At 35.0% G+C, this 72,089-nt stretch overlaps 3 protein-coding genes and 1 long non-coding RNA gene across 4 annotated transcripts in view; 2 read left to right on the top strand and 2 right to left on the bottom strand.

The window, feature by feature from the left end:
• Positions 1-24,044, bottom strand: part of LOC128998820 (exportin-5-like) — a 26,878-nt gene extending 2,834 nt beyond the window's left edge. The window contains exons 1-12 of the mRNA XM_054425175.1: positions 23,889-24,044; positions 21,778-22,017; positions 21,053-21,262; positions 20,354-20,435; positions 16,517-16,665; positions 15,898-15,908; positions 14,658-14,874; positions 14,045-14,302; positions 12,828-12,951; positions 12,331-12,416; positions 10,748-10,980; positions 7,616-7,853 (exon numbers count right to left, since the gene is read on the bottom strand). Coding sequence (XP_054281150.1) covers positions 7,616-7,853; positions 10,748-10,980; positions 12,331-12,416; positions 12,828-12,951; positions 14,045-14,302; positions 14,658-14,874; positions 15,898-15,908; positions 16,517-16,665; positions 20,354-20,435; positions 21,053-21,262; positions 21,778-22,017; positions 23,889-24,044 — 2,004 coding nt within the window. The remainder of the gene's footprint in view (positions 1-7,615; positions 7,854-10,747; positions 10,981-12,330; positions 12,417-12,827; positions 12,952-14,044; positions 14,303-14,657; positions 14,875-15,897; positions 15,909-16,516; positions 16,666-20,353; positions 20,436-21,052; positions 21,263-21,777; positions 22,018-23,888) is intronic.
• Positions 24,045-27,872: 3,828 nt separating this feature from the next.
• LOC128998819 (uncharacterized) lies at positions 27,873-28,601 on the top strand. The gene has a single exon (XM_054425174.1). It carries the CDS (start codon positions 27,873-27,875, stop codon positions 28,599-28,601), a length of 729 nt encoding a protein of 242 aa, XP_054281149.1.
• Positions 28,602-53,692: 25,091 nt separating this feature from the next.
• LOC128998817 (ubiquitin-like protein 4A-B) lies at positions 53,693-59,094 on the top strand. The gene is made up of 4 exons (XM_054425173.1): positions 53,693-53,837; positions 55,030-55,135; positions 56,451-56,650; positions 58,957-59,094. The coding sequence occupies exons 1-4, from the start codon at positions 53,790-53,792 to the stop codon at positions 59,092-59,094; spliced, it is 492 nt and encodes a 163-aa protein (XP_054281148.1). The 5' UTR covers positions 53,693-53,789.
• A 9,054-nt stretch (positions 59,095-68,148) lies between these two features.
• LOC128998447 (uncharacterized) lies at positions 68,149-71,766 on the bottom strand. Its single transcript, XR_008491205.1, has 3 exons — positions 71,691-71,766; positions 69,846-69,935; positions 68,149-68,233 (listed from the first exon to the last, which is right to left on the bottom strand). It is a non-coding gene; the product is annotated as an uncharacterized LOC128998447 (long non-coding RNA).
• Between the last annotated feature and the right edge of the window lie 323 nt (positions 71,767-72,089).

Below are 72,089 nucleotides of genomic sequence, written 5' to 3'. Positions count from 1 at the left end.
AAGTAATGAGATGGTGCCTTAAACTTACACCTTACCAGTACGACATTGTTTATTGCCCTTGAAAAGATAATGAAAAGGCAGATGCATTGTCTTGAGTGTGTTCGGTATGCTCAGATAGTGCAAAACTTCTTGAACTCCACAAATCACTGTGTAATCCAAGGATTGCCAGAATGTTTGATTGGATAAAGAAAGAAACTTAAACTACACACTCGAGGATGTCAAAAGAATGATATTTGCATGCCAAATGTGTGCTGAAATAAAGCCAAGATTCCACCATTTTCAAAGGAAACTGATAAATAAAATAAAATAAAATAAAATAAAGGCTATGACTCCTTTTGAACGGCTGAACATTGATTTCAAAGGTCCTCTGCCGTCAAATACCAGGAATTTGTACTTTTTAACAATGGTAGATGAGTACTCGCCATTTATTTTCACTTACCCTTGTAAAGACATGAGTTCTGTGACAGTCATTGCTCGTAATTCAGATCTGTTTTCAATGCTTGGGACTCCTGCCTTCGTACACTCTGATCAAGGAGCTTCGTTAATGTCACGTGAGCTGACAGATTTCCTACACAACTATGGAGTGGCAACTAGTTGTACAATTCCATTCAACCCAAGAGGAAATTCCCAGATTGAAAGATTTAATGGAACCATATGGAGAACCATTCTTCTTGCACTGAAAACGCATTACCTGCCAGTTACCTCAAGGGAAGATGTGCTGCACGAGGCACTTCACCCTGTCAGATTGCTATTGTGAACTACGAATAATTGTACACCTCATGAGAGATTTTTAACCATAGTGGCAGAACCAAAAACTGAGAATCCCTACCCTCATGGCTGACTAGCTCTGGTCCGGTATTGATGAAGAAATACGTCCGTACAAGCAAATATGATAACCTTGTAGAACGACTAGATCTCCTAGAAGCAAATCCTGAATATGCTTTAATAAGGAGGGAAGATGGTTCTGAGTCCCAAGTATCACTAAGACATCTTGTGCCTGCTGGACTACGAACTAGTGAGTATACATCTGATGAGTGTCTAAACGATCAACGTGAGGATGATCAAGAGTTAAATGTTGACAATTGTAATCAGCACAAAGTTATACAGTAGAACCTTGATAACAAGACTCTCATGGGGATTATAAAATAAGTCTGGTTATCAAGGTTGATTTCTTATTGAAATTTGCAATAACATGCGTTTAGAGGTAATAACAGTTCAAGGGAATTTGAAAAATACACTTCTTATCGAGAGTGACTTATTATCGAGGGTCTTCTTATTGAGGTTCCACTGTAGAAGCACGAAAAAATCCTGATCCAACATCATCTGGAGCTCCACCTGAAGAGATGCCCTTGGGTAGGATTTGCACAGGGAGACTTGTCAGACCTCCAGTCTATCTTAAAGATTATGTCTGCTAGACCAATTAAACAAAACTAGTGGGGGAGAATGTGGTGAAATTAATTATCAGCAGATCGGTTTAACTGATCTAAATTGGCAGGAAGTGGACAGTACTGAAACAACTTTTCTTGTAGGAATGGTTTAACCCTCGAGGAGGCGCTTCACCAGTAAAACAGGAGCGGGCGCATGTGGTGTTTTATTCCTCAACACTAAATAGCATAAATTTTAACCATTTTACTTGTTATTATAACAAAATATTATGTGTAAATGTTGAATAACCTAATCAGAAACCTAATTTCTTTGTTAATAACATTATTTGTTTAACTTTATATGAGTAATATTTCAAATAATCAAATTGAGCAATTTTTTAGTATAAAGGTATGTTATGGAAGAGGGCGCGTGCGGAGTTTTGTTCTGCAATAATGCAATTATACATATACATGCGAACAAAATATATTTGTTAATAATTATAAATGAAATAATACATTTAAACATGTTTATAATTTTGTATTCAGGGTTGGCACCACTGGTGCAGTTGTTGTATGACATGCTTGTTGCTAGCTCCCGATAATTTGGTAAATTATAAAAGTTTATTGCCGAGTCGTTTATCAGTAGTGAGTTTACCGATCATTATACCGTCAATGAAGATATTGACTGATAATTCGGGTCGGGAAGTGAACAGGTCGTTAAGATATCAGTAGTTGTGGTTGTGGTTCAGTCCCCACCAAGTCGGAGACGGACAGGTTTGCGTGTTTGTGTGTTGCCGAGACCGAGGACAATTTTGAATACGGTTTGTTTAGTGCGGGTTCCTGTGATAATCTACAGTAGTTACCAGTTATGACAGTGCCAATTTTAATGACTGAAAGTAAAATTAGTGACTTTTTACTCTGAATAGAAGTGCAAAACGGAGAAGATCCCGTTCGTCGTAAAAGCTTAGTAGATTTAAAATAAATATTAAATTGGCAGAGAGAACTGCAAATTATGGAAGGTATAGGGGGGGTTGATTGTATTAACCAATTTAAAGTCACCGTTTATGAATTTAATTTCATTTATTGAAAGTAATGAACTAATTTTGGTCCAGTTAGATACAGGAATTGATGATAAAAGGTTGATTTTGGTACCTTCATATGTTAACTGTAATTTTTGGGAAACTGATTTTGAAATGTTTTCAAACTGTTTAATTGATTTATGGCATGAAAACCTAGTAATAATTGGGGACCTAAATGGAAGAGTGGGGGATGAACAAAAAATAACAGAGTTATTCCTAGTCGAGATAAATCGTATATTCAATGATACACGTAAATCTAAGGATAAAATATTGAATTGCAGGGGTAGACAAATTTTAAACTTATTTGATAATTTAGGTTTAATAAATGGTAGATCTGTTGAGGATTCTTGTGGGGAGTATACTTTTATTGGGGCCATGGGTTCTTCTGTCATTGACCTAGCTGCTGTGTCTATTAATTGTTTACATTTAGTAGAAGGTTTTAGAGTGTTGAGCCATACGGGAGGGATCGGATCTGTGGTGATTAAAGGCTGTAATGTCACGGTATCGATGGATCGACTCAAACCGGCATACTTTTGGACTGAATACAAGAATGATGGGTGTGCATCAAACAGGACAGAAAGCAACAAATCGAGCATGGATGATCCTAATAATACCGAACAACCACCCAAGACAAGTTCAAGCGAATTAAAACCTGCGATTAAGACAAAATCTGGAAGACATGTACGCTTTCCTGTACGATTTCAAGTATCATGATTTACTTAGGTTAAATCATTAACAGGGGGGTACTGTGGTGAGTGCAACCAGCTGGACAATGGTTTGTTTTTTTAAACAGTTTACATTTTGTTTTTGTTTACTCTAATAAGTTTCCATGGTTACCTAGGAGTTCATTCCTGGTTTTTATAATTCATACACTTATGTTTTTATCATGCTTATTAAATTCTATTTTCTACCAGTTTCTTGAATAATTTTATCATAAAAGTAACAAAAATAGTTAAAGAAGAACCTACTTCTTCAGGATCATATGCCCATTGAGGTTTGTTTAAAGGTGAAAGATATGTAATTGAGGGACGAGTGTGGTCAGATATTACCTTTAATGCCAAAACTCAGATGGTCATATAATTGTAAACAATTTTACAGCGCGAGAGTGGATCGGAAGGTCAGTTGCTTGCAATTGTATGAGGACAGTCAAAAGAATGTAGATAACATTATTAAAATCATTATTGACTCGGCCCAGAATAAACAATCGACTAAACCTGATTCAAATTTTAATAGGAAGCAAAAGTGGTTTGATTACGAATGTTTGGCTGTGAGGTGGCGTAAATTCAAATTATTAAATGAATTCCGTAAAACTTGTGAAATTGTTAAGTCCGAATATTTAGTAGTTTGTAAGCAGTTCAAGAAGTTATGTATGAATAAAGAAAGATTTTTTTTAGAGAAAACTATCTATGATTTAAATGATAGAGGGGATGCAAAATTATTTTGGTCTGCATTGAATAGTTTTAAGCGTGGGAAAGTTAAACTTGTTGGAAATATCGCCCCTGAAAACTGGGTATTGCATTTTAAAAATTTACTCAACCCACATTTGTTATCAGCAAGTATCAGTTATGCGCAACCTTTGATAACAGACGAGATATTAGATGCGGACTTCAGTATGTTTGAGTTGAAAACCATTCTTTTACAACTAAAAGAAAATAAGACTCCTGGTCATGACAGGGTGCCATATGATTTTTTTTAAATGCTCCTGACTCTCTTCTTTACAAATTGTTAAAGGAATATAGTGATATGTACAACAACGGAAAGGTAGCTGAAAGTTTTAAAAAATCTATTGTATTACCTCTACACAATAAGGGTGATGTGAATTTAGTAGAAAATTACAAGGGTCTTTCCTTTATCGACTGTGTTTGTAAAATGTTCTCAAGTTTATTAAATTTTAGATTGAATGAGTGGATAGAAGGAAATAAAAGTAATTTCTGAATTTCAAGCTGGATTCAGGAAAGGTTATTCTATTAATAATGTGTTCAACCTATCATGTATAGTAAATTTAAGCTTTATCTTTAAATAAACAAAAATTATTTAGCTTTTTCGTCGACTTTACAGCAGCTTTTGATACAATAGACAGGGATTCGTTAATTTTTAAATTATTTTCTTTAGGGGTCTCTTCAAAATTTTCTAGAATTTAAAAAAATCTTTATGAGGGTAACAATGTTTCAGTGTGGTGTAAAAGTGGCATAACAAACAGTTTTGAATCAACAATAGGTTTAAAACAATGATGCCTTGCCAGTCCTAATTTATTCTCATTATTTATTAACGACCTGCCAGAATTTTTAGGAGGTAGCTGTTTAGTTGGAGGTAAGAGAATAAATATTTTAATGTATGCCGATGATGTTGTACTGATAGCACCAACAGCCACAGTGTTACAGCAAATGATAACTAATTTAGAGGCCTACTGCGATATTTGGAACCTACAAGTGAGTCTTGCCCCTGCATATAAATCAAAAATCATAGTATTTCGTAAAGGTGGTAGGTTGGCAAGAAACAATAATTAGTGGTACAAAGGTCAGCCTGTTGAAATAGTGAATTCCTAAAAATATCTAGGAGTTGTTTTAACACCAACTCTTAACTGGGATAAGCATTTAAATGATAAGTCAGCTGCTGCAAAATTAGCTATTAATGCCATGTGGAGTAGTTTTATAAATAATAATAAAGTTCCGTTGAATTCTAACTTTGTATGTTTCAATTCAATAATAAAATCTATTTTGTGTTATGCGGGTCAAGTGTGGGGATATTCAGATTGTGATCCAGTGGAATCAGTTCAGAGATGGTTTATCAAAAAACTATTTTGGTTGCCAAATAATACACCTAATTATTTTCTGTATTTGGAGTCAGGATTAGACAAATTACAATTCCATACTATTCCAAAATATTTATTAAATGTGTTGTGTTTGGATGCAGATCGTTTGCCAAATATTTGAGCAAGGGAAGTGATAAGGAGAAAAGTGTATTGGTACTGTGACTGGAAATTATTGGGTGACAAGTTAGGTTTGCCGGTAGACTTTGCGCAAGGTCAGGTCGAGGTCCAGCTGATGAGCGTTGTGAGTGCGTTGAGAGATAACTGGAGGGCGGAATTTATTGGCAGAGTGCGTACATAGGCGTTTCACTCTTAATTTATAGATTTGGACTTCAATCTTGGCGATAGAACTTTTCTTTCTGATAATAGGGATATCGTTACAATTTCATGGATTATGAAATGTAGAGGGGAGATGTTAGATTTAAATTATAAACCCTGGGTGGTTGATAAAAACTATTTTTGTTCTTTGTGTAACCTGCATGAAAATGAAACTGTTTTTCACTTTGTGGCAAGGTGTCCCGTGTTTAGAGACCTTAGAAAATGTCATTTACAAAAATTAACTATTGATTATCATGAGTTTTATCTTATCTAAATGGGAGGGATTGGCGAGGTTTGGGTAACGTTATTAAACTAGCCTGGGTCCGTAGGCGGGAGCTAATAAGTGAATTTAATTGAAAAAAATCATAGCTTGATGAGAATATTCTGTTCTAAAGGTACTCGAATCAAGGGTAATCTTCTGAAATACAGGTGAGACAATAAGCATACATGAATTAAGCAGTTTAAACATTACCGTATACTAGGCTTTTTGATAATAAATCACACCAATCATATACTCAGTTTTTTTTCTTTCATGTTATTAGAGCAATATTTTTATGTTTCAGCATTCTTACATTACCAGGAAAAAAGCTTCTTTACAAAGTAACAAATTAGAAATGAATAGTTAGTTTTTAGGTAGGATTATGATATTTTTTATCTCAAAGATTTATTATTTAACTGTTTCCTGTATAAGGAAATTCTTGGTTTAACTCTAAAAACTGTATGTTAGAATATATATCTGTATGTTTGTATGTGTGTATGTATGTATTTACAGTATAGCCTAGTATGATGTGTAGGTAGGTGTATTAGTATGTGTCGAGGTATGTGTAGGCAATAGATTAGATTCCTTGGTGCTGTTCAAAAATAGGAACGAATGTAAATTAGTTTAAATTTTATTTTAGCTTTTAAGTGAGTGCTTTTATGTTTGTTATTTTTTATATCAGTGCAGTGTTGATTTTATTTCGATAGTGGAAGTGGGACGGTCAAATGACTATTGTCTTTTGTGCATACAAAGAATACAATTTGTAAATTTGTAAACTATTCAGAAAAATAAAGCACTGTTATCTATCTATCTATCTATCTAATTTTGTATTCATGTTGATATTTTGTAATCCTGATGAATCAGCAAAAAAGTATTTCAAAAGTTTAAAAATATTAACTGTATATGGACAATATATTTACGACACGGTCTTAATAGCAATTCATAATCCATTAAAACAGAACACTGTGCAGTCTCACCGATATAACACGCGAAAAAAAAAATACCGTCATACCCACTCACCATAGATTAACATTTTATAAAAAAACCTTCATATATTGGAGCAAAGTACTTACACATAGACTTCCTATTTCTTTAAAAACTGAAAATAACATCAATAAATTTAAGAATTTGTTGAAAAATTACCTTCCACAAACCACTGTACTCGTTTGAGGATTTTTAAACTCTTAATCATAGTCATAATATTATGTTTTTGATTTGACTCTATTCTCATGTACTATGTGTGAATATTGTGAATAAAGATGATTTGACTTGACTTGACTTGACTATGTATAAAATATACACACAGTTTGACAATAATGCATGAGGAAATACACTCTGCGCTAAGGACTTGCGCGATAGGGTGCACGCGGAGTACACCTCCGCAAACTGACACCGCGTCACTGAATCAAACTGACAACAAAATGAGAAGGAATTCGTGGGGTAAAAATAGCTTAGGGGCATTCCTAGGATAAGGTGAGTGAAGTGTAGAGCTAGACACGCCTGCCGACACCCATTATGCATATTTATACTAACAAAAAACTACAAGTGCGGAGGAAAACTCCGCAAGCGTCCGCTCGAGGGTTAATAACTGTTATCACGTGGGGATTCTACTGTATTTAAATATTTTACAATTTATTGAGTATGAAAATAATTGGATTGAGTATGAATTGAATTAGCGCAGTACATCCAGCCACACATTTAGTACAATAGCATTAGCAGAGAATCTATTAAATATTATATTTATCCCATTGTGGGGATATTAGGATACTTGACCATTAGGACTCACCTCCAGAACTTGCGGGTACAGGGGACGCAGCAGCTCATACAGTTGCGTACCCACCATAACGAGACTGAACTCATTATATTCATGCTGGGCATGGAGTTGCAGACCCTGTAGCACTGAGGTAATGGAGTTGGAAGCAAGTTCGGCATTCATCATTCCACCTACCACCAGCTGGCTCAAGACTGGCCCTACCAGGCATGCCGCTGTTGCACTGCTTTCTGAGTCATTATATGACAATGCACTGCCAAACACAACATTGATAAATGTTTCCAGAATTTAAAATATATTTTGAACAGCAATTGTTAAGATATTAGACAGCAAATTTAACGTTGAAAAACAAAATTTAAATTATACAGCAGAACCTCTTTTGGGGATCAACAAAAAAGAATATTAGTTATATATATATATTTTTTTTTTTTGCATATTTATTGTTTATACTTCGCATATTCTTAGCTGTGGTTAAAATTCACAAAGTTTGTTAAATTAAGATTGAAGACAAATGCCGCTGACTGTTGGATTTTCAGACTTTGGAACAAATATGATTTGTTATCTACGGTTAGCTGCAAACTAGCCTTGTAAGGATTTTGCAGCTTGTTGGAAACTTATTTGTAAAACTTTTTTTGTACTTTGATAAATAATAAAATAATAATAAAGTGGTTAAAAAATCAAGGGCTATTGAAAAATGAACTTGTGTTATCTATCAAGGGTGATTTAATATAGAAAGTTTTGTTATCAAGATTCCACTAGTTATAACATTATATAAATGTAGAGTTCCAAAAATCTTCATCAAACGGGACATAGAGAGATTTTTAGGACAAGAATAGTTAGAAGAATAAGAAAAATAGTACCAGAAATGGCAAGATCTAAAAAAAATACTAAAACTGGTTTATTATTGACAAGGTTTCAAACTATCATGCATTTGACCTGCTGGAAGGACTAGATTGTTTTGGTACTAATAAAGAGTTTGAGTTTTGAGTGTGAAAGAGGACTTAATGCTGAATCATCAACCAGTGCCAGATGAAGAGCTTTATTTGGAGAGCTGAGGTTATCAATCCACTTGGGTGGCTGGGAGTGGAAAGGAGATGCTAAATTGATGTTGATGATTTGAAATAATTACACAATTTTGATCCAAGATTTGTTTTTCCTTGGTGTAAGGAATTGCAAAACCCTACTGAGGTCTCAATGGCCATAGAGGTGAGGCTATGGTAGTTTACGCAATGATCGCGTAAAGATAGTTTTAGCGACATGAGTAGAAAATTCAAGAAACGAGCCTTGGCCTTAAAAACTTTTAAGAGTGTCGTTAACACTATTTATGCGAGTTGCCTACACTACTTTACTTACAACCGGTTAAAAACTACTAATAATCACTACTCAAAACTTCTAAGAGAGGTTGTGTTTTTTTGTTTATAATCTATCATTGCCACTGACATTGATGCAACGACTCATTGTACCAATCACAAATTGCACCAATCGTTAACAATTAGATTGGTAAACTGCTGATTAGTTGAAGCATTACAATTTTACTTCTTTTCTCCCAATCCTTCAACCTCATTGGTCCGTTACCTGTTAAATTTAATTTAAGTAAAATATAAATATAATTTAATTTAATTTAAATTATATTTATATTTAAATATAATTTATAAATATAATTTAAGTAAAACTATGCTTTTATCTTAGTAAACAATGCTGTTATGTGAAATGTTTCACTTCTAAGAACTAAACTGAAACGGCTACGGTACTTTAAAAAAACGACCGTAGGTAAAGGTAAATTAAAATTTTTTATTCATAGTGATGAACCATTTGGTGACATATTGACATATATTAAATAAATAAATAATTGATATATATTAGTGGCTTAACTATGTAATTTTGGATAGAAATTTTTTACAAATGGTCCATATTTATGAGATGTTTACTACATTACCAAAAATAAGAAGTATTACTTCTGATCAAGAAGGTCATTACTAAAAAGTCAAAGATAGAACACAAACAGTTCTCAACAAAAGTAATTAGATATTTCACCCTAACAGAACAACACTGTAGAACAACACTTTCCTGGTATCTTCAGCAAGGGCGGCTCCAGAGGACAGGCCAGGTAGGCCCGGGCCTTCCCAAAATTTTGGTAGATACTTCAATATTATAAATAAACAAAGAAATTTAATTATCTATATATATATATAAAATCCAATGCATGTTTGTTTGTTTGTTTGTCCTTTATGGACTCCGAAACCGCTTGACAGATTGTAATGTAACTTTCAGGCATTATTAACCACTATTCAAGGATGGTTTGTGTGAAGTTTGGTGCAGATCCGTCAAATGGGCTCCGCCCCAGTGGCTCTGGAGTTTCCCATGTTAACCTTATGAGTACTCATATTTAAATGGCATTAAAGAATCTTAACAGCTCATTCATTGATTTCGTTATTTGTCCAGATAAGCTTAGCTTGTTTTAAGTATTTTTTGACTGCTTCAGATTTGTTTTTGATTTTCATAGATACATAGTTAGGTGTGATTGATAGTCTCTTGCATATTTTGTTGAAGTCTATGTTAAGTTCTGTATTCATGAGTTGAGTTTCTTTATTTGTGAGTAGGCTAATAAGATGTTTAACTGGGTTGGCTTGGCGGGCCATTATAAAGATGATTTTATTTATTTTCCCAGTGGCAAGAGCTAGAATATTTTATTTTTTGAACTAAGTTACCTTAAGCCTTTATTCTTGCAGGATGAAGTTATATTTCTTCAATATATATCACCAAAGTGTGTGGCATCTTCAGGGAGTCGAGATGAACAAAGGCTTAAGGTAACTTAGTTCAAAAAATTAAATATTCTAGTTCTTGCCACTGAAAAAATACATAAAATAATCTAAAGATAAAAATATTTATGTAAGAAACAAAATGTCGATATCTGATCTCGTTAACAAAGTGATTTTGCAAAAAGTTTTATTCATGCTTTTCTCTTTATTTTGACCCAAGGAAACACTACCTAAATTATGTCCCCACCTTTTTTGAACACACCGTATATACTTTTTGTGTACTAACAACTGCCTTAAGATAGTTGTATATCCATTCCTACTTATTACACGTATTATCATTTAATTAATTATTACTAATACCATGGTTTGGTACACATGAACCACTCACCTGAGAAGGCACAGTGTGACAGCTTGGCAGGTTGTGTCACATTGCAGCAAACGCAGTCCTAGCTCGCTGATGACCTCGGTAGAACTGTGAACTGGCCTCTGGTCTTCACAGTCCTGCTCCATGGCGGTGGAGTCGGAGTTACTGGACTTCACTGAGTCTTTGATTAGAGCTAACTTCAACACTTTCAGGTATTTCCTGGTCAGCTCTCTGATTAACATGTCTTCTAACACCTCCTGGGGGAATGATGATAATAATTTTTTAAACAATCCATTTATTAGGCCTCACCTCTGCCTGTAGTTCAGGTTTTGTCCACAAAATTTTGCTGACAAGTTTTGTTGCAAGCACAACATTGTCACTTGCAAAACGTCTAAAATAGTTATATTTAACTGGATCTACTACCACCACCACGACGTTGCAAGATTTGAGAATCAAATCAAATCAAATCAAAAATATGAATGTCAGCATAGTTTTGTTAGTGAAAGTTTTTACTACAGACAGAGATATGACAATTTATTTTTGTCACTATTCAGAATGTAAAATTATAGTTCAAATAAACAGTTTTGAAACAAAAATTATATTTTGTTTACAAATGTTTGAATTAAAAAAAATTTAATAAGAATTTCAAAAACTGTTAAGTTTACCATTAATTCTGGAAAATTATTGAAAGGATAAAGTTACAGTTTAGAAAAATATCCTTTAGAGTGTAATCTGTTTTGGAAATGCACAAAAGGGAATAATGATTTTTCAAAATCGTCATTAAGAGTCCTTGGAGCCTGGACGTTTTAACTCGTTATACAATTAAAAAACTACAAAGACAATTTCAAATCCCATAGTATACTAGATATTAAAATTACAATCACTCTGGTGTTTGAAAAAATATTTTGAAATGGTAAATAACTCTTCAGCGGCTGTTTAAAATTAACAAAATTAACATTGCTCTTCTAGCGGGCAGATCCAAGATGACCGCTAGCTTCCATGGACACCCTTGGAGAACAATCCAAAACTATAATGAACATTTCTATTTAGTATTTTTAGTATATTTAGTATTCACAGTATACTAAATATAAAAATTATGATCACTTTGGTGTTTGACAAAATATTTTTGGACAATAAATAACTCATCAGCAGGTGTTTTAATTATCCAAGATGGCTGCTAGCCTCCAAGGACTTGTAAGATTCAGTTGAGCATATGATGGTTTAGCATTTTATCTGCATATTTTCAGGGATAACAAGTCGATGCATTGCAGTTATTTTAAAGCTACAACAAAGATAGATTTTTTCAGATTTGTATTGTATTATTCAACATGGAATTAAGATTTCTATTAGATGCTTCGGATGAAAAAATCACTGTTTTGACAAGTTGTCGGAGGGTTTTTAGACTTTAACAAGGATATTTAACTATTAAGTGTTTCTACAACATATGTTGCATAATTTCAAAGGAAAACCAGAAATGAAGAAACCCTGTAGGTCGAAAAGATTATTTTTAGAAAATCATAAACAAAAAGGTTCTCTCTTAATTGTCTACTAAAATAATTTGTCAAGGATCGGTAAAAAAAAATGTAAACACTAGAAATGTAATTCACCTCAACATCTGTGCATTTCTTGTTTGTTGAACCAGAATCTTGAAGCTCAATAATGTGCTGCCATTTGGTGTCCAGCCTTAAAAACACTGGAAAAATATTTCAATAAATAAACATAACTACTGGACTGCTGATTATAACAAAATAAGTGAGATAATCTCTAACATGCTCATGGTAAAATCATTTTCTCTAAAACTTAAGTATGAACATTAAAAGAGCTAGTCCAACAAAATTGTTCATTTAATAAAAGAAAACACTAATTTCGAACATAAAATTTTTTTTTTGCCATTAACTTCTACATTTATGGTAGGGATCTAAGGATTCCCGTTACTTTAAGGTCTAGTTCATTTAAAAAATGGCTTGAGTGATTGATTTGAGCCAGAAATAATTTTCAGTTCAAACTCAGGCTGGGCCCAGCCGAGCTTTTATTTAAGCAAAGCAGAAATCATCTTCAATTACAATTAAACTAGTATGTACTGCCACAGTTCAGTTATACTTACTGAAAGGAGTAAATCGAGCGAGTACAGGAACTAGGACAGTGTCATAGCAGTCGGACGGACAGCTGGCGAAAAAAGGCTTGAAGAACCTCCTCAATAATATTCTGAGTCGGTAGTCTGGGATGTTCTGTCAAACAAATTTCATATCACCCAAAACAGCAAAGCTACAACCAAAGTTTAAGCAGCAATATTTGATTTTATATTCAAGGTTCACGGTGAACAATCAGATAACTTTGTTGGGTAAATATTTTCAAACAATTAGGAATAAGTTAAGCTGCTATTAGTGAAACATCAGTTGTCAGTCTGTTTTAGTTAGTATTATGAATGTGGTACTTTTTGGTGGCTCAGTCAGTCGTGTGACAGACTCAAGTCCATAACAGCAATACTGTATGTTTGGGTTGGTGCCAGCCACTAATTCACTCAGTGGTGTGACATATTCAAGTCCATAACAGCAATACTGTGTGTTTGGGTTGGTGCCAGCCACTAATTTCTATCAGTACATTTCAATCTGGTACACCCCTTGCTTGGTAAGTTCCACACACAGTCCAGATACCTATTTGGTTGGGAAAATACAAGGTTAAAGCAGTACCTACCTTTAAAAAAAGTTCAACAAAATATACAGTCTTTGGTTACTTTGCTCCTTTAACATAGGAAAGTGAAAGAAATGCAAAGATTTATTTGTCTATCTTTTTGTACAGTGTTAGAACTTTTGCACAAGTAAAATATTGAATTCATCAAACTTATAAAACATTATTGTAGGTGTTGAAGCCAGACTTGGTTCATGTTTGATTATTTAAAAAAATGTATTGTATTATTTACACGGATTAATTTATAAGTACTTGTTTGTCCAGCACTGTATGGATTTTATTGCTGCTTAGAACAGAACCTATTCATTCATTTTTCTATCAACTTCTAACAACCAGGCCAGCGATTTGGATTTGATGTGCTATAGGCCTGAGAGATAATTTTGCCCCTCTACACCTACATTGTGGAAGAATTGTTCTCTCCCGTGCGCCCCCAACAAACCTAAAACCTCTCATTTCTCAAAGCAGCCCTGCTAATTACTGTTTTTTTCAGTTCTAACAAGAGTCCAGTCCCGAGGTGTCCGAACGACAGTGTCTACTGTGCATTCACTTGGTTTTAGACTCTTTACTTCTGAGCTAAAATGGGAAAGACAAATTTCAAGAAAAAAATTAAATTAAAAAAATGTATAAGCTCACCTCTAGGTTGTGCATCACAGTGTCTATGAGATATTGAGCCAGGTGAGGCATGTGGTAGAGGTCATGTGAGAGTGAGGGGAAGGCATGGCTCAGTATTTGGTAGCAACATTCATTTGTTTTGGACAGGAAGCACTGCATGCGATGCAGTGCTGTACGTGAAGGTTGCGGTCTATAGTGGTCCCTGATGTCTGAGCGCGATGGTATACCCAGCAGGTTGTTACGGTCCTCCTCCAGCATGGCATGGGCCCCCTCGTATCCCTAGACAAACAATATGTGTACTTCTGTCACATGGAACTCTTTGAAACAATTTGAGATTAAATGTGTAACATACAGCACAATGATGAAGGCTTTAAAGATATTTGTTAGCATAGAAACCTTTTTGTTACCTGAATGGGAAAAAGTCTTTGACTGATTATCAAGTGGCAATGATTGAGTTATGAGATAACCCATGCAGCGAAGGACTAAGGTCACCGAGTCTATCATTACTAGGTCAATGTGCACATTATAAGTGGAGAAACAGTTATGATAGGTCTTAAGGTGTAATAAACCCAAGCAAGGGTTATCAACAACAGGAATGGCAACTAGAATCAATGACAGCTATCATGCAGCTCACAGTGTAGGCAATGTCTGTGTGATAAACCAGACACCCCAGGACGGCAGTGGCGATGAATGGGGTGGACAACTCTCGTGTGTAGTAGCGATTTGGGACACAATGTATATCGAGCCTGCAGGAAAGACCAGATGAGGTTGGAGCCTCAGCCTGTAGCTGTTCACTGTAGGTGGGTGATCCAAGCTCCAGACTTGAGTGCCAAAGGGAGTCCTCCTGAGTACTACAACGACACAGGGATTTGAGTGATGAACCAGATTTCTGTGGGACTACACGTAGTCATCTAAATGAGTGTGAGGATTAAGGCTAATGATGGAAGGTCATCACACTGCTCAGTGCTGTGGAAGGGACGGTGGCAGAGGTTTGTGCAGTAAGCAGGATGACAACGACAACACTGTACGTTAATTCCTATTCCCTGACAAAGCTCTTTATTTCTAGGAACAGTCTTGCTAACTTTTCTACATCAAAAGACCAAGCTCTGAATGTTCAATACTAATTAAACTAAGATCTCATAGTCTAGTATTGGGCATAGAATTCCTTAAGTAGTTCTTCACAGTTACGGGTAATGTAAGAAACATTATGAATACTGTACATATGCTTGGCACACTTGATGCAATAAACTTATTCCTAATCAACAGATACATAATCAGCCAACTGGCTGATTTTGCTTATTACTTTTGATATCGTCTTTGACTACATACATTTCTAAAGCAAAAAAATTTGTTGACCAAAGCATAAACAACGATAAATAAACAAGAGCAGTCTATTCTTGTGATAAGAACGTGGTAAGCGCAAAGCGCAGATGTGGACCCTTGTGCCGAGGAGATTAACGATGATAGTTAACAAAAGAGTCAATTTATTTTCGGTAAGCTACAGGGAGTTTTGCTTCAACATATTTTTTGCTAAACATTTTCCAGAATAGCCTATCAGTTTTTTGTGCCCCCTAAGGGCCTTCACCCCCTCAAAGCCTGCGCCCCAATGCACTGCATTGGTTGCATTGGCGTAAGTTACGCCACTGGCAAACACAAACCATAACATCAACTATATATATATATATTACAAGTCCAGTTTAAGCTCTGGACAGTGACATTTGGTTTCTAACATTTTTGTATGGCAAGTCTTTTGTGTTTCTAGTTCCAGAGTGAACTAGGTAAGTCTATAATCCTAAAAAAGTTTTAAAACTCTTAAACAGATGATCATTATTGAATGTAACTTTTTGAGTTCAAGCGATTGACTACACACTTACTGTACAGTCAGCTATATGGGACATTACATTAATTAAACAACAAACAATAATTATTAATTTAACAACATGCCGTACCAGCATGAAGACTACATTGATATTTGTCTGGCTAGACTGCAGCACTACTCTTTGAGATTGAGTCATTTTCAGGCTCAGTTTAAAGGATATTAAGAGGAACAATGCAGTGGAACCTTGATAAGAAGATCCTCGATAACATGTCACCCTTGATAACAAGTGGCATTTTCAAATCCCCTTAGATTTATTTTACCTCTAATCACATGTTATTACAAGCCTCAATAAGAAGTCAACCTTGGTAACAAGTCAAATTTTACAATCCCCATGAGAGTCTTGTTATCAAGGTTCTACTGTAAAAACAAATCTATACCGGTACCAAGTTACTTGGGATCAAAACTAGTAAAAACATGTTCCCTCTTTACAACATGATGGATTGTATAAATACAAGTACTTACACAAAATTACTGTGTAAATAAAATACAGAGGACTTGACATCTGCTGCTTGAATGTTAACAAGAGGAAGGATGCACCCTTGAGGAAAATCGGAAAATAATTTAGCAATTTTTGTACTAAATCAGTTCAGACTGCTGTATTGCTGTATACTCACTGGATAAACCCGCCCCTGGGCCTCAGGCGTCCACAGAGAGTTGAACATTTTGATGAGATTTAGAATTCCAGGCAGTAGAGGCAGCAGGTGGGGTGTGGCAGGGTTGCGGTAGATAGGGTCACCTGAGTCTGTCCTTCCGATAACAAACCCTACAACACCATAATTACTTACTTACTTAGCTATTTGGAAAGAGATCAAAAGTTAATTTAGCTTACCTGAGAAAATTAAGAATCCCAGGAGTAATAGATACACCCCAAGTAACCCAAACAAACTCCTGAAAAATGTACAAATTGTTCCCGGTTTTCCTGCTAGCAAAGCCTGGTTTCCCGGTCACCTGGTGGGCCTTTTACTGTCTGTTGATTGAGTGTGATTAAACGTAGCAGAATTTCAGTATGTTGCATTACATAGCCTTATAACGTCAACATGAGTATAAGATCTTGAGTTATATTTTAAGCTAGTTTCAAGTTAAGTTTGATTTAAGTTGGATTCAAAATCAAAATCCTGATCCAAGCAACAAAGTAACCTCTTAAAAATGGTTATTGTTGTGTTGGAGTATTGTTTGCAAGTTGTGCTGCACAAGTATTAACTAGTAAACCACAAGTCTAGTATTTTATATGGCCTTGGGTCTTTCCCCCCCACCCTCCCCATATCATCCCCTCCCTCTCCCAACACTATTGCTATTAATGTTCCAGGTCCTCATAATGATGGAGAAAATTTAAATTGAAAATTACAAATTTTTTCAGCAGTGAATATATTGAAAATTAAGGCCCTATTAAAAACCGACAGTAAAATTGATGAGAGTATAAGTACGGTATTTTTGTGTTGGCAGGAGTATAAGTGGTTGCCTGGCTCAGTTAAAGAGAATGAGAGATTACTGACATATATGATACTAGAATTATCAGTTGAGTACTTTGATTAAATAGTTCATAAAAACAAATTTTGATAAAAAATATAAAAAAAATATATCTTATCCCCGACTGCTCTTGAACCTGAGACCTTCAGTTTATGAACCCCTTACCTTCCCTCTGAGATATCTGTGATTGATGATATGATATTTCATGTTTTCTATTGGTGAAAAAGGAGCTGACAGTTGCAACGGTTGCAATACTTGAAATATTTTTTATTCCATGATTCTGTTTGTGCAACAAGTTGTTGAATTGTTTTTCTGGGATTTGGGGAGGATGCTGGTATTTGAATATAGATGAATTAATTACCATTAGTTACAACAAAAAACGGTATCTTATGCATTATGAACATACCTTTTCAAGTAATTCAATATGCATGATGTAATAACTGGTACGGAATTATAAACAATTGTATTACATTTTCAAAAAAAAAAAAAAAAAAAAGCTTTATAAGAAGAATTAATTAACTACAATGCTTTATCTTTACACAAAACATAATCTTTTATGTATTTTAATATTTTCTTCATTTAATTTTCAAACAACAAATTTAAACATTATAAGCTGTTATTTAAACATGGTAGATAAAACCTATTTACTGTATAGGTTATAAATAACGTTATTTACCTAGTATAATATATCCAATTTAAATGCAAGCGATTTTAAAAACGGCCAAAACAGGGATGCAAACCATTAATTAAGATTAAACATCTTATATTTAATCAAACAACATGAAAAATCAAACAAATAAAACATTTATTTCAAAATTGTTGAAACTTAGAACTACACAAACAATTGATTGTTTCATAGTTTTTTTTTTATATTTAAATATTATTAAGAAAATTGATTTCAAAGTTATTGAAACTTGTTTTATAAGAACTACACAAACAATTGTAAAATAGTTCTGTAAACAATTTAAATATTGATTGGAAAGGTTTTTATAACAAAACTAATAAAAAACAATTTTAAAAATGTTTTAAATATAAACACTATTTTTTTTCATTGCAAAAAAACTGATTGTTAAATAATTAAAAGATTGTTTCAATCTTATATTAAAATCATTGTAATATGATGGAAAAATCAAAATGTTTTAAAATTGTTGTACAATTGTAATACAGCTTTTGACTATTTTTAACAATTTGTATGCTCATTGGGCTGTGCAATATTTTTTACGATAATCTTTTGACAGCAAGAACCTATCCTAGACCTATATTCTGGTGGGGGGGAGTCACCGAGGCGGCCAGGAGGGGGTCCGGCGGAACCTCTTCAAACATTCAAAAGTTTGGAAATGACTTGCTTAAATATTTTTAAGAATTTTGAGGATATTTAAAGATTTTAAAGATATTTTGAGACAAACAAAATTTAGTTGACCTAGGTTTATTTGTACAAGCTTCCCAGTATATTTCAAGGTTCAAGAAATTAAAAAAATAAACTTGTACAATGTGAAGTTTTTGCATTATTGAGACTTGTGGAATTTTACTAATGTGTGGTTTTAACAATGAAGGAATACCACAGTAGTATAACAAAGTCAGTTTAAAATTTTAAACATCATAGAATTGATGTTTCTGTAATGGACTTTCGAACCACTGTTCTACCTATTTCCCAAGTATTAATGATTTGCCATCTAAATATTAAAAGTTTTAAAATGTACTATGGTCATCATTTAATTACCAATTCTGTCATTACAAATTCCTAACCTTTAACTCAGATAAATTAATACTCAATTACCTTTCAAGTTTTGACTATTGATCAAACTTCTTTGATATTACTTTTTATCCAATAGCCAATTCAAGCTTTCAATCATCTAGGTTAAAATGAATGATAACATTAAATGCGGAAGAATTAAATAAGAAATACCCTAGAAAAATACGGCAGCAAACCTGCCGACTAAGAAAATTTCAATTTTTCTGAATTGATTTTTAATTAAATGTATTTCAATAACATTAGGTATAATAAGTACCTAAGTTTGCTGCTACAAAGAAACTAATAAAGTGTGTTTTTTAGTAAAATATTAATAGCTAAGTATAAAAAGAATAAATTTGCCAAGTTTGACAAAAAAATATCAATAAACAAGCATACTACAACATTTTACACTATTCTCCATAAGAATAACATGGGAATTTTAAATTTGAATTTTTTTATTTTCTCCGTTACCAATAAGTGTACAAAAACACTTTGATATACTAAATTATTAGTTTTTTATGCTCTTTAAAAAGGTCTAGAAATAATTGGGAAATTACAAACTTTGCCATTTTTCTTCATTTTTGAGGGTCGTGTTTTCACGGACGTATATATATATATTTATATCTACATATATAAAAATTTGAACAAATGGTGTTTTGGCCTCTGGGGATATAAAAAAAAGTAAGGACCCGGGCCTAGTTGTAACCATGCCACCTAGGGTAATAGCCACTTCCCAATAGGAAAATTCTCCAAAAGAATGCGGCCGAATGTTGGATGCCAACATCGGACAATACTGTATTGTCAGCCGATCTTCGCTACTTTTCACAGCGTACAAAAAAATAGTCTTACTCGAACAATCCCAAGTTTTAGGTAAGAGTTGGTAATTAGTCCTATCATTTGTCACAAGTGTATGGACTAAAATAAATTCGGTTGAATATTTAATTTGCAATAAAAATTTAAGTTCCCCTGGTATAAAATTGTATCTAAATACAAAATATTTTGCCCTTGTTTGACAGTCTGCAAACACAGTTTAGCAGTTGGATTTGAAAAAAAGGTTGATTCAAAATAACTCTTATTATTGAGGTTTAATTGTTTTACTAGATAAAAAAATCAACACAACTTAATGGCAAATAACCCAAGATTAACTACCAAGATGAATCTTAACTACATTCAACTGCCAAAGATTTGTACAAATATGAAACATCTTCACAACAAAACCATGTAAAAACCATGATCAACACTCCAGTATTACCTCCTGTCAGAGCTCGTTCAGGGTCATCTGGCCAGGTGCAATGTCTGACCACTGCACTCAAGACATCAACAGTGTACATGATCTGTAACACAAGAAACACCCATGAATACAGATTAAACTTACAAGAGGGGTTTTTATATGAGAAAAACTCATAATTGAGTTTCTGATTCGTTATTACAAATGACGATAGATTGAAATGAGCAATAGGTGCCACGGCTTCAAGTCTAAGTGGATCTTGAGAAAACCTATAAGTTTTATCATTCAAAAATATTACTTGGTTTAGGAACATGTAGCTCTAACTAAAACCTCGGATAAGTTCAAGTTAATTGTATAAAAATACAATACAGTATTGAAAAAATCTTTCATTAAAATTTACAGTTGTGTTTACTTATTTAATTTCAACTATTATAACTAAATAAAACCCCTTATCTGTAAACTATTACTTGAAACCAAATAGTAAAGGACTTTCAGGACAGACAGTAAAATCTACGCGAAAAGATAAAAACATTTTCTTGACATCTGTACAGTCAAGCATAAGGAGATAAGACACACAACAGGCTTTTTGAACTACATATTCATAGCCAAACCTGGGCTAGAACCTACAATTTTAAGATATGAAGGTGGGACATAACAAATTATGTAAATTCAATGGTTACGGATTAGGTAATTCCTGTCACAAGTGTTGTGATGTTGGCTGACCTGAAATCTGTTGTGGAAATTTGTATCGTTTTTACTGGGTTCGACGGGAGGCTTGTCGAGTCCCACGAACGCCATGAACACCTCTGTAGAGGTGAACACTTCAGAGGTCATCACCCGCCAGTGCTCCCCCACTGGCCTCAACACCTCCCCCACAAACTCCCTTTGTCTTTCGTAATCACAGAACTGGTTGTTGATAAGCAGCAGGGCTTCCTGGCAACAGTTCCACAATTTTATTGTTCATGCCTTAGGGAATAGAATAAATAATAATAGGAAATAATAATGGTAATGCCAAGCTGTTACTTTTTACTTCTATAAAGCAACTTAACAGTTTTGATCATTTCCTCATCATCAGACTTTTAATAGGGTATGTAGTTTAGGCCTACTTCCACTGGAGCATGAAGTTAGAAATTAACAAATCACTTGCCATAATACCAATGAAAACTACAGAATCGTTATTATTAATATCAAGTGCACAACGAGGTTGCGTATAATACAAGCCTGCTTTTAAGCAAACAAGATTTAAAAAGATAGCAAACAAGATAGTAAACGTGCTGCCACTACATTTGAGGTTGGGTAGCAGACTGAGCCTGGACACCTACCTGTCCATACTAAGGGATTTCCCAAATATGTAAATGGAACTAACAGCCCCAGATCTCATAACATAAAATTAGGTGAGAATTGTAATACAAATCAGAATGGAATTTTGCTAGCAAACATACACTCACTTTTAAGCTGGTGAATTCAAGTATGCTGGTAGCCACAGCCTTTTTCTCCAAATCAGTAACAAGCTCTTTAATCCTATCAAAAAAGGGCAGCAGCAGCGGTGAATACTTCTGTGCCATTTTTACTATCAAAGAGGCTGCGTGATGGTGAATGTTCTTGATAGAATCAGATGACCTGGACTCCACAGGCATTTCGAACACCAGAGCGTTGAATATTTTATCCAGAACCCCTGGAAGATAGTTCTGCAGCAAAAAACAATAATAATTTCACAAATTATAAGATCATTTGCCCCGTTGTTGGGGGATCCGGCAAAAGACTAGTCACTAGACGTTTGAGCATTAATTTTTTTAAAGCTATGTTTCAACAGAAAACATCACCCTATTAGATATTGCTTTATATCATTTTACGCAGTAGATTCTAACCATTATTTTATAATATAATTTGTTTAGTTGCCGTTACGTAACAAATATTTTGAAAGTTGAGAATAAAAATGTTGAATGATGCAACTGTGTGTTTAGCATGGTGTGACGTAAAATTCTCTTATAATGTTTACATACAAATAATAATAAACATGACATTTTTATTTTGTTTTTTTTGTTTTTTTTTTATGTAAAGATTCAGTTTCTAAAAGTTTTGCATATCTTGGATTTCTAATAAAAAGTTCCCTAGCCTCTATTTTGGAAAAGTTTTACAGGCCCATTTTCTAGTTTTTGTTCTTACAAGTAAACAGTTCTACAAATTCCTTTTTTGATCTGTGAATGGTTTAAATTTGTTCCTTGTACGTACTGAAAAAGAAAATATATAACAGTATATATAGAATGGTAGAACACAATCTATCTATACAGCTCTAAAGTAACCTATGTACATACATTAAAAAATGGCCTGCCATTACAGAGATTTGTAGCTGCCGGATGCAAGATTAGTAATTAAGTGCTTTTTATGTTTTTTCACTTATTTTTTCGCATATGTTGACTGGACAACACAAAAGGTCTGCCTGGTTAAGAAGAATCCAAGAAATTCCGAGTCGATGACCAAAAAGACCAATCCACTTCCTGACAGGACTTTTTAATAATGTGGAGCTAAAGATAGGCTCAAGATGTTGAAAAAATTTAATTGGATTTAGAATCAATGAATATTATTCTTTGGTATCTCAAGACTGAAAAACAAATAACTTAATTATTTAGCTTGATAGGTGTTAAGGTATTGTGATACTATATAGATGAAATAAATCATGTTATCTAACACTACTTGCCATGCAGGGTGGTAAAATATTCTGGTAAAATATTTTGAAAAAAAATCAAGATAGAGCTACAAAACTTGGTAGGTACTGGGCTTAATAATGAGTTAAAGATGTGATACTCTACACTACCTCATCAGAGGGACCCACTAGAAGTCAGAAGAAAATTTCTAAAGTAAGCCTAGAATAGTATGAATATCAAATTAATGGTCTTTATGAGTAGAATTTTACACCGAGGTGTAATACTTTCTTATTAAATGGCGATTAATTATTAATAAAATATTTAATACAGTTCTTCTGAAATATTTAATATCATTTTAAGTTCAAGAAATTTAAGTTGGCAAATAAGGCCATGCTTTTAGGGTGATATTTAAGCTATATTTGTTACTTAGTCTTTTTGAACTTGGTATCCTTGATAGACAATTTTAAATACTATGTAAGTTACAGATCCGTAATTTGAGCTATAAAAATTAAAATGGACGCCAAACTTTGTTAAAAAAATATTTTAATGATATTATTTTGTATTAGTTATTGTTACTTCAAATCGTATATCACATTTAATAAAAATATCTTTAATAGTTATAAGAAAATGGGTAATATCTATTCAACAAGTCGTTTCTGGAAAAATATATTTTTCATTTTTGTTTTATTTTCACCCATAAAACCTTTACCTAAATGTTGTGTACTTACTTATAAGAGATCCCTATGAATAAGCTATCGGAAAAACTAAAAAGACTATATCTGAAATAAAATTGTACAGTCTTTAACTAAATACCGGAATGTAAAATTATGGACAATAATTGTGCACCTATACTTGACAATTTTAAAAATCTTTTGGTTTCTAAATTTTGACAAATATCCTGTCAGTAACATTACCGTTGCAGACTCAGCAGGTACCATGTTGAGGAAGACCAACAATGCAGAAATGCATGTTAACAGTAGAGACAGTATGAGAGGATCCTTAGAATCCAAGGCCAGACAAAATTCTAGGAGCTGTAGTCCAGCACTGGCAGGTGGCCTTTCTGAACACATCACTATCTTGCTGAGTACACTGTCCAGGACCTGTCAACAGTATACACAATATTAGAGGATTCTGAGGCTCCAGGCCCAGACAAATGTCCAGCAGTTGTAGTCCAGCACTGGCAGGTGGCCTCTCTGAACACATCACTATCTTGCTGAGTACACCGTCCAGGACCTGTAAACAGTATACACAATATTAGAGGATTCTCAGGCTCCAGGCCCAGACAAATGTCCAGCAGTCGTAGTCCAGCACTGGCAGGTGGCCTCTCTGAACACATCACTATCTTGCTGAGTACACCGTCTAGGACCTGTCAACAGTATACACAATATTAGAGGATTCTGAGGCTCCAGGCCCAGACAAATGTCCAGCAGTTGTAGTCCAGCACTGGCAGGTGGCCTCTCTGAACACATCACTATCTTGCTGAGTACACCGTCCAGGACCTGTAAACAGTATACACAATATTAGAGGATTCTCAGGCTCCAGGCCCAGACAAATGTCCAGCAGTTGTAGTCCAGCACTGGCAGGTGGCCTCTCTGAACACATCACTATCTTGCTGAGTACACCGTCCAGGACCTGTAAACAGTATACACAATATTAGAGGATTCTCAGGCTCCAGGCCCAGACAAATGTCCAGCAGTCGTAGTCCAGCACTGGCAGGTGGCCTCTCTGAACACATCACTATCTTGCTGAGTACACCGTCTAGGACCTGTCAACAGTATACACAATATTAGAGGATTCTCAGGCTCCAGGCCCAGACAAACGTCCAGCAGTTGTAGTCCAGCACTGGCAGGTGGCCTCTCTGAACACATCACTATCTTGCTGAGTACACCGTCTAGGACCTGTCAACAGTATACACAATATTAGAGGATTCTCAGGCTCCAGGCCCAGACAAATGTCCAGCAGTCGTAGTCCAGCACTGGCAGGTGGCCTCTCTGAACACATCACTATCTTGCTGAGTACACCGTCTAGGACCTGTCAACAGTATACACAATATTAGAGGATTCTCAGGCTCCAGGCCCAGACAAATGTCCAGCAGTCGTAGTCCAGCACTGGCAGGTGGCCTCTCTGAACACATCACTATCTTGCTGAGTACACCGTCTAGGACCTGTCAACAGTATACACAATATTAGAGGATTCTCAGGCTCCAGGCCCAGACAAATGTCCAGCAGTCGTAGTCCAGCACTGGCAGGTGGCCTCTCTGAACACATCACTATCTTGCTGAGTACACCGTCTAGGACCTGTCAACAGTATACACAATATTAGAGGATTCTCAGGCTCCAGGCCCAGACAAATGTCCAGCAGTCGTAGTCCAGCACTGGCAGGTGGCCTCTCTGAACACATCACTATCTTGCTGAGTACACCGTCTAGGACCTGTCAACAGTATACACAATATTAGAGGATTCTGAGGCTCCAGGCCCAGACAAACGTCCAGCAGTTGTAGTCCAGCACTGGCAGGTGGCCTCTCTGAACACATCACTATCTTGCTGAGTACACCGTCCAGGACCTGTCAACAGTATACACAATATTAGAGGATTCTCAGGCTCCAGGCCCAGACAAATGTCCAGCAGTCGTAGTCCAGCACTGGCAGGTGGCCTCTCTGAACACATCACTATCTTGCTGAGTACACCGTCTAGGACCTGTCAACAGTATACACAATATTAGAGGATTCTCAGGCTCCAGGCCCAGACAAACGTCTAGCCCTCTTTGCCCTCTTCAAAACCATTATCACATTTCATCATGAAAATATTAAGGGTTCAAACTATTATTTTCAAAATAGTTAAAGGATATGGTAGGATCATAAAATTTACGTAACAATATAAGAAAACGAATATCGATATTATGTCTAAAGTTCAAAGCTAAATTCAAAAACTTTTTTTATATGCCTATTTTTATTTGGGGCCCCCGTGCGCGCGCTTACGGGTTAATCAATGCTCTTCGAAGCAACCACATTTTGGCCAAGAGACTTGAAGGTCATCATGACAGACCGGCCTTAGTAATAGTCTGGCCTACAAACCCTTAAAGCATGGTTCTATAACTAAGTAGTAAGAGATAGAAACAAAGCATCCAGACCAAAGTTTATGGGTCAGTCGTTGCAAACTTAATACAATCCTGCTTAGAAAATTGATACTTGGTCTGCTTTTCGGACATAGCAAAAAAGGTCATCCATTAACTTATTACACAATGCAACTTTATTACTGAAAACAAGTTGTAGGAAACATTAATTAACAGCTTGTTTTAGCAACTGTAAAAATTTTTCAAGAGTCTGCATTTTCTTTAGATAGCATACCAAGATGTCCTTTTTGGCATTCAGATATTTAGTCTGAATTTAATATTTGCATTAAATTCAAAAAGATTATCAAGTTCAATAACTTATCTACTGCAGCTTGGATTCTAAAACCAAAATGCAGCAAGATGAGAGCAACTCATACAAAGATTCAAGAACCGATATGTTTCTTCAGTCAGCATATCAGCATATCATCAGGCAGTAAAAAACACATTTTTACTTGTGTCTATAATCTAAATACTGTCTTAACACTAAATTAATATGTCAAAAAACTAAATAGAATGTATACTATCTTGGCATGCAAATTGACTGGGACGGGTGGCGTCGTCCTGTAATCCAGCTACTAGGAGGTCACGAATTGTGGATATTTATAGGGATGCACTGTGGATGCGATGCTCACTGGTGTGGATTAACGTCCGCACTAGTGAGTACTACGACTATCCGCAGTACTATCCTGATAATTAGACCAATTCGTAAATTACAAGGAAAAATGTGGTTCGGATTCCACTATAAACTGTAGGTCCCTTAGTTGCCATTAGCTGTATGGGCTATTAATTAACAGCTGTGTCTAAGGAACATGTCGGCCTTAGTCACTAACAAGACTACAAGATCGCGCCACTCATCCTACACTCATCCTTCACTCATATTTGGGTTAAAATACGCACATAGTGGCGTCCCCATCTTAAATAATTGATAATTGATAATTGATAATTGATACTTTGAGCAAACAATACTAACAAAAATAAAATTTTCCAAAGACTGAAGCAATTTGTAGCAAAAGAAAACAACTGACTACAGAATTGTCATTAAATTACACTCAGGTATCTTAGGGTCAAAATTAGTGGTTCAAAAACTTAATAGATTTGAAAAATGTTATATGTACTCATAAGATATTTTAGTATATTACCAAAGAGAGTGCCTCCCACTCTATGTATGAGGCAGACTGCACTGTACACATTGGCTCAGGGATGGTCATAGTCTTGTGTACCCTCTGTGTAAGCCAACCTTGTACGTAAGTGAAGATGACCTGTGGTGCGACCAAAGCAGCCTGCAAACATCACACTTATTGTAAAAAAAATTTAGCAACTGTTCATTTTTACTTCTTACCTCAATGCATAATATAGGAGAAAGTACTTTTTTGTCAAAATTTTTGAATTTTAATTTTTGGTGGAAATATCAAATTGGGTCTCCCTGAACCGATCAGTGTGTCAATAGTTAAAACTACTAGAACGGGGTCCAAAATTCCAGATATCTATTGGATTAGAGCCTCATGTAGCGCTGTGATTAATCAAATTCTTCCACACAGTTTATATCTTCATTGATTTCTTCGCGTCATCTGTGGAGCATACGGCGGCACTGGTGACACCTTCGATTGCTGCTTCTACTTCACTACTTGAGAATACACCAGCTTCTCCATCATCCTTCAAGTTCAGTGCTGTGTCTTGTGAGGAAGTATATAGTGTTGTGCATAATATGAAATCCTCTTTCAGCACAGAGGCTTGAAGAACTGGCCTTTGCTGATGATATTTGTTTCCTGTCCCATAGATTTGATGACATGACAGCAAAGTTGCAGTATTTGGAAAGTGAACAATCTACAGGCTTAAAAATAAATGTAAAGAAAACAAAATCAATGAGGATAAATGTAGCGAATAACAACAGTTTCAGAATGTCAGATGAAGAAATCAAAGAGGTGGACAGATTTACATATCTGGGAAGTGTCTTAACAAGAGCCGGAGGAGCTGATGAAGATGTAATGTCAAGAATTACTAAAGCTAATGCTGCTTTTGTACAGCTGTATCCAGTGTGGAAGGCTCGTGACATTTCAACCAGAACCAAGTTGAAGATATTTAGTAGCAACGTCAAGTCTGTGTTTCTATATGGGTGTGAGACTTGGAAGGTATCTTCATCTTTGACACAAAAGCTCCAAGTTTTAATCAACAGATGTTTGAGAAAAATACTGAAGATCTACTGGCCAGAGGTTATTTCAAACAGAGAGCTGTGGAAAGATACAGATGAAGAACCTGTAGGGATACAGATTAAAAAACGCAAGTGGCGATGGGTTGGACACACTCTTCGTAAAGATCCAGATGCTGTAGAGAGGCAGGCCTTGAGCTGGAATCCTCAGGGGCATAGACGAAGAGGAAGGCCTCGAATGACCTGGAGAAGAACTATAGAAGAAGAAATAAGAGATGCAGGGAAAAACTGGAGGGAAGTGAGAGCCTTGGCTGCCAACCGAGTCCGATGGCGTTTTTTCGTGGAGGCCCTATGCTCCGCGCAGGAGTGAAAGGAGATAAGTCAAGTAAGTCAAGTCTTTCAGCACAGATGCATATGGTATGTCCTCTAACCTTCTTAAGCTTATAATGGTGTACATCTTGTTGCCACTCACTGCAAGTATTAACTGCTGCTTGCTCTCTGGCTTTTTCCCAAAAAAACTGAAGTTTTCAAAAGTTGTTCCAATTTACAAAAAGGGTCCGAGGGAGAATCCTAGTAGTTACCGGCCCATTTCGTTAGTTCCTGTGATTGGCAAAGTGTTTGAAACCATAATAAAATCACAATTAATTAAGTATTTTTGAATACCATGGCCTGGTATCTGATTGGCAATTTGGGTTTCAAACGGGTAGATGTGCCACAGATGCGGTAAGGCGCTTGGTGCAGCATGTGCTAAATTCAGATGAAAACGCCTCTTTTACCCAGGCAACTCTAGTTGACCTGAGTAAAGCATTCTATTGTGTTCCCCATAGGTAACTTTTGAATAAACTTGAGCACTACGGTATCCGTGGCACAGAACTCAATCTTTTTAAGTCCTGCTTATCAGACCGCAGCCAGCAGGTTGATGTTGTGGGTATGTTGTCAAATGAGAGTGAGGTTTTTTGTGGAGTGCCCCAGGGCTCGGTGATAGGCCCAGTTCTTTTCCTTATAATGATTAATGATTTGGATAAATGTATGTCCTGTACCTCTGTGATTTATATGGATGACTCAACTTTCTTAATAGTCAAGGTACCTTTAGTGAACTCATGGTGTTGTCCAAACTTTCCCTCAATGAAGCTAGGAACTGATTCAATGTCAATGGGTTTTTTATGAATCCTGAAAAGACTCAAACTATGGTAATTTAGGTTATGTCGCACACTTGAGGAAGAAAAGAATTTTTTGTCAAGTGTAAATTTATTAGCATATATTTGGATAGCGACTTAATCTGGTCAACCCATTTATATAACTTAAGTAAGAAATTGTCAAGAGTTTTATTTTAATTAGACGTCTTAGAGATTTTGTTCCCCCTTTGTATGTTATATCTGCGTATTTTGCTTTTTTCCAAAGTCTGTCAAAGTATGGTCTGTTACTGTGGGGTAACTTCACCCACATTCTAATAATTTTAAAGCTTCAAAAAAAGGCTGTGAGACTGTTGACCAATTGAGGGTTAAGGGACCATTGTAAACCTCTTATTAAAGCAACAGGTATCCTGACAACTGTAAATTTGTATATATTAGAGTGTGTTATTTTTGTAAAACAAAATCCTCATTTATTTAGCTCTAGAAACGATTTTCACTCATATTGCACAAGGGGAAGATCTGCTTTGATAAGGCCCTACACCAGACTAGCAACAGTACAGCAAAGTTTAGCTAGTATATCTGTAAAAATAGTGAATTGCTTTGCAAGTGAAATACTTGACATTCCTTGTACTCAGCTAAAAAAAGTTGATAGTTTGGCTTGCCGACCACCCTTTTTACAGTTAAGATGAATTTTTCGCAGAACACAATTGTAATTGAGTCCCTAGTCAACTGTTACCCAGTCTTTCAAAAACTTTGTTTAAGTACCTCACTTTTTGTTTCTGTATATAGTTCTGTGTTTTTCAAACAATTTTAACTATTTATTTTCTCGTTATCTTTGTTATATTTAGTGTAGGTTCCCCTTTACATTTCAGGCTAATTCAGTGATATTAGATTTCTGTACCTGTGTCAGTCTTGAAGTTTTAATGGCTGTGTTTATAAAATCTATCTTGAATCTATGGCCCTTTTTGGCACTTTTTTCATTGTTGACGAGGTCTATTGTAACTCTGTTATTTAATGACCAATTAAGATTTATGATTTATATGGGAGTTTGGACCAATATCTACTGAGTCCCCGTGTACTAGCTATGGCAAAAACATGTTGTTTTTATTATCACCTGTCCTAAAAACATTGATCCTGCTTACTTTAATGTAAAATACATTCAAATGTAGGAATAAAATTCATATGTAATTCATTATTATTATTTTTGCTATTGTCTTGGAAATGGGAGTTCTACGTTCCAGAGTTCTTGTGGACCAGCTGCCACTGAATTTACTACAGTATTTACAATGCTTTTTGTTAAAAAAGTAACAAAATGTTGGTACTATATATTTTGGAGAATATATCAGGTAGGGGGTACTCAACCACAACCTCTGTGTTAATTTAAGACTAAAATAAATGGATTCAGAATACATATGTTATACCTATATAGTTACAAATTGTCCATTATAAACCATATTAAAAGTCAGAAAGGACATGGCACTGTGCCTACCTGTTTGAAGGTATTCAATATACTGGCACGGCATTTGTCAAAGAATATATTGAATTCTTCCTCAGAGCAATAATCTATAAGTGAGTACAGTACAGCATCGTTGGCACTGATTTCAATTTTGTTTGAGGGAAAGACCACCTAAAAACACAAAAAGGTAAGAAAATTTTAAAAGAAATACAGATTTATGTTTTTTTATACAATCAAATAGATTTCTAAATATATTTAGATTTAATTCAATTTAATTTTGAGATATGACATAAAAGTTTGGGGGGGGGGGGGGAACAATCACCTTGTTTTATTCAACTAAAGTAATTTGGCCCAGGAACATCAGTACTTCTAAAGCATACTGCTGATTAACCCAAAGGCTTTTTTGGTGGGGCAACTTATTCTAAATTAACCACATTCTTCTTCCATAGCACAACTGAATGGCTAACAATCAATGACTGATAAGTATATGTTGAACAACAAAACAAAACAAAACATGAACATTTCCTCACCTTTAATATTTTTGAAGCGATTGCTTCAATCCACTTGGGTAGATAGCTGATGAACAACGAGTCTTTAGAAATAACTTCATGCTTTATGTAAGCATTCCACACAGAGTTTGAGTGGAAGGCTATAGTATGGGAAGGGTGCTGGGCAAATTTTACTGTAGCCTCCAAGAACATGGAGAAGTTCAATGGAGTAGAGGCCCACTCCTCCTTGCCCCAATGAGAAGAAAGTTGCATCCCCATAGCTGCCAACAACTGTAAACCATAAGCAGTGTTAGTGAGCCACAGTAAGGGATGGATGGTAACAATATCCTCCAGGTACATAGAGAAGTTATTTATAGCTGTCAACACCTACCTAAGTGTTAGTGCGTCACAGTAAGTGAGGGGTGGTAGGTGAAGGTAAGGCACTTCTATGTACATGGAGAAGCTAGGACCATTTTGATTTGCAATTCCTAAAAACTTAAACATTGGTAATATTGAGAAATCTTCAAATCCTAAAACAATAAAACGTGAGATTTGCTACCGAATCCAGACCACAACAACTATTTGAGTTTTTTACCAGGCAAACTTTCCGGACACCTTTTAAAATTCCATTAGGTATCTTAACTGTGGGTAGAATCACATTTTAACATTATTAGATTAATTATTGGGATTGGCCGAGATGGTCCAACCTCTAGCGTAGCAACAGTAGTAGCACCAGATGCCTATTCTGGTTATGTGCTCCGATGATGGCTTTCTTTGGGGAAGCTGAAATGTCAGCATTTAGTTTAAAGTGTTTGTGATGTGGTCGAACCTTGAAGACAACATTGATAGAGGTAGTGTTAGTTATCTTGGAAGCCTTAGTTCTTACGTAAATATTGTATATGTCTCAAAGTAAATGAGTTTATTAATTTTGTGGTCCTTATTTTAAATTTTGGCAACTAATATCCTAGTTTTATGTTTCCCTGAGAATCCAACCATCTTTAACAATGAATTGGCACCTCTACCACACTAGATATAATGTCAGGTTCTACTGTATTTAATAAAAAGATTAAACATTTTATCCGTACACATTTTCCGTATATTCCGTACAGATTTCCACTCTAAACCTATTGTGGACAGTACATGTGTTTGGTCTAACTTATGTGTTTTTTAAGGATTTCTACTTATAGAATATTGTGCTAGGCACATATATTAACAAAAGAATATTGTTTTACCTCAATTAGTTTTTTTAGGAATCCGTAGTGATTTTCATTTTCAATTATTTTCTCAGAAGCCACGCCAGCAGCATGGAACATACAGGCGAGAGCTTCTGTACTGATCAGAATCAGCAAAGACCTACTTTCTTCTGCCTTGCACTTTCTGGAGACAATCTGCAACAGGATGATTGAATATTTTACTTTCAAGGCAACAGTGTAAGATTCTCAACTTGGCTACATTTAAAATAAGTTGCAGCTTTTCAGCAATCAACAACAGACTTAAAATTAATCTTGTAAGGTTGGTTTTTTTATAACTTAAATAAGGTTAGAATGATTTCGAGTGATTCATTGTATTTTCTTTTCTAAAGGAGAAGATCATGTCTGTTGACAACTCATAATGAGTCAAATTATTGTACAAAGAGGCTGCCCATGGCCGGATCCCTTTGGCTGTGATAATTTTTTTTTATCCTTTGGTTAACAACATTCTGAGCCAATTGAAAATCCTTCTCAATATTGACCATTGGGAAAAAATACACTCAGCTAGGACTTAGCTACCAAAAACTACTGTGCAAGCTATGTCCCCCCAAAAATTTGTCATGCCGTACACTAAAAGTTGGTTTAAGTAAACAAAATCTTTATTTAAAACGTTAGTCTTCTAATTCAAGTAAAATGTAATATTAATACTCTTCTTACGTGATAAAACAACACGTTTTACACAGTGTAGAAGGGTTTTAGGTGCACTTTAACTTTTATTTGAACCCCTGTCTAAAATCCCAAGGTAGTACCTCAAATAGGCTACATTGATCACTTGGTACTCAAGGTTTTAACTTACACAAGATATTCAGTGATGCAAAAAATCATTCTAAGGTAAAATTTAAATAAGTAGTTAGTTTATTTTTTATGTATGTAATAAAATTGACTAAGTTTCTGCACCAGTAACAGACATTCTGCAGCTGGTGTCTGAAATGCTTCTATCCTCAGAAGAAAACAAAGCATCTGCAACATCTTGCCGTCGTCTGCTAAGATGTGCTTCATGGCCGCCCACTCAACAAAACCATTCAGAGTCTTCAGAACAATCTGAAAAATAGTGGATATTTATAAATGCTTGTTAGTTTGAAAAGAAAACCAAATCCTCCTTGATGTTTATTACAAAGACTGCCTAGTTACAGGTCGATCGCTTAGAAAAGAACCTGCGTTCTAAGCTTTAGCGCGCAAGGTTCTTTTCTAAGAGGTTGACCTAGAAATCAACATTTGGATCTGCGATTGATTTACCAATTAATTAAAGGGCAACAGTGGGCGAATCCCACCTAATCTTCTTGCATAGAGAGACATACATTCTTACATTGAGAACATATTAACAGATAGGTACATCTATAAGAAAAACCAATTGAGCTATTGAGTTGAATTTTTACACAAATATTCTAAACCATTTTGAATGAAATCATACAATATGAGTATTGTAGTTTTTATATTTTTGAAATTAAATATTAAAAAATAATTTGTTGCCTTAATTTTTACAAGTTGAAGAGTTATATTTTTCAGACTTAAGCTTATGTAAACAATCCAAAAATGCATGAAATTACTCACCATGGTAACAAAGAGAAGTGTACTAAATTTAGGCTGGATCTGTCTTTTTTTTAATGGTACCTAAACTTCAAAATAACTAAATTTAAGAAAAAACAAATTTATAGTCACATCTAAGTTTAGTTAGGTACAACCTACAACAGTTCTTATCAGTTAGTCGATGTGAGCGGACGTCCTACCGGTTTCCTCGTTGTGAGTCAGTGTATCGGCCTGCCTGCCCGTACCAACCTGTCGTATACTTGGAATATACATGTATTTCTGTTTCGTCCGCTTGAAAGGAATATAAATTTACTATTCCCATTTTTGCTTTGTAGTTTGTTTTATTTTATCGTCGTGTTTGGCTCTCTTTTGTCTCAACAATGAACTTGCAACCTTGACACCGCGAACGCAAAAGACGTAATTAAGTGCGTGGACTGTGGTGCAGTGTTTCACGCGGCGTGTTGTCGCATCCGCACCGTGGCCAAGTTGAACGCGATGTCATCACGTAGTGTGTCGGCGTGGAAATGTGATGAGTGTGTACAGGACACTACATCGATCGTCAGCAACAAGTCCGACCCTGAAGATACCAAGGTGACAGATCTGCTTGTGTCAATGAAAAAATACATGGAGCAACATTTGGAAACAATCGAGAAGCAACTGGAGACACTTCAGACCTCACAAGAAGAATTAAGATGCAGAATTGCTGACATCGAGTCTGAAAACGTGCTTTTGAAGGCGGAATGCGAAGATGTTAAGAAAGATAATGTATTGTTGAGAGATAAGGTTAGCTGTCTGGAAAGCAAAGTAGCCGAACTGCAGCAATACTCCAGGGATCATAACTTGGAAATTAGAGGGATACCGCCAACGAGAGAAGAGGACGTCTACATGGTTCTACAGGCTGTAGCACGTGCCTTGGGTGTCGGTTTTAGCCGAGATTCTATCTCTGCGGCCCACAGACTCCCTACTCCGAGAGGAAAGAAGTTTTACCCCAGCATCGTGGTGCAGTTCATCTCAAGGTCCATCCGTGCCTTTTGGTTAGACGCTGCCAGACAGAAGAGGATCAACACGTCAGACCTGGCTACAACACTGCCTCCTGGACCAGTCTTCGTCGTCGAACATCTGACCGTGCGAAATAAAGCCATTCTGGGCCAAGCCAAACACCATGTGAAAGAAGGACATCTCACCTACCCCTGGACCCGGGAGGGTAAAATCTTTATACGGAAGACGGCAGACTCCCGAGCTATCCGAGTGACGAACCTGGACGAGGTGGAGGAGGTCGCGGGGGCGAAGGACGGCGGCAGTGGTGAAGGTGTGAAGACAACAACAGAGATGGAACCATGCGGAACTCCGTGAAGTGAAGTGCTGCTGTAGGTCTGGTCAAACTCTTTTTGGAAAACATAAGCAGACTCGAAGCATGTCATTTTTATTATTGATATATATTTTAATGATTTTATATGTCTATTGATTTATATAAATTATAAATTTGTTAACTTCCATTATTCACGTTAAAAAACTCAAATATCTTCGAAGAATCAATATCTAGGGCAATATTTATATATACAGTAGAACCTCTTGAATCCGAACTAATTGTAGTGTGGTGGCTTAGAGACAATATCGGCAAGGATCGTGACCTGATGGATTAAAGCTGCAGCTTTTGCACATGTCTTCCATACCCTAAATACAAACAATTTATGGGGGGGTGCCCGATTTTTAGGTCCGCCATCTTGAAATACGACGCCATCTTGAAATACGACGCCATCTTTGTTTTCTTTAGAGGAGTTGAACCATTCATTGAAAATGGCCTAATATCACCCAAAAGGACACATTTACGCCATTTTGTATATAACATGTTTTGTTCACAATTAAATTTGCTATAAAATGAGATAAAAACCACCTTGATAACTTAAATATTCTTGAAGATATAAACTGTTAAAGTTGAAAATTTGATATATTCCTCTACGCTACATGTAGTTTTTGCTATATATCACCCAAACGGTCAACGATACGTATCTGTTATTTTGATATATTTTATTCGTCATTAAATTTGCTACAAAATGAGATGAAAATCTCTAAATTAACATAAATAGTTCAGAAGATAGAACCCGTTAAAGTTATAAGTTTCTTCAATTTCTGTATGCAGTAGGTCCGTTTAAAAGTCCCCGCGCTTTGTTTTTTCTGCACGTATTGCGTCAGAAGACTGCAACTTCATACATCAATACTGGACCTAAAATAGTACTTTTTAAAGTAATTCTTGACTTTTTCCCCCAAGGGGGGTCGGCCCACAAGGAGTAAGTTGACAATCTTAAATAAAAGCATAGGCCATGATGCATATCACATTAAAGAGATTTACCTGTAGAACGCGTTACCACAAACTGCACTTTAAAAGGAAATGTGGGTCAAAAGTTATACAATTTTATAGTTTTGCTTATTTATTTATTAATTAACGGTCAACACCATTTCCTCTCATCTTGATGAAGCTTGGAAAGTTCCCTCGGGGTCTTAAAAATGGTAATGTGCTACCAATTTTCAAGAAAGGTGACCCATCTGTTAAAAATTATCGTCCAGTGGTGGTACAACCTGCATTGGCTAATATATTTCCAGCAATTCTACTTCACGGAACCTCTTTTTCTTTGAACAAAGCCATCGTGCCCTGTCAACATGGCTTCAAGAAAGGGCGATCTACCTCGACCAATTTGGTTCTGTACCAGGATGACATTATGCAAGCCTTTTCTCGTAACCATAAAGACGATTCTGTCAATTTGGACCTATCCAAGGCTTTCGACCGTGTAAGTCACTCACACTTATCTCGTGGCAAAGCTTGGTGGATTGGGGATCACTCTGAATCATAGTCGTATGATTTGAGACTATTCAAGAATCAAGAATCAAGAATTTATTTGCCATTAGATAACACAGTTACAATAGGCTTCGTCAACATATAATTTTTGTATAGAAAGTCAAAGTAAACATTAAAATCAACATTAAAATACATGATTTAAAAATTCCTCAGTTGAATAAAATGCCTTATCTTTAAGCAACTTACAAATAGTGGTACAAAATTTCTTAAATGGTAACATTTTTATATCTAAAGGCAATTTGTTGTAAAATAAAATCTGATGGTAACTATGACTATTGAAATATTTTTGCAATCTAATACTAGCCTAGCTATGTGGTCTCTTTGCCTAGTGTTATAGGAATGGACAGATGAGTTTGTATTAAACTTTTCAATATTCTTCTTGACAAAACAAAGATTGTGAAAGATAAACAAACTAGGGAGAGTAAGTATACCAAGATTAGGGAAAAGGTTACGGCATGAGGCCTCTGCATCTAAACCAAACATTGCTCTTATAGCCTTTTTTTGCCAAACAAAGGCGGTTTTGGCAGCAGCTGAATTTCCCTATTAGTGGAATCACTTTTTAACAATGAAATTTGCTGGAACGAAGTCTTGTAAGTTTTAAGCTTCTTCTGGTGTACCTAAAGGATCTTTACTGGGACCAATTTTATTTTCAATATTCATTAATATATGGCTGACGTTGTCAAAGATCTTGACAACCAGGTTCAAGACCTACCCTATTCCTGCTCTTCATTAACACCCTTCCATCTTGCATTTCAACCGCCAAACCAACACTATTTTATGATGACACCTCACTCTCCATTTCCAGTCGCAACATTGAAAACTTGGAGCTCACTAACTTTCGGGAAGCCAGTAACTTAATCCAGTGGTTTGATTCCAACTTTCTCTCCGTCAACGCCAAAAAAACCCAACTTTTGCACTTTTCTATTTCAAAGAGACTCTCTAATGGATTCAGCCTACTTCTGGACGACTCAACAGTTCATCCAACTAACAGTGTTAGGTTTCTGGGACTGACACTAGATAAACATCTTGATTTCTTAGATCACATTAAGCAGGTTTCAATAAAAGTCAGATCTGGAATTTTTTGTTCTACGTAGTTTGAAGAACACATCTACCTTCGAAGTTCTAATATCCGTATATTACAGACTAATATATCCTCATTTAGCGTATGCTATAGCCTATTCCTATAGCGTATACTATACCTATACGGGACTATGAAATTTTAAAAACTAAATTTCTATTTAAATTCCAAAAATGGGCTGTACGAACAATTGTATCTCTGCCCAAACGCAAATCACGTAGAAAGTTCTTCTCAGAATCAAAATGCCTCCAGCAGGACATCAATGAAATTTCAAATGTAGTTTATGCAAATTGGAATGCTTTTGAATGAATTCAAGTGCATGATAGTTTCATTCAAAAGGACCTCAACAACCTCTCTTTTTAACTATTCAATAAATGGGAACGCACTTGTTAGATCCACCTCTGTCAACGACCTTGGAGTATCATTTACATCATCTCTCAACCTTGATGATCAAGTTAACAGGTTAACAAGGAAAGCAAACTCAGCCCTTGGTTTCATTCTGAGATTATCCAGAAATGGGTTCTCTGTTTGGGCTGTGCCCCCCTTGTTGGAACATTGTTCTCCTGTATGGTCCCCATTTATACAGTTGGTCTTTCACAGGACATCGAAAGAGTGCAGCTTTTTTTTTTAAATCGTAGGACTTCGTCTGGGATACCCATTCAGGGATACCCATTTGAGGATCTTCGACAGCATCTTCGGCTAAACCACTTGAGTTCTCGAAGGCGTATTGCTGACCTGGTTTTCCTGAGGAAGATTCTCATTGCAGAATTTGACTCTCCTGAGCTGATGAGCAGGGTAAATTTTCGCTGCTCTAGACCATCCTGATCCCAGGACCTATTTGAAAGGGGATATCATACAACATATGCCTACAACAGCACGCTACCAAGACTACATCGTTTGGGAAACAGTATTCCTACGAATCTCGACTTTTACTCCACAAGTTTTATTACTTTTAGGAAATAGCTGCTTGCTTGTTTTTCATAATCCTTATTATACAGTAGAGTGGTCCTATGATTCAGTTTGTTATTGCATTTCTTGTTTGCTTTCATATTTATTAAAATGTTGATAGAATTTCTAAATGTTATCACTTTAAACCGATCAATTTATAATTCCAGATTTATTTACATCTTTTTTTATTCAATTCTTGTTAATTTTGTTATACATTTATTGTTGTTGACCATTGTTTTGCTTGTTAATGCTTTTGTTGGTTATGTATGATCCTTGTTGCTAAGTTCCGTTACGTATGCATATGTTATATGTTATGCAATGAGATGAACTGGTGTTGTGACCGTTAATTATTAAATGAATAAGCAGAACTATAAAATTGTATAACTTTTGACCCACTTGTCCTTTTAAAATGCAGTTTGTGGTAACGCGTTCTACAGGTAAATCTCTTTAATTTGATATGCATCATGGCCTATGCTTATATTTAAGATTGTCAACTTACTCCTTGTGGGCCGACCCCCCTTGGGGAAAAAAGTCAAGAAGTACTTTAAAAAGTACTATTTTAAGTCCAGTATTGATGTGTAAAATTGCAGTCTTCTGACGCAATACGTGCATAAAAAACAAGGCGCGGGGACTTTTAAGAAACACGGACCTACTGCATACAGAAGTTAACGTAACTTATAACTTTAACGGTTTCTATCTTCCGAACTATGTAAGTTAATTTAGAGATTTTCATCTCATTTTGTAGCAAATTTAATTACGAATAAAATATATCGTAATAACAGATACGTACCGTTGACCGTTTGGGTGATATATAGCAAAAACTACATGTAGCGTAGTGAAATATATCAAATTTTCAACTTTAACAGTTTATATCTTCAAGACTATTTAAGTTATCAAAGTGGTATTTATCTCATTTTATAGCAAATTTAATTGTGAACAAAACATGTTACAAACAAAATGGCGTAAATGTATCCTTTTTTGTGATATTAGGCCATTTTCAATGAATAGTTCAATTCCTCTAAAGAAAACAAAGATGGCGTCGTATTTCAAGATGGCGGACCTAAAAATCGGGCACCCCCCCATAAATTGTTTGTATTTAGGGTATGGAAGAAATGTGCAAAAGCTGCAGCTTTAATCCATCAGGTCACGATCATTTTGCTAAGCCACCACACTATTGGGACCAGAGGTAGTTCAGACTACTGAATAGTTTGGATTACAGAACATATTGTTGTTTTTACATAACAATAGCTAAATTGATCAAAATTATTTTGGTAAAAGTGAACAAATGTTTTATAAAGTAAAATACAGTGTTAATTTAATACAGTAGTAAACATGATGAATAAACAGTACTGTAAATTAAATACAGTATACAATAAAGAACTGCTGTACTGTGTATAGAGTACAGCGATGAGGGGTCTGGATTAGTGGACTTTCGGATTACGGGGGTTCGGATTAAAGAGGTTTTACTGTGATTCAATTTTAATATCAATAGATATATATATCAATATCAATATATAAATGATAGTTCCTAATCAATTTCACTGCACAAACTTTCTGTAACTTTATTCTCAGGAAGTATGGCCAAGCCGATGAACCAAGCCGGTTGTTACGTATGTGTAGTTTTGTTTTCGTCTTTACTTCCTCTTGTGGTTCCAACAGTTTTTAAAATTTCATTTGTGTTAACTCAATGTGCAATCTTTCTCCTTATTCCAAAAGTTTGTAAAATAATAATTTTAGTTATTAATTAATTTTTCTATTTAATTGTATCATTGTATGTTTGACTACTGGTAAAGCTCATTCCCCACACACAGGCTGTGCCTATGTGGGGAATAATCCATCTGTACAACACTATGTAACAATTATTGTGTTTTTCTTTTTGATGGAATAAAGTATCTTTCATTTTTCATTTTCATTTTTCATTTTCATTTTTTCAAAACCAGTCTGATCACAAAACTTACACTTGGTAAATAAACTTATCGAGTCAGAAATTTGTTGAAGGTCCACAGTACAGTTGACATCTTTTATGTTATTTCTGCATTCAGGAAGCTTAGTTACTTTTTGTGGCTAGAAGATTTCTTTGAACTTAGCAAAGTAGTCCTAGTCTCTGTTGAAACTGGAAACTCAGTTGAATCTGGCTCTTAGGAGTAAACTTATCCCCTCAATGTAACTTGTCCGACTAGTAATCTTTAATACACAGACAGGAACAGAAAATAAATTGCAAATCAACTATTTTGTCCAGTCATTAAAGCTTTTAAAACCAAACATTCACAACAGTCTCCAATCGCATTTAAAACCTATTTAGATAGTGTCACAATTTAACAACTAATCAGTAAGTATGAAAATAATAAGTAAAGCTGTCTAGAGCACTCACCTGAACGACTTTAGCATGGGCTGCCGCAGCTGACATGTCTTGCTCAAGGGATAGGTTATAAGCTTTGTAATGCTCTTCAAGTAGCTGCAGGAAGAACTTAAAAAAGTGTGCCATGTTGGTGGAAAGTTCTTGGTACAAGGTCTTCCTTCTCTGGGTGGACTCCAGTGTCTGTCAAGTCAACGATAAATAACAAACTTAATAATCAAAGATTGATAATCAGAAAATTTAAAAACACTTGACAGTTTAACACTGGTAGCAGCTGTCCTTTTCAAGCTTTACATAAATGATCCTTGATAAGGAATCAGCTAATCTTTGTTCAAGCAATGCAAAATGATGTGTTTATCGTCGTAATAAAGAAATTTCAAAAATTATAAACACAGTTTTAATACAGATGCTACGCAAAGGTTATGGGTGTTTTCAGATTTTTCAAGGTAACTAGCTAACATAGGTACAAGAAATCCAATAGTTATTTAGTCAGGGAACAGATAAAAAATTGCAAAAATTAGAATTTCATGAAGGAATAAAGCAACAACGATCCCCAAAATCAAACAATAATCTTTAAATACAGGAATAGTACTACAACAAATAACACTAAATAGCGTATTGATAGAGTTAGCTAATAATTCATAGGACTAAAATTTTCTAAGCTAACACCTCCTCATAATCATGTTTAGAGCTGAATTTTAACTTAAGACCCAACCGAATTTAAACTCATTCTTTAAAAAACATATAATATAACTACATAACAACTACTACAAAACTATAGCTACTAATAAAGATCTTTTTTTATTTTCCAATCATTCAAATCTCATAGCCCTTTTATAACATCTATTTGGTCTCTTCACAAAAAAAATTAATAGGTACTATGATTGGTCTCGTAAATTAAATAAATTAAAACCTCTTTCTTCAACAGGATAGTTTTACGCTTTTTCACACTATAATTTTACCTTATTTCTCTTGGTTTACCTTTAAAATAACGACATCCTCGGCTAGGCGGAGGAATGACAACATCACCAAGACAGTCTGGGAGCAGCCCTTTGTGCAGGCGAGGCTCATGTCCGTTAGTAGTGTCGGCCATTGCTGCGGCCATTCATGCTTCATAAGTTCAACCATCACTCGAGTCATCCCATCCTTGATGTGAGTCTCAAGTTGAGATGCCTCGCTTTCAAGAAGCTCCATTGCATTTTCCTGCAAAAAAACTAAAGGTTTAACGGCTTCCATACATAAAAGAACCATTGCTCTTTTTTGCTGCGGGGGCTGCTTATAAAACTTTAACACTTACTTTAACACTAATGATGAGCTAGGATAGGCTATAGCTTTATGCATCTAGTCTTTTGTCAATAAATGCTTAGTTAACATGATGGTTAAAAAACTTTTAACTGATTTTTAACCCTCCGAGTGTTATTTGTCGCTGCAGCTACTTTGTGTAGTGTTTTGTGTCGCTGCAGCGACTCACAAACACTGTTTACGGCGAAGGCTCTATGACTGACAAAATCGGATTGAACTGGATCGAGTTAGGTATCGTTTTATTTGACAGATTCAGAGCTTTCTCCGGAGGTCTGTCTCTAAGCGCTATTCATTTTAGTTCCAAAAATATTGTAGCAGACAGCTGACGTGCATATTTGTAAACAGCTTGGTTATCCTCGGACCGATGACTGATGTGTTTTATTACGTTTATCATTGTTTTAGTGTTAAAAATCAAAAGTAGTGATATACGTGGTGCATTATAAGAAGATTTAAGTGATTTTGAAGGGCTGGTTGATGATCCTGAAGAAGAGAAGTAGGTAGTGATATTGATGTAAATTATCAGCCAGATTCCTAGCTATGGTTAGGCTATGCATTCTTAGCTAAACGCTATGTACTGAAATCTGTTTTTTGCCCATAACTTATTTATTTGCAAATCTACTTCCTTATATTATTATATATTTGTAATCCTCATAACATTTAGAACAAAGTGGCTATTTTCAAATATTTATAGGCCTATAATTTATACAATTTCATTAAGCGCAAAGTTATTTTTTATTTTTTTTTCCAAAATATTTTTTTTTTACATAAAAAATTTTTTTGCAACAAATGTTCCTTATGTTCTATGTATAATATTGAAGCCCATGATTTTCCAAACAAAATGGTATATAGAACAGTATAATTAACATTGTTTTCAAGCTTCTCAGATCCGTTTTAATAAAACCTTGCAAATGAGCAAAAAATAGGCAGACATTAAGGCAAAAACAAGGGACACTCGGAGGGTTAAGGACTTAGCGGTGAGTAGGCTATAGTATACATTTTCATTATTTTAATATAATAAACTAACTGATAAGCTAAGATTATACTTATTTAATTTGTACCATGTCAGACAATACCTTACACTAAAAATAATGAAATTCAATTCATATATTAAAGTCTGTGTGAATCATTGCTTAGATATAATGTGAGGTCATGGGGAGCAGCATCAAACACAGCCATAATGCAACTGAAACCCGTGCAAAGCAGGATAATCAAATCAAATCGATTTATTGTTGTAGACATTTCACAATGGATTAAAATTGTCACAAAATTCATAATGCTGTTATTAATACAGAAAATGAATACTTACATGTAATCATCAATATAATAAGACCTAGTACAAAAAAATATATATAAAATACAGGCACAATTAAATAGAGATATGTTGACATGTAAAAAAATCCTCCACTGTATATGGGCATTTTGTATTAAATTAAATATGTTTTCATTTTTGATTTGAAAGTGTTCAAGGACAACTCCCGAGACTTCATTGATATATTATTAAACAATTTAACTGCCATGTACCTATTGAATGTTTGTTTGTTGACTCTTTGAGTATTTACAAAGCACTGTTTGTAAGTTGTTTTTAAATCTGGTTTCATAATTATGTTTATTTGAGTTTTCTGAAAAAAATTCCAAATGATTTTTACATACAACAGAACTTGAAGAATATATATTGCAGGTAAAGAATTTGGAAATGTTTAAATATAGGTTGGAGTTATAGAGCGTACACCACTAACAAGCCTTATCGCCCTTTTTTGCAATTTAAATAACTTTTTGTTAGTAACAGTGTCAAATGCTTTTGACATGTCAAAAGAGCAAAAACAACCCAGTCTTTTGTTCTCTATATTTTTAACCACATCTATGACTAAACTAACAACAGCATCATTTAGAAGTAAAACATTATCAATGCAAGAACCTTCATTTACAGTATGACAACAGTAAACCATGACTAAGCTTGATTCTGCTGTTCTTGTTGAAAATACCATGCTAGGTTATCAATTAGTCAACATTTTGACAGCTGATATATTGTTCAGATTTGTAATTACAACCGATTATTATTTTACAAATAAGTTTAAAATCATGAATGCACATAGTTACAAATTAAGGAAAAAATATTGACAAAAAATATTCAAATATTCTAAAATAACAAAGTTCCTTTAAAGTCTGATTGAAAAAAAGCTTTTTAAATAAGGTAATTTATGGAGAAAAGAAGCCATTAATGCCTTTTGTAGTTAATTGTACCAATTCGTGTTTTTATTTTTGTATTTTTTTTATAAATAAATTGCGGGACCTGTGTGATTTCAAACGAAATAAGATTGAACTGTCTTCTTGTATGAATTAATCAATTCAATTAGTAATCAATATAGGTAAGTAATAAACATTTAATTAATTAAGGAGAAATTCTCTGCTTAACGGTACAGCTTATGTTTGAATCTTGGCTATGATTTACGCTCCTTGTCATCTTTCATAACAATCCTTGCGGCATCAATGTATTTAGAAGCGTTGTCCATGGGGGACAAAGGCTTTGGCTTTTCAAGCGATGACTTACTTGACTTAATCCCGTTGACTCCTCCTGGAGCATAGGGCCTCGACTGTTCCTCTCCACCGGACCCTGTTGGTTGCTTCCCTCTTGATCCCTTCCCAGGTTTTTCCTTTATCCTTCAACTCTTCAACCAACGTCCTCTTCCAAGTGTTTCTGGGTCTTCCCACTCTCCTGCTTCCAGGGGGGTTCCACTCCAATGCCTCCTTAGCCACATCTCCATTTCCCTTCCGCAAGGTGTGCCCTACCCATCTCCATTTTCTTCTTTTTAGCTGTACTTCAATTGGCTCTTGGTTTGAGCGACGCCACAGCTCTTCATTTGTTATTGTTTCTGGCCACCTTATTCTCAAAAGTCTTCTCAGGCACTTATTTACACATGTTTGTAGCTTATTAATTATTGATCTGCTAAGCTTCCAAGTTTCGCACCCATACAGCAACACACTTTTTACATTAGAATTGAAGATTCTTACTCATTGTTGTGGCTTGCCCCTGAACTGGTAAGACAAATATAAAATAATATACGTTTTTGAGTGAAAGAAGGTGCAAGGGTCATGTAATCACAGACGCCGTCGCCCTCAGTGTTCTCCTGCCGGCTCCCGCGACGGTACAAAATAACTGTTCACCACAGGCCTGTGTTCCGTCCACGAGAACCTTTTATTTTAATCAATGTACGTGTGTGTTTATGTCCGTGTCCGTGTTTGTGTAAATATGACGACGTCCAAGCGACCGACTATGACAAGATACTTCTCGACTTGCTAACTACGTGACCATGACGCAACTAGCGTCGAAACCATGGTTGTAGATATTACAACTTTTTATTGAACTGGGACGAAAGTAAAGGTAACTAAACCACTATTATTTTATGGAAGATTCTAAGTTTGTTCTTCTTTAGTTTGTTTTTAAGTGAAAAACTGTTTGTTCGCCAACTTTGTTCAGAACACTGAATGCTCCAAAGGCTCTATTTATTCTTCTTTTTACGTCATTTTCTGTTCCTCCATTGTCTATAACACTACCTAAATACAAAAAGTCTCCTACTTCCTCAACTTCCTCGTTTTCAAGAATAATGGTACCTCGAGCCTCATCATTTACCTTCATATATTTTGTCTCTCTTTTGTTTATTTTAAGTCCTGCTTTTAAGGCCTCTTCTCTAAGTTTTTCTGTTTTCTGCTGTAACTGCTGCCTTGTCGCTGATATAAGACAAACATCATCTGCAAACTCTAAATCTTCCATTTGCTCAAAAACTCTCCAAGTAATTCCCGTTCTTCCTTTAGTGCTCTCCTTCATTATATGGTCTATTACTATCAAAAACAACGTGCCTGACAATGAACACCCCTGCTTCACTCCACTATTGCATTCAAAACCTTCAGATATCATGCCTTCATGTATAATTTTCATAACAAAATCACCAAATAGTGTCCTTATCATTTTTCAAGCGATACTTATGTAAATATTTTGTCTGTGGAAGATGGAACAAAGGTAGGCAACAGGTATCTAGTTAGTCTAAGAAACACAGATAAAGACGGTGGGCAGTGTTTTTTAAACAGTCTTACAATTTTGATTTTATTTGCATTGGCTATGCATTTTATTCTCTTGCTCTATCATTACAAAATTGCCAAATTTAAAGCCTATCCTCGTAGGAGAGCCCACCTTAAGGCTTTTAGGAAATTCATCAAGGAACTGCAATCGCTGAGAAAAATTGTTACTAATAACTGAATCTATACATTAGTAAACACAGTAGAGATTAACCTGGTACTTTTCAGAGCACCGTTATTGTTAATTTCGAAACAATATCCGTGTAGTGGACTCAGAATAGAGCTCTTGTAGATGTCACTGTAATTATTGTTCAGTGTTTTACTTGAAAAATATGCTTAACAGATTAACAGATTATCTATTCCTGAACACCACAAATATAAATATCACAGGTGTAGTTCATTTGTTGTTATAACAGTGTGTCATTGCCAAAGTTCAACTGAAAAGGAGAAAATTTAACTTATATTTATAGTATCCAAAAACAAATATAACAGACAAATTATTTAACTTACCTTAATAAAATGTTTTTCTGGTTGGCTGAGGTTTCGCCATCGGTATTTGATGCAGTGTTCCATACACTGAAGGCCAAAGTGTCTAACTATCTGAGAAAACTCGCTGTGTCGTACCAAGTACAAACCACATTGGACGCACAATGGAGATTTTTCTTTGAACTCTTCGCAGACATTATATGCTTCTAGCCGTTGCTGCTGTGGCACAGAATTAGCCGTTGCTAGTTCTACAGCTGAAGCAAGCTGACGAGCAATAAGCTCTATCTCTCCCTCCATCTAAAGCACAATTTTGAGATTACTGGGATGTTGAAAATAACAATGTGATTACAACCTCAGTTTTTAAGATAAACCCTCTACAGAAAACCTGCAAAGTAAGTGAATTTCCATTTGCGTGATTATTTAATTCAATATTTTCCTTAGCTTAAAATATGTCAAATTGATTAGGTTAAAAAAGTAATCAGGTTTGCTGCTACAGGGAAAATAGTAAGGTACATATTTATAGAATTATTAATAGCTTAGGATGAAATAAGTAGTTTTGGCAAATTTGATCAGAGTAGCCTGCATTCATAAACAAGCTAACTACAACAGTTTACATAATCCATAAGACTAACATGGAACATAAGGCATACACCTCTATTTAATACCAATACTAAATTATTAGTTCATTTTACCTCTATATAATAATGAGACATTTTGCAAAATGTATTTTTTGAGGGCCAACATGGGAAAACTCATTTTAACCCCATTACACTACATTCCAATAGCCTGATCATGTGCTGGTTCATAAACTTGTTAGAATAATTGTAAGCTTACACGTTTGTATCAAATTTCATCAAAATCTGATGATTTTTACTTGAGTTATCGCAAACCTGCAGACTAAGCCAATACCTATTTACCTGGCTGGATTTCTATATAAATATTTTAATTAAGTTAAAATTGCTAGATTTATATCCTATTAATTAATGAACATAATTTTTAATGAGTTCTAGGGTTTCAGGGAAGGTATTAAGATGTGTTTTTATTGAAATTTTGGTAGCTTGGTAAAATAAAAACAAATTTGCCAAATTAGATTAAAATATCTATAGCTTATACAAAAACAAGCAAACTATCCTTACAAGCTTACAACATTTATTCCCCATAAAAATAAGATGCAAATTTTTGATTTAAACACTTTTTTGGAATATTCTTGGTAACAGTTAAAGGGCATTATCAAGGCTTCAATGTAGCCTAATAAGTTATTTGTCTTTTGAAGGTACAAAATAGTTTGGAAAGAAAAATATGTTTCTTCAATTTTATGACTCCCAAATTGAATAAATTACTCAGATTTTATGTTTTAGGGGAAAATATGGGAAAAACATATTTTTACCCAATAAAAGCCAACTCTACCCCCAACGTAGAGTAATCTTACCCATCAACCAAAAAATGGGATACAATTTAGTACAATATGCAACTAAATTGTATGTTTTTTAAGCTCTACAAAATGGTTTGGAAAGAAATAATAAAATTTAACGTTTTCAGTGTGAAAAATGGGAAATCCCAATTTTCACTCCATAAAACCCCTATTAAAATCCCTTGGTCTGTTCATGCCAGTTCGCAAACTTCTTCAAATAAATGTAGGATTACATGCTTGTACAAAGTTTCATCAAAATCGTATTATTTTTAGTCAAACTAATTGTGATAAAAGACAAATATTTTATTGATAAAATGGAAGAATTACCTTATCCAACCACAGGTCTCAATGAATAACATTTATTTTATATATTGTGACAGAGTTTTGGGTTATGAGACAAAATTGATTATAATATCGTCGTACAATATATGACCCTATTCTGTTCGCCATAAAATGTGACAGAAATTTTGGTGTTGTGAAATCAACAAATTATTAAATCGTAGTTTTCATAAATACATGATAGTAATATTGTGTCAAGCAAAATTAGTCACAACTTAAATGCATAATTTAAATAAAGGAATGATTGGGAATATAGTATAATTTAACTTGTTCTACACTTTGATAAGGAATAAGGCGCTGGCTCTATTTCCCATTTTTTATTCTTTTTTTTTAGAGAATGTGAACGAGGGTCCATTACAAAAAAAAAAAATGGCCTATAGTAACGTATAATCTAAATTTAAGTAGGCCTAAATCAGGCCTAAGTTAAAGTAGTCGCAGCTAGTCTGGGCGCGCGGCTGCGCTAGGGCGGGGAGTGTAGAGGGGAGTGTTTATTGCTCACTTCCAAAAACATCTGGCCCACACGGCTCTCTGGGGTTGTTCAGCGCCTCAGCGCTGTCTTCATGGCTTTGGCTTGTTGAACGGTTAGTACACAAGGGTCTGTACGCCCAGACTAGCTGCGACTACTGTACTTAGGCTACTTAGGTACTTAGGGGATTTGGGGGGGGATATTTTTTTGCTAGCTGTGATAATGAATGTATAATTTTGTATAAGCAGCCCAAAAAAGTGTTTCTAAGTAGCTGTGACTATCAACACTAACAAATTTTGCCATTTGTAATTAAGATTGCTTCTAAGAATGGCAAAAACGCACCTTGTCAGACAATCCTTAATATAGTAGTGTCAAATTTTACTTGCTACATATATTTTGGTGGTTCTTTGTTCTTTAACACCACCATCGTCAGGCTTATAAAAAGATCCACATCTGGAGTTGTCGTCAGAAAACGTTACAAACATTTAACACAAAACACGAAACAATTACAGATAGGCCTATCAATTCACACGCGCACATTGACTTCGGCAGGACTGGAAGTAAACTGAACTGAATCAGGTTCGGTTCAGGTTATGTTATGACGGACCGAGGAGGTGTCTTGATTGTCGTCTGCGTTTTAAACAGCTGATATTGGACTATTGTAGTGACTGAGAAGCCGGTTGAAAACATAATGGGATTCATAAATCATAACTAATTGAGTGTTTTCACTCAAAAATCAATTGTGTGCTGTCCCTAGTTTTATGTATATATACATTTCAATCAAACTCTTCCAAAGTATTTAATAAATTTCCTTTTAGGCCAGCCAAGAGTAAGAGTCCTTGGAGCCGAGAGCTGTGTTAACTCATCATCAAGCAGTTAATTAAAAATTAGTTTCAAACAAAATTTCTCTTCTAGTAGGCCCCTACTCTACTAGGTATGTATATTTAAATTAACAATTACTTTGGTGTTTATAAAATATGTTTGGATGGTAAATAAGTTAACTCTTCAATGGTTGTTTGAAATTAATATCGCTCTTCTTACGGCGGGGTCCCGTATCACGGGAGATGCCCGTGAATTTACTTATAACCCGTTAGCCGTATTAGGCCTAACTAACTAAAAAAAAATTACAAAACTACAAACAAAGTTTATCATGGGCCTATCTTAGCACCCTAAGTTAGATATTTAATTTACAAAATATTTTGGAATGGTAGCCTAAAAAACTAACTTTTCAGGGGATGTTTTAAATGAACGTTGCTCTCATGATTGCAGGCTTGTAGCCGTTGCCCGTTAGCCTCCGGAGATTCTTACGGTTCATTATTCTTTTTTTTTGGTCCTGTAGTTAGTGATGGGAACAACCGATTGAAAACAACCCATTCAATCGATTGTTGTTAAAAAACCGATTCAATCGGTTGTAGTTTTTACAATCGGTTGAACTTTTGAACGACTGAATTCAGTTTTAAGACTGAAATCAGTTGAACATAGACTGGAAAAAGGCATAAGAACAATAGTAGTTTATTTTATACGATTGAAAACCGTTTGAACTGGAAAACATTAATTTAGTCTAATAGTCTAATACTATGCTTTCAACTGGTTTCATTTGGCATTTGGTGTTTAAAGAGACTGGAAACAGTCATCAGTCCGAATAGTATGTATTAGTGATGTGACGAGTCGAGTACTTGACTCGTTGAGTATCGAGTCGACTCGATACCAAATCGGCAATACTCGAGTACTATTACTCGTGAACTAAAGCTTACTAGATCCGCCGCTACGAGTCTATAGCGCTTGGGTTGGGTGCATGTCTACTCGAGTCGAGACTCGGATTCGGATGTTGTTCCAGATTTTGCCACTACGAGTCGACAGCGCTTGTGTGCTTAGCTTGACACTGACAGTTCGTATTAATACACTGCTGAATGTTCAAGATATAGTTTGAAAACTATCCGCTACAAATACATAGCGCTCGAGTAATTTGCTTACTCGAGTCAAGACACTGTTTGTTATTAATCTAAGTTTTATAATAACGAATAAAATCCATAATTAATTATCAACTCAATGTGAGATAAATAACCTATCTCGCTCTCATCTTAAATCTACGCAGAGTATAAAACGAGTCCGAGCCATGTCTGTCCGACTCGAGTAAAGGGACTCGAGTCCGAGTCAAACAAGTTCCATTTCCAGTATTCGCACGGCAGCTACGAGTCAACAGAGCTTCGGTGCTATACAGGTAAGAACCGAGTCCAGTACTCGAGTACCGACTCGAGTAGTTGTGGTATCGAGTCGAATTGACTCGAGTAGGGAAAGTACTCGACTCGTCACATCACTAGTATGTATGCAACTGTTTTCATTCGGTGTTTCATTCAACTGAAAAAACCGACTGAACAGAAAAACAACCGATTGATCAATCGGTTGTTAAATTCAATCGGTTGTTCCATCACTAAGTTACCTGTAGTACTGTAAACTGTGATGAATAAGTAGAAACATAATTAGCTTAATTAACTTACGTAAAAATATGAAGTCTAATAGCCTAAACAAATTGGTTTGTTTTTCAATCAAAACACAAACAGAACAGAGCATTGAGAGCAAACACGAGGAAGCACATCAAAACAAACTAAAAGTTAATTATTTTTAGGATTGCTTGGTTTCATACCATGAAGCCATGGTGTTAGCCAGTCTCATTTCTGTGCATTGATTCTGGATTAGGGCATGGCCGCCTTTTACTCTAGGCCGCGGCCTTCGAAGTGGCAAGGACGCAAGTAGGGTTGTAACACGGCCATCTTTAACTACAGGCCGCGGCCTGGTAGAATTGGCAACATCGCAAATGGTGTTGTTCAGTGACATACGTCCCATAAGATAACATGGCAGACAGGTGACACCAGCTCATTAATTCGCACTTTATTGGTTTGAATTTAAATTTATGAACATAAATTTATCAAAATATTGAAAATAAAACATAGAATTGAAAACCAAAACAATATGAATTAAAATCTATATCTGTAGGTACATTTTTAAGCACAGTCAATATTGTCATAGTCCAGTAACCAATCTTTCGTAAATACACAAATACCATTAGCTTATTCCAGAAACAAAACAGTTTTTATAACACCACTTGCGACGTTGCCAGTTCGAAGGAAGTGGCCTGGAGTTAAAGGCGGCCGTGCTTGAAAGCAGGCTGGACAAAAATTCATGAGGCCTTATTAATATTCTATTTGAATTTAGAATGTGTTGCAAAGTGTCGATCAAAAATATTTACAAAATTTTGGTCACCAGGATCGTGGTCAGGTTGATTGGTGAAGTCACAAATTAGATCCTCAGTATTAATTTTGTCTTTTAGCATTTTGTTTCATCCATAATTCTTATCTTCCTTATTTTTTTGCCGCAAAAAGGTTATTTTTCTTCTGTTCGTTGATTTAAAAAAACAAACAAGAAACCACTCCAGTCTCCACAACTAGAACAAGTGCAATAATAATGGTTTAATTTACCTCTGTCAATATGGTCCTTGCGTAGTTTGTCACTACTGCAGTTTCGTGCTCGTGGAGCTCATCTTCAGGTGAAGGTCAAAAAGTTAAAACATTTTCCTCACGTGAAGGTCGTCAATTTTTGAAAACACCGAATAACACACGAACGGTACGAAAAAAACTATGTAACTAACAACGGTCGCCTTTAAATCCAGTCCGCGGCCTTCGAAGTGGCAACGTCGCAAGTAGTGTTATAACAGCTGTTTTGTTTTTGGAATAAGCTAATGGTATTTGTGTATCAACGAAAGATTGGTTACTGGACTATGACAGTATTGACTCCACTTAAAATGTACAGATCTAGATTTTTTATTTATATTGTTTCGGTTTTCAATCTGTATGTTTTATTTTCAATATTTTAATAAATTTGTGTTCATTTATTTAAATTTAAATCTATTACAGTAATTGCGAATTAATGAGCTGATGTCACCTGTCTGCCATATTATCTTCTGAGACGTCTGTCGCTAAACAACACCACTTGCGACGTTGCCAATTCTACTAGGCCGCGGCCTGTAGTTAAATGTGGCCGTGTTACAACCCTACTTGCGTCGTTGCCACTTCGAAGGCCGCGGCCTAGAGTAAAAGGCGGCCATGCCCTAATCCAGAATCAATGCACAGAAATGAGACTGGCTAACACCATGGCTTCATGGTATGAAACCAAGCAATCCTAAAAATAATTAACTTTTAGTTTGTTTTGATGTGCTTCCTTTTGGTTTTGTTTGTTTAATGTTTACTAACTAAACTAGTCTAGTCACCACAAACAAAACGCTACCACTACCAGTACCCTACTAGAGCTTTTAAGTTGCAGTTTGATTTTAGTTTATCAAGATTTTTTCCTGAGATAGAACAGTTAACAAGTTAATCAACACTTCTTTATACTAGTCATGAAGATAAAAATAAAAGTTTTTCAAGGACAGCTGTACACTCTAGAGGTAGTCCTTAGACCACAGTGATGATTTGATAAGCAAGAAAGAAACTTTAATACCAGATTTTTAAGTTACAAAAATTATTGAACCAAAGTCACTGGCTTCAAAGGCCCAATCTTAGGATATCAGCTCATGACTAATTAGGCCTATGTTAACACTCACAGTGCTAGGCTATGTGATAATATGGCGTTGTGCTTATTTTTACCGAAAAGGACTATGGAACGATATATCGTTGTTCCCTTTCCATCCAAACAGTGCTAAGCGACATTCGTTCCGGGGCGAATTTCAACCGTGTGAGTTTAAATGGGCTATCGGTTGAAACAGCGATGGTTTCTTTCGATTCCTCATACGATCAAGGCCTGATATATCATTCTTTATCACTTTTGAGATCAACAATTTTATTTTATCAATTTTTTCTCTTTTACACTAGACTTGGCTTCTGTGGCAAGCCTCGCCTTTCAAGCAAAATAAGTACCGGTAGCTAAAAAATAACTCTTAGCATTTTTTTGATAATCATAAAAAAATTCTAATATCGAAAGGGTTAAAGTTTACCAACTTAAACTTTTGATAATTATTAACTTAGTCTCAGATAGCCTAATGATCAAACATAAGTTAGCCCTAACTAGACATAGGATTAAGGTGTAGCCTACAAATCGAGATACCAGTAACAACTCCAGTAATTTAATCCAATCATAATATAATTGAATAGCAACAGGCAAACTGCATGTGTAATCATTATTCGTTCAATAAACTCCAATAAATAATTGTAGTCAAATTATCACTAAGATATAGATTACACCTAACTTAGTATAGGAAATATATGACAATTGATTTAAGTGGTAGGGTCAACAAAGTTATACCAAGCTAGGACCAACCTAGGCTTTGATACCTTACTAATATTGTGTTTTATTTGTATAGCCTTAGTTATATACATTACATCAAAGCATTGAGAAACTTGAATGATCAACTTAAACCATTCACCTAGTTAGCCTAGGCTGATTTTGTAAGGATTGGAAATTTATCAGAAGATTCATCGTAAGTCAGAACTGTATATTGAATGATGGCCCCGGCCTTAGTCTGCATGTTTGCTGGGGCGGGTGTATTTTCACTTGACTTTGATCATCAATTAGTGAGTATTAATAAGGATTTACCTAAGTGATATAGTATAACATTGTATATTGACAGTTCAATGTTGTAGGTAGATGACCAGACACGTGTATCAGAGGTGAAGGAACAGATGGAAGTATTGCTGGGAGTGCCTGCAGACCAGCAGAAGTTGTTGATCATTGGGAGACCCCTCTCAGGTGGGTTAGTTACTAGAGAGAAACATTTAAAAAGTTCTTTAATGGCAATATAGCTTTAAATATATGTTAACATATATTTAATTAATAGTCTCTTACACTTTTTATCCTCGTGGATCAACTGAAGGGCATCAAATCTTAAACATTTTAGGTTTTAAATTCTAGTACATCTTCACATTTCCTTGTGTAGTAGCCTTGCCGTTAACCGACTGGCAAACGCCGTTAAACAATTTGTTGAATTTCACTTGTGAGTGCGGGTGTTGCATTTAGTGAGGGCTGTAGTGGCTTTTACAGATGATGGTGACATGGTGGCTGAATTTAGCCTACTAACGCACACACACAGACAGAACTAACGCACAGAAGAGTGTAGCTCTAAGCTTGCTCTATATTATATGCGCAGGTTTGATACCGGCAAACCAACAAAGCTTGTGGGCCTACTGTGTTTGAAATTGAAGGAGTAGTTGTTCCTTATAAAATGTTATTGCATTCACAAGGGCGGGACAAAATACATTTTTTTTAAATGTATTTCCTGCTCATAAGTTACATGATCATAGACGTAACTAGGAAGCCCCTGGGGGGAACTTTTGAAAATTAAACTAACGTATGTAAACTCATGTGTTAGGCTATTTAGAGATATATAAAAGAGAATTTTTATTATGGATCAACATTTTCAATTGTAAAAATATCACTTTTTAAGGTCAAGGGGGGGGGGGGTTAAACCCCTAAACCCTCCTGGATATGCCACTGTATATGATGTTCTGTGTTTATAGTCCTCGCCACACTAAGTTGAGGCAGCACAAGGCCACACAGCGTATATTTAGTGCGGCCTTTGGCTGCCTCAACTTAGGGTGGCGAGGACTATAACAACTTAACTGTTTCTACTTCAATACAATAGTGGAGGCAGTTCACTTCATAAAGTAGGACTGCCCAGGACTTACACCTTTCAGGTTGCCCTAGACAAACTCCAACACTCACGGTGGAGGAAGACCTTATTGTGACCTGTGCTATAGGAATTTTTACACAGTGTTTAATGATCAGGATCTTTTTTGCTCATCACAAGAATATTTCCGGTACAGCATACAAGAGGTGAAAGCGCTAGTCTTCCCATAAGCAAGTTCCCTCTGTACCGATTCTCTGTGATTAGATTAACAAGATAAGAGTAATATGAAATTTGAAAATTGTCAAACACATAGTTTATTTAAACTTCAAATTTATAATAATTCAAACTCATTTTTTTTGGAAAATTTGATCTATTAATTGTACATTTCAAAACTCTTTAAAAGCTAAAATTATTTATCAAACCATAATTTTTTTCTAGATGAAAAATTACTCAGTGACTACCCTGCGATTAAAGAAGGCACAAAGTTGAACCTCATTGTGAAAAAGGGTTTTAAAACAAACAACTTTGTGCTCAGTGACAACGAGGACCTGTCAATCTTGAAGGAAGCTGCATTCAAGTACCTGAGCGACTTCTACCCAGAAGAAGTCACAAGAAAAATTGTCGATGAGTTTGGAAAGGTACAAGCGAAACAAAACCAACAATGACACTTCTCCTTACTTCCACACTTCCTGGATACTATTTCAATACACACAACATCCTACAGACATGTTCTATCTAATTAGAGAAAGATTACTCAAAGAAATATAATTTATTATGTAGAGGAATTTTAAAGTTAATTATTTAAAAAATATATTACTAAAAAAAAATAATTGAAAGTAAAATTAAGTTACTTATATTTCCAAACAACATTAACATAACTGAAGTAAGTATCATATTACATACTTACAATTATTTAATGCACTTTTAGGACAAAAAATATAGCCTACTCCGTAATTTACTTAACATTTAATATTTATAAAGTGCCCTATGCAGTATACATGAAATCCCAAGCTTTAATATAATGTTCGTGTTTCGTTTCTCAAAATTTGATCAATATTATTAGATGATGCATTCTTACAGCCAAAGAGCAACCTACAGCTCATAGAGAGAAAACTATGTACGTTAATTCCTATTCCCTGACAAAGCCCCTACCGCTCTTTGTTTCTACTATTGAGTCAAAAAGTATAGATACTCGAGTGTTGCAACGTAACCAGTAGACTTAGAAAAATTCAAGTTACATCATAATTTTACAAATTTATTTCTGCGTTTATGTGTGTTGGTTTAAAATTTTGTATGCAGTTTCAACTCAACCTTTCACATTTTATAGCAAAAAAGCTACTGATCTAATCCTCATGAAATTTTGAGAGCTTTTAGAACATATTATTCTTATATTTATAAACCTAATGTTATTTAACTAATATATTTATACTCAAAAACTGGTACACGAGTGAACTTTAAGATTTTAAAAGCCATACACCCCTGGTTCATGAGATTTCAAAACGTAGACTGGGTGTTCTTCCCTAAAGAAGAGAGTATCGAGTTCGTCTCCGTGAAGCTAAGCAATCAGCCCCTGCAGCCCACATTGCCAGTTCTGCCAATGAAGCAAACAGTATAATTCAATGGTTTGGGAATAGCTTATTGAAAATCAGCACAGAAAAAAACACAAATCATTAACTTCCGTTTATCAAATCGATCAAATGGTAGATTTAGTCTCCTTCTTGACAAAACCGAAGTTCACCCAACACCGAATGTCATGCTCCTTGGATTGATCTTAGATGAAAGACTTAATTTTCATGACCATATCAAATACATTGCAAAGAAACTTAGCTCTGGTATTTTCGTGTTGCGTAAACCTTAAGAACAAAGAAAATCTAGAGATACTGCTAACTGCATACTATGGGCTCATTTATAACCATTTAGCATACGCCGTTCCTATTTGGGGATGAGAGTGCCAGCAGGTATTTTGTTTAACTTCAATGAGTCTGCTACCAGCCCCGCGCCGCGCCGGACCAAATCAGTATTATGATAGCGCTATCTAAATGTCAATTGTGTATTCGTACCGTATTAATGTCTTCTGTGTTCGTGTTCGTGTTTTAAATGTGTTTTTGACGAGTTGCAAGCTTTGATAATGTTGTCTTCGCAACGAAACATGTAAGCTGTTGAGCAATACCATTTTTGGACTATTTGACTGAGGTATGTAAAAAACCTATTATTGTCTATAAATATCTACAATTCATGACCTAAGAGTTGCTGAATTACAGGACGTCGCCACCATCCCAGTCATATATGTACATATGTCCATGAACATATGTATGGACGCTCGTGCTTAACATTTATCTTAACACACATCTCATCACTGGTTGTGTTGCTAGCCTAGTGGTTAGCGTCTCGGACTTCGGTGCGGGAGGGACGGGTTCAATCCCCGGCAAATCCACTAAACATATATTCTCTTGTGACTCGTAAAATGCCACTGGCTCAGAAAAAAAACAGTAACTAAACAACATTTAAGTAATTTTGACTGAGATTGTGAATTGCAAGCGTGTTAAGTATTTTTGTTATTGAAGCCAATGATAGTTTGACGAGTTCGTTACTCACGCACAAGGGTGTAGTCCCAAGGTGTTTGAAGAAGGGAAATTTTACTGCATTGTTTCCTTTTACTTAGAAATCTCATAGTCCAGCTTTTTTCAGTAGGGCAAGGATTATCATAAGTTAAATGAGTTGACTCAGTCCTTAAGCTGCATAGCAGTCCATAGTTGGATAACCAGAAGCAGAAACTAACAGCAAATGTTTTGAGTGGAAGAAAATGTTTGAATTAATTATAAGCTACAAACAGGGTAAATGGTATATGACCTCGGTGTGTTCCATTGTCAAATTATAAGCAGGGTCAGGCCAGCAATCTTAATTTTTTCTCCTATTGAACTTATAATCCTTAATTTCATTTTAGGAGTTCCTGCGGACCTTTTCCGGCATAAGTCTCGAAGAAGTTGAGATGTTAGCCGGTTATATGCTTCTCGAGGAGGGGAAGTGCGAGGAGGAGAGGTGTGAGGAGGAGAAGTGCGAGGAGGAGAAGGAAGAGCACTAACTTTGAAATCATAAAATCAATTATGTAATTCAACAAGTGCAATAAATTCTTACTAACCGTTATATGGGCTTTTTCTGAGTAATTTGAATCTAGAATATATGTAAAAATAATTTACAAACTACTGCAAAAACGTTTTTTTTATTTATTTTTTATTTTTTTTTAAGAAATAAGAAATAAGATATTTATTTTCCCATTTTTTTTACATTAAATTGTTTACAACATCACTTATTACAATACTAGCCATGGCATGACCTATAATATACTAAGGATGTGAAACATACTTAAAAAAATAATAACTGATAAGCTATATAAAACAAAATTTGATTTTCAAGTTAATTACAGTAGCCATATATCTACATGTTCAAACTAAATTATATTACTTTTGGGAAAATTTAGGACCTCCAAGGCCTAGCCTGAATGGAGGCTCCATTTATACATACATTTTAAAACTAAAACAGCTCTTAGACGCTAACTTAAATTAAATGTTAACTTAAAATATATACTCCTGCCTTAAAAATAAATAAATGCACTTTCTAAAACATATACTTCTTGCTGTACTACTTTTAATTGATGAATTATACAAATTTAAAAAAATATTTTATTGAAATGTGTTAAACCTGTATAGTAGTAAGAAAATTGATGTTTGTTTGCGTAAAAAGCCATTTCTGTAATCGTTTTGAAAAAACTGTAGAATTAAAGGAACTTTTTATATAATCTGGTATCAAATTATACATCCTTGGTGCCATAAAAATAAAACTTTTAGTAAAGAAAGTGTTCACTGGTTTTGGGACAGGAAAATTGTTTCCAGTTCTTAGTTTTGTTCGGTATGAAGTTCCAAAAAAGTTACGATTGCCACTTTTACTATAAAAATATTTTAAAACCTTATATACATATAGATACTCTAGCGGAAAAATCTTTAAAGAGAAAAACAATGGTTTTGAAGTTTCAGTTTTTACTTTTCTTAAAATTAATCTGACAAAATGTTTTTGTTGTAACAAAAGAGAATTTATATTTGATTTGTACGTTCCACCCCAACAAGTCAAACCATATTCTAAACGACTTTGGACTAAAGAAAAATAAAGTCTTTTCAAGATGTCCTCATTACACAATTCCCTTAAAAAGTAAAAAATTCTTAACACATTATTTAATTTGTTTTTTAGATTAAAAACATGCTTTTTCCAATTTAATTCACTATCTAATGTTAGGCCAAGATATTTTATTTCTACAGCTTCTCCTACTAGAGCACAAAAATCATTACACTTGGTTTGCTGACATAGACATTTAATACATTTGTAAATAACAAGATCTTCATCTTTTAAAGACTTTCTTAAACTGAAATTGATATACTTAGTTTTTTCCGTACTGAGAACCATATGATTTTGGGTGAACCACCATTTTAGAGACATTAAATCAGTATCCATTGCCATTTTAACTTCTTCCCATGATTCTCCGGCATAGCACAGAGCTGTGTCGTCAGCAAATGAAGTTAGTTTTCCATGGAAAGATGCATCACAAAGGTCATTAATATAAATTAGGAAGAGGATTGCCCCTAAAACCGAACCTTGTGGAACACCATATAAAATTTCTCCCAGATCGCTAAATTTACCATTTACTTTGACACATTGTTTTCGTCCAATTAAGTAGCTCTCAAACCAATTATAAGCAACCCCTCTTATTCCACAATTGTATAATTTTGAAAGCAGAATGTTAAAATCAACTGTGTCAAATGCTTTTTTGATATCTAGAAAAAGACCACTTACTTTAAGTGAAGAGTTTAGCCCATTGTATTGTATTATTGCATGCATTGTAATGTTCAATTGTTTCTGCCAGTCTACAGCCCAAAGCTTGCTTGCTGTGCCACTGCATACGTCTCCAGTAATTGAGAAAAAGACTTTCAAGTTTGTATTTCATTGCAACAGCTTACTTCAAACCGAACGTAAATTCAAACAAACTTAGATGATAGAAGAGTAATTATGCACATCTCATTAGTCTTGATAGTAATATTAACAATCTTACTCATTATTTCAGCATATTTCATCCACATACTCAATATTAAAATAAATCTACTCACAAAACCTCAAACCCCTCAAAAGGACTATTAACATAACAAAGTGTAACCCAGAATAAATCATTAATAACCTCAACATATACAAATAATTTATAATAATAATAAAAAAATAAATAAATAAAAATATCTTAACAAACAGCTAATATTTAAATAGTTCAAAACTAATGAAACAATTAACTAACATAAGGAGACTCGAAGGGGCGAAAGAAGACGTGAGCGACTATGAGCTATACACCACCAGCTCATTCTACCGCGTAGCTGTAAGGGTCGCGAAACAAGCAAATGCGCCGATCCTCAAGATCTCGTCGCGTCGCAGGAAGGGGGGAAGAAGAGTCGGAACGCACATCAAGATATCCGTTCGATTCCCACCATCGCGATTGATGTTTCCGCGTATCTCCTTAAGTTGTTTTTTTATTTTTATTGTCAACCGGTGGTAGGATGTGTTTTAACCAGAAGGGTGTAAGAAAGGGGATTAGCCGCGTAGCCACGGTACTCATCTAAGCAGACGTCCTTTTCACATTACACTTAGTCGACCAGTTGGTGTGAACAGAGTTGAACAGTAGCATGAGCATCGATTTACAAATTCCTTTCCCAGCTGATGTGAGCTAGGCGATGACCGGTAGGGCTGACTTCCAAGAAACATCGTTAACCTACAAGCCAAACACCCTATCGGTAATCAGCCAATGAGAAGGGCTAGCCAATGGTGGGGTGAGGAGTCTCGGAGCTGGAGGACCTGAAGAGGACAATTGGGGAGATCACCACGGGCCACGGGACCAAGTAGATCAGGAGTTTCGGAGTGTGTGTATCGGTGCATGTGTTTCTGGGACAATAAACAGTATGTAAAAAGAATAAAATATATAACTAAAGTTTTGTAAAAACAAACAAGTCATATAATTTGTCAGTAACTAATTCTTTTAATTTTTTCAATTGATTTTCTTTTGTTGTAATTTACTGTTGTAAATTAATTTATCTTACTATTGTTGTTTTTTGCCTTTTCAAAGTTTTATTTTGCTGTTGTAACATTTTGTAACTTTTGTTGTTTTTCTAAGTTTTAGTTTTGTTCATTACACGTTGAGTAACACCCTTAAGCAGTCTTGTGTCTCATTAACTTAACACCTCTTGACTAAGCTAAGCGAGTGAAACCTTTAGGAAACTTTAATTTAAAATGAGGCATGGGACTTGCAGTAGGCCTATATGGGCCTATAAGAGAAATACATGACTAAGGAACAGTCCTGTCTAAGGAACATATTGGCCTTAGTCAGTAACAAGACTTGTGCCACTCATGACTTTTTTTTTTTTTTTTAAAGAGGTTGGCGGCCTCTTTTAACCTTGCATTTGCCGGTCCACATAGGCTAAGCGCCCGTGCGTGGATTGTTTACAGCAAAGCAAGGAGTGAGACGGTACAGTACAAAGGTGAACTGTACTGATAAATTTTAGTGGCAGTGACCAGGATCCGAACCCACAACATCGCTGCCTTGGGACATCTGCGACGCTACTGACTGAGCCACCGACTCACTACCCAAAATTATACATTTCCATTTATACATGGCTTAAAATACGTATGGTCGCCATTTCAGTTAAAATATAAAACCTAACTAGTAGTTCCCTATGAAGCTTCTATTTTATGTGTAAACATAATAGAGTCATACAACGTAATGTTGTCAAAGAATGAGAAATTACAATTGCATACTATGCCGATGTGTATGTTCAATCATTATTGTAATTTAGAATAATTATTTTTAGTTTGTAATGCAGAAAGAAATAAATAAAAATGATTTTAACCCTTCCCAGACGGGCGAAATCATGGCATAGAACGTGAAACAATTATAGGAATAATAAAAATTAATCTTCCTTTTTTGTGTTTTGTTTTACAAAAATACATATTAACAATGGAACACTTCATACTGTCAATATATTTTTTCTCGTTTTTAACTATGCGGATATAACCGCTACCCATCCACGGATGAGTAAAAAAGCAGCGGATATATCCGCAACCCATCTTTGAAGATTTAAACATGACAACATTAGGCAATAAATAAAGAACAATATGTAAACAAGAAATAAAGACAACGTAGTGTTGAGCACGAAACGACGAGGGGGGAGCGTAGGAGAAGTGGGTGGTGCGCGGGAGAGGGAGTGACATGGGAGAGGGGTAGGTGTGGGAGAGAGGGGGGAGTGCGGCAGAGAGCGCAACCATGGAGAGAACAGGAAAGCGGGGGCGCCTCGGTACCGCGAAACATCTGGTAACTGCTCAAGCACCTACCAGACTGTCTGAAGAGAAGGCGGATATATCCGCTTCCTGTCCGGAACATCAAACCATAATTGGATATATCCGCCACCCATCCCTTATTGCCTAAGACTTTGGCGGATATATCCGTCACCCGTCCAGGAAGGGTTAAGTGCATTTTAAATTAAAATTTTAGAGCTCTGATAGTTTATCAGTTGTTTTTTTTATTTGATTTAATAAACATGTGGAAAGACTGTCAAAACGTTTTTTGAAACTCAAGTTATTGTTAAATGTCTAACAAACTAATGAAAATTTTTCACAAAAAAATTGCTTTAATTTCCCTAAATTACCTATTATATTTGTGCAACTAGTGAGTAAAGTGAGCAATTGACTCACTCGAGATACTTTTTGTTTCAGATAAATACAGATAAATGCTGTAAACTAAGTAATTCCATCTAAAGGCCCTAATAAAATTGTTTTAGGCCTAGGTGATTAAAAGAGTTAATTTAGAAAGTACGTATATTATTGTTTGGTTTTTTTTATATTTAGGTTAGGTCTACTTTTGATTTAATACAATCATATGTTTAATAAAATGTAAAATAAATACATTATTTTAAATAAAAAAGTTTTACATTCCTTGAACAACCGATTTGTTACTATTTTAAAAGTTCCTAATCAATCAAACCATGCATTAACTTATGATCAGTTTTCTTTTGTTTTTAAATAAACACAATATTAGTATAACGCCTTTGACCATTTTTAATTTTTGGATTCAGTATTAATATTCATACTTTGAAATTTTGAAAGTGGTGGCAGAGAGTAGGGGTAGTGGTAGGGAGGAGGGGGGCGTGAAAAACGTCAGCCTACTGGAGACTAGACCCTTAATCAGGCCCTGATCTCGGCAGAGCAACATAACAACTTCTTCTTGGAGTCGGTGCAGTCAGCGAAGGCATCCATCATCCCACCTCCTGTCTCTTCTAGCGACCTACTACATAACACGGAGTACCATCAGCAAGCCTCGTTGAACCAGTTGGGTTGCCTCTCTCTCAAGATGAAGTGTTAAGTGTGGTGTCAAAGCTAAAAATGTCAAAAAGCAAAGATGCTTATGGTGGGTCAAACGCGGTGTTAAAGTCTGTGATAAGTGCAATCCTAGTACCACTCACTCACTGTGTAAATGTTTGCTTAAACGATTGAGTTTTTCCTGAATCCCAAAAGATTTCACGGGTAGTTCCAGTGTTCAAAAAAGGCAAGAAATCTGAGGTTATGTAATTACAGGCCTCTATCATTAGTTCCTTTGTTTGGTAAAATTATGGAGCGTATTATCTATAACCAAATGTGTTTCTTCCTAGCAAGAAATAATATTCTTAGACTCAATTTGGTTTTCGTAAAAAGTTATCCACAATAGATGCAATTGAGTCGATGTTGTTCAAAATCATTAAAGCATTTGAAGACGGGAGCTTTGCTCAGATTACTGCTTGTGATTTGAGCAAAGCATTCGATCTTGTAGATCACTCAGTGTTATTAGATAAATTAAATTTTTACGGCGTTAAAGGTTTGTGTTTAAAGTTTTTTGAATCATACTTGCATGGAAGATCTCAGTTTGTTGAGTTGAAGGGTGATTGTTCAAGATGTCTGGATGTAATAATGGGAGTACCACAGGGTTCTAACTTGGGGCCTTTATTATTCCTTTTATCAATTAATGACCTACCTGCCAATGTGTCCCTTTCTTCAACTACAATGTTAGCAGACGACACAACCTTTCTTAGGATAAGCAATGATACAAATGGCTTGTCTAATGTTGCCAAAAATACTATTTTAGAAGCCAAGCAATGGTTTAGTACTAATAGTTTGATTATTAATGAGAATATAACTCAACACTTACTCTGTCAGACTAGAAATAGAGTCGAGGATTACAATGAACCAAATGATATAAAAATTTTAGGTTTAGTGATTGACAACACTGTTTGACCTGGTCTCAACACATTGATTTCATTAGTGGTAAGTTGTCTAGGTTTATTTATCTTCTTAAATGTCTTAGCTCTAGTCTGCCTCAGAATTACTTAAAGTCTGTGTATTATGCTTTTTTCACTCAATTTTAAGTTATGGTGTTTTGTTATGGGGAAATAGTACCCATGTCAGTGGCGTAACAGAGGGGTCCGTAGGGCCCGCAATGCGGGGGGGCCCGCAAACTGGTGAGCAGAGAGGCCCGTGAGACGAGTGATTTCGGTGATTTCGTACACTGCTTATGTCGTCCGCCAACATTTTGTTACTTCGGAGCATGGAGTCATGAACGTTGGCTGGGGCTTTTAATATTGTATTATTTTTCATTTTAGTTTTGTCCTAATGTTGATTTTATTTTGTTAAATACAATATACTGCTACTCTACTGACTGTGTTTGTTAGCCCATATCTTATTTTACCTCACAATTAACCAATCAAAGACATTTGTTGTAAGATAAACGCTTACAACATAATAAGACGCTTGAAATCCATACAAAGATAAAATAAAAAAAGTGCAATAGGCTATTTTAGCCTGTGATAAAAGTATGTCAATCTATTAAACTAACCAGGTTTTATTGTATGAGTTAATTATAACCAAAGATTAAACTAACCTAATAAATTAATACTTTCTCATCCTTCACTCGTATTTGGGTTAAAATACGCACATAGTGGCATTCCGATTTTAAATAATTGATTGATTGGCTTTAATACTTTACTTTGAAATGAGGACCATACCAATATAGGTATTTTAAGCCAAGACTTAATGGAGATGAGTGTAGGATGACTGGACCAACCTTTTAGTTTTGAACGGGACTAAGGCAGACATATACCTTAGACACAGATGCTAATTAATAGCCAATTAATACAGCAAAAGGCAACTAAGAGGGTTGGGGAATTCAAACCACATTTTTGCCTTGTAATTAACGAATTAGTCTAATTATCAGGGTAATAAAAATTAATACTATGTGTGATAAATTAAATTTAAAATTTTTAACCTCCTTGATATAAACATTCTGATAGACGGATGGAAAATAAGGTTTTTTTATTTGATTTCAAACCTATCTACAAACACTAATATTGATATTATAATGTAGTGATGTAACACTCTCATCAAACCACAACTAAAACACTTAACACACCCTTTTATGGAACATAACTCATAGTTTAATATTTTAATTTGATATTTTTTCATAATTTATTTACCACTCTTTTTATGATTAATCTGTTTGATAATTGTATCGGTGGTCCTAAATAACTCTGGGGGGAGGGGTAGGGCGTTTGATTATGTTGTATCAATCTTGGTCTGAAAATAACTCATGAGAGGGGGTGCCGAAAAAATAAGTTTGCAGGGGGACCCGTAAAAAATTGTCACTCATGTTAATACTGTAATATATTGTTAATTCAAAAGAAGGCTGTGAGAATCATAACTAGATCTCGCCGAAGAGCACATTGTAAACTTTTGTTTGTGGGCACTGGCATTTTAACTGGCATTAATGTTTTTATCCTGCATTGTCTGCTTAATGTTAAGATAAAGGAAAAAGTATGATTTGCGCCAAGATATTCATGGTTATAACACAAGGAATAGGGGTCTAGTTGATGTACCTCACTGTAGACTACAGAAAACTGCAAACAGTCATTTTATTTTAGGTATTAAATTATTTAATAAGCTTCATCCTCAAGTCAAGTCCTTGCCGTTAAGTGTATTTAAAAGAAAATTAAATATGTGGCTTTCATCTCACCCATTTTACAAAATTGAGAAATTTTTCGAATGTGATCTCATTTTATGCTAATTTTAAATGTTTTTAAGTTAGGCTATTATTTTACCATAAGATTTTGCATTACTGTAATTAATTTTCATATATTTCATGTTCACTTATTTTGATATGATTTTTTACCATATTCCATCTGTGATAATGTTAGAAATTTTGTTCCCCTATGTTCATTGTTACACCTGTGATAACCATTAGCCTTTTTTAAGAAAGACCCACTGTCATTCATAATTTAAGTTTGTTAAGTTTGCCTATTTTAAAATTATTTAAAATTTGTTAAATGTTTTACTAAGGGCAGCCTATATTTTGGACTTTTCATGTCTAATTTTATTAATTATATAAGTATTGCATCTTATATCTTTTACAATAATAATGACGATGTCAATTACAATAATGTATTGTTTAAACACTGAATAAATGACTACTCAATGAAGTTTTGGCGTATTCAAAATGAAGAGGAGTAGGCTAAGTTAAACCAGATTAGCTTTGCTGAAAGGTTCTAGAGAATTTAATGTTATTCTAAATCATAACTTCTCGATTGATTGGGATTTAAAAGAAAGATTCACAGAACACTATATAAGGTTTGAATATTATTTAGGATTATATAAATAAATCTTGTTATATATTACTTCATATTTATTTCAATATGAGCTAAAATTACAAATAATGTGGACAATATAATAACAGAAAACGCATCTTTTTTTTACACATATATTCAACACTATTTAGCAAACCTGGAGGCAAATAACCTCAATGAAAATCTGGCTAAATACATTAAATTGCATTACGTAAGAATGAGGCTTCTGATTCTATTCCATAAATATTGAAAAAAAAAATCTTTTAACAGTACAAAATCTTCAACATAAAATGAACCTCCTTAAATAATTCTAAATGAATAGATACAATGTTTTGTAACAACTTAAAGAAATTAAAACATCTTACAGTGACACAAAAAAAGCTGTAATTTAATTTTCTTAAGATAAAAATCACTGTGTTTGTGGATAACTCTTCATAGGCGGACTGTGTTGAGTGGAGTAGCGTTTAGAACGAACACCACCGTCCTTCCTCTCACTGCCTGCAGACACACAACCGTACAATGAATAACTTTATATGCTATGCTTTAATCATTCATTTTGTCAAAATAAACTAAAATATACATCAGATTTTGTTTAGTAACACACTGTAATATTTAGAACTTAGGAGATTAGAAGCTGAGATATTCTCCAGAGCAGTGTTTCCCAACCTTTTTCCGTTCAGGGCACACTAACTAGAACAAGTTTGTAGTCACGGCACACTTGTATACAAAATATCGTTGGTAAAAATTACATTTAGTAAGTGCATAAAAAACTCTTTTTACAATTACATCTTACTCCGTAAAACCTATTTTTTTATTTTTTACTAGTATATATATATATATGTATATAATATAAAAGTGGATTTACCAAGGTAAAAAATATAAAACTCACATTTGTTATCTAACATGTGTACATTATTTAGTGTTCATTATGTGGAAAGTTTTAAATTATAAAAAAACATTGAGCTTGATAAAATTTTTTTATGAATTTACCAATAATGAGTGAGAAATATTTAATAAACCCTGGTTTCAGTTCTAGTAGGAAATTTGTGCTCGACGTTTTCTCATTAAAAGTTTCTTTCTTGATCAAAAATTGTTAAACTACTTAAAATTTCGCGGCACACCTACAGAGGCCTACCGGCACACTGGTTGGGGAACACTGCTTCAGAGCATATACTAGTAACTGCACTAAACGCATATACTAGTAAATACTAGTAAACACATTAAAGCAATGAGCTAATAATTAGAAAATTAGGTTAATTAGGATATTTAAAAATCAGTTTATGTAGCATAAACCAAAATTGCAATAGGTGTAAACTTCAATCTTAAATGGAATTTTCTTATTTCACTAATCTATTCTAAATTTAGGATGGCTTGGTTGAGCTTCAAGGCAATAACTGGCTGAAGTTCTGCTTCACCACTATTTTACCCAATTCTCAAGCAGAAAACTGTAAGGCAACATTCATTAATAATATGCTCTGTAAGGTCAAATTTCTCTTTCTTTTTTGGGTTGGATAGGCCATTAAGAAGTTATCCTAACAAGAATACCAGGATAAAATCAACTATGCCTATGCCCTATGCTATGTTTTGACTATGCCAAACAAATATCAACATGTTACACATTTCATGACCAATGTCTGAATATAAAACTTCTAATCAAAACTTGAAATTAAAAAATCACTTCTAATCAAAATATTAACTCAACCAATATTTTAGAAGCTGAATGATTACTAGATTTTTTAAGTAAACAACAAGGAAGCAGTTTCGTTTACGCTAAGCAGGGTCTTTTTAAGTAAGGGCCATTTATGTGTATAGCTCCATAGTTCACGTACGTGCGCTGAAACTAGGCTCCTCGCCACTTACATGTGAGAACAGAATGACACCATTTGCAGGTCTCTAGCAAAGCGTACACGTCTTCTGTTCACAAATGATGCCAGTAAGCATTGAAAAGCCCCGTTGCAACTTACATGCGAACTAAGGGGCTATACGCAAAAATGACCCTTACTTAAAACACAACATTCGAAGGTCTTTTTCACCCTTGATTTGAACAAGGAAATCTAACACTTAAAAATTAACAAACCAAGCTTTCATGACACAAATGTAAATTACTTACTTGGTATGATGATTTCCTCGACTATATTGTTTGTATTATGGCTGAAGTCCTGTTCCAACATTTCAGCGGCATGCTTTAAACTGTCATCGACTGTCAAGCACACAGATATTTCTAAGTTAATGTTTGTTTATCATAGCATTTCCACTGGAAAGGTCATAACTGGCAAACAATTCAAAGACAATGTAAACAAATTCCTAACATAATCATAAATCGATGTAATGGCAAAACTAATTGTTTCTCCTAATATTGTTGGAATGAAAACAGATACAAAAACAACGATTATGTGTGATAAAGGCACCGGAATAATATAAGTAATCTCCAAGTAGTCATGGTACAGATTATTTTATTATTGTTTATTACTTGTGCATTAACGCTAATCTCAAACCCACTATTATAAAAGAGTTCTGACAAACTAAAAGCACTGACTGGATGAGAAGTTACTCGTATATCTGGTCCATCCATTGCTGTTCAAAACTTACTTCAGCTTTGTGAGATTATGTTGAGGAAGTAATGTATATTTTTAAACTCTGATTATATTTGTAATCTATGAAGACAGTTTTTTTTTAGTAAGAGCCGTTTTTGCGTTCAAAACCGTAGTTTGATTGTACGCCGCAACAAGGTTCCTCGCTACTTACTGGCATAATTTGTGAACAGAATGACACTTTTTGCAGCTCTGTTGCGGACATGTACATCAAATCTCTTGTCACGTGCAAGATAAGGTTAGTGATGAATTTTTTTATAACAAGAAACATATTCAATGCCGACATTCATAGTTAGATGACTGAAGTTTATGACCCTGATACAATGATAGCAGGGAAAGTGCAGAAATAGGCTAGAGAGTTGGCCTGATAAAAATGGGTGTGAAAACATTCTTTTTGGAAGAAATTGTGTTTTTGGTGGATACCCAGACTTTTCACAGAGGCAACGAAGGAAAAAGGATTTCATGGTCATTTGTACACTTCATAATAACCCATATATTCATCTCGCAATGAATGTTGGCATCGGATATTTTTCTTCTTAAAATCATAAATTGTAACACTTATCTCGCAAACGATTCATTAGTTTTTATTTTTTTAAACATACAGCAAAGCGTACATGTTAGCTACAGAGCTGCAAATAGTGTCATTCTGTTCACAAATGATGCCAGTAAGTGACAAGGAGGCTCGTTGCAGTGTACGATAAAACTATGGATATTTACACAGAAATCACCCACGGAAATATGGTTATTTTAAAGGAAAAAGTGTTTTGACACATAATGTTGTTTGGTGTGTCTAATGTATTCCTTGCTGTTTGACTGAAAAACTTATAGCCCACTGTAGTCCTAGTTGTTTATTACAAAATGTGTTGTGCCCACATATTCCCATTGGAATCGGTCTTAATTCATTTTAACCCAGTTTACCATGGTGTAATATATTTGTTAGAGTCGGACGGGTCCTGATATGTCAGGGAATTAAAAAAATATATACTAGCTCTTTGGACTAAAATACTTTTAATTCAGGATTTTCTCAGAACAAGATTAGTTCCACCTGTCAGTGATTTTGCCGCTAATATCCCTGATTGTGGAATACAATTATATGATGAAGTAAAACAGTGAAAAAAAACTAAAATGGATTGTGTTTGTCACATTGTCATTTGCAAGATTTTTTTTATTTTTTAACTAGCCTACTCAACATTTTTAAAGCAAGTTTAGAGTTTTTTGTTATATCGCGTAAGAAAAATTCCATTTCAAATAAAAATAAAATCCCGTCGATCTGTAGTTTGTAAAATCAAAACAAAAATTGCATACAGCAAAACGAGGCAAACTTAAACAGTTAATGCAGACTGTGGATTTCTGCAAAAGCTTACTTTGATTGTTGAGTGGTTTTTTCTTAAATGCGGGAGGAAGAGGTCCTCGGCCTCGGGATGCTGTAAAAAACTCCATGGTTGGTCTTTGCTTGCCTTTGCCTATAAATCCCCTTCCTCTCCCCACCACTCTCGCCCCAGAAGTGCCAACAACACCGGGGACCTTCTCAGCGACTCTGCGGATACAAACACTTACAATCAGCCTATATGTTACGTAAATTTACATTATGCTACAGTCTGTAGGCTACTGTGGCATTTATATTAATAAAGTGTAATTACAAAGTATACCAAAATATATATGTACATTGTTACAAAACAAAACAAAAAACACTCCAAAAACTTGTCGGCACAACTACATTTTAAAGTTTAAAATATGATATGACAATATTTTATCCTATAGCC

This window comes from Macrosteles quadrilineatus, unplaced genomic scaffold, assembly GCF_028750875.1.
Source record: "Macrosteles quadrilineatus isolate MER2022 unplaced genomic scaffold, UCM_ALF_1.0 Scaffold_7__1_contigs__length_78375512, whole genome shotgun sequence".
NCBI lineage: Eukaryota > Metazoa > Arthropoda > Insecta > Hemiptera > Cicadellidae > Macrosteles > Macrosteles quadrilineatus.
Note: the sequence above shows the minus strand (reverse complement) of the source record. Positions and strands in the feature narration are given on the sequence as shown.

Excerpts from the sequence above, each read along its gene's own strand:
- LOC128998817 (XM_054425173.1), top strand. The coding sequence starts at position 53,790 with ATGAAGATAAAAATAAAAGTTTTTCAAGGACAGCTGTACACTCTAGAG. Across the intron at positions 53,838-55,029 it reads GACAGCTGTACACTCTAGAG|GTAGATGACCAGACACGTGT; the intron begins GTAGTCCTTAGA and ends TCAATGTTGTAG. Across the intron at positions 55,136-56,450 it reads CATTGGGAGACCCCTCTCAG|ATGAAAAATTACTCAGTGAC; the intron begins GTGGGTTAGTTA and ends ATTTTTTTCTAG.
- LOC128998819 (XM_054425174.1), top strand. The coding sequence starts at position 27,873 with ATGACAGCAAAGTTGCAGTATTTGGAAAGTGAACAATCTACAGGCTTA.